The sequence below is a fragment of the Labrus bergylta genome, chromosome 3 (genome assembly GCF_963930695.1).
Source record: "Labrus bergylta chromosome 3, fLabBer1.1, whole genome shotgun sequence".
In the NCBI taxonomy this organism is placed as follows: Eukaryota; Metazoa; Chordata; class Actinopteri; order Labriformes; family Labridae; genus Labrus; species Labrus bergylta.
Genome location: NC_089197.1, coordinates 27,622,584 through 27,694,672, shown reverse-complemented (window position 1 = coordinate 27,694,672; position 72,089 = coordinate 27,622,584).

The following is a 72,089-nucleotide window of genomic DNA, read 5'->3' as shown; positions in this document are numbered from 1 at the left end:
ATGCAGCTTCGTTGGTACCGAGAATTGTATTTTTGAAGTTATTTTAGTGGTATTTGTATATAGCTAAGCCCCTCCATACATTGCTTAAATATTTATCAAAGACTTGCAGCAACAAAGATAATCAGACAATATAGACCTAAGTAGGAAGCAGCCAGTTGAAATCACTATACAGTTCACAAATTTAACCAATCCTTGTGCATTCTCTTTCACAAATGTTACCAATCACACTACTGCCTCTGCATACATTGTCATGTACGTCACCAGACTCGTTTCTTTGTCATTAGCACTAATGATGATCACTTGATCATTGCCTATGTTGTGTATGCAATGCTCTAGGGTGTGGTTCACTGTTTTGGAACTTTGCATGAGACTTAATTAATTACCTTTTGCTGTGAAGATGTCGGCTTCCCCGCTCTAACAAGCGCTGTAGTGATATATTATCTCTTTCAGAAGCTTTCTGATCTAGCCTTTAAATACACTTTCTTACCTGAGACTCAAGACGTAAATCCATAATGACAAATGTCAATACTCCGTGTTGTGTTGGGGTTATTTATCCACGTTTCTATGTTGAATTTTGTTATTATTCTAGCTATCCCATGATGACTTGGTTTTAAATCTGTTAACCAAACAGATGCTGTGTCTACCTTCAACCAATCAGGGGCTTTGCTACTGATGTTTGTGTTTGCAATGATCTCAAGAACTTTGTGTGTAATGACATAATATGGGTTGATTAACTAGATCACTTGACCTCTTATTGAGTCTTCTCCTTTAAAAGGGCAACCCTTAGGGCTTCAAATCTCCAGTGGAAGGGCCCCCTACAGGGATTTGTGTAGTATTTCTGCAATGAATCCTATTGTCTCCAGTGGAAGTTCTCAGAACATATTGACCAATGTAAAGGGTTTTTGAATATGTTGTGCATCTTTTTCTATGACACCAAACGTGACATAGACTTGAGCCTATTTGTCAACGAGGCTTCACTGAGAAATGGACGATCTTTTGGTTGGTCTGGCAGTGATAGATCTTTTTATAGTGTTGCCTCTATACAGCTGACAGCGCCTTACCACAGCACAGGCATCATGTCAGAGCACGGCTGACAGGTCCTGCACACAAGGACACATCAACATGAGGTGAGATATAGCGTAAGCCTTAATCACCAGTTCTCATCAGGCTGTCAGACATGTCACACATTTCATAATAATCTCCTCCACCTACCCATCCTATCCACAATAGCTCTCATACAGTTCTTAAACCTGCTTTAGCATACATGATACTTGGGTTATTTTCAGTGACAATTACTACAGTCAAATACCTGCATGAATAATGTTGCTTCAGAGCTGGGAACAAAAGCCAACTTTCTGGTGTCGCCAGCTGTTAGCCATAAACGACAAACTGCAAAGATGTCCTTTTCCATGCAGCGCTTTGTTTACAGTCCAATTAGCAACTTGAGAAGCGACCATGTGTTTGCATTAAAGGTGCCAATTCATTTGTTTCTGGTACAGTAGGTCTCAGTTTAACTGTAAAAAGTAAGTGACACACATCCTACTTTGAACAATCTTTCTCACTATAAGGCCAGGATTTCAGAGAAGGCTGGGTCTATCCTGGCTGATGTGGGACAAAAATGATAAAGATGTGTCCTCCCTGCTGCCAATGGCCTTAAAATAACTTAATATAATTTATATGAACTGCATTTATTGGATTTCTCTTTAATTGAACTGTAAGCGTATATTTATGTAGCCAGCTGTACTATAAAATGTAAACTGAGAGTTTATGGAACAGGTTTGCACATTTTTCACAAGAGGGACAAAGGTTGGCTTTGTCTCACCTGTGTAACACGTTATTGCAAGTTGGGAATCAACTGGTGATGTGTGAAGAAAATGGGTGTTTCATTTCAGGTGATAACAAATAAAAGCAATTGTAAAACCTGTAAAATGCTTTTTTCCTGCTGTGATGCCCCAGTAATGTCTTCATTGCATTGTTGTCATTGTGATTGTCTCAGAGGTGTGTCTCTGACCTTTGGTTTTATTGCAGCTCACTAATCAGAGTAACTCTAATTTGCAAGACCCAGATTGCTATTTGGCAAACAGAAAAGATCAAGTAGTTGCAAATAATAAACTTAAGAGTTGCTACATTTTGATATTGTACATGTAATAAAAAGATAGTGTACATTTTGGCTGCATTACAAATATTTGGCATGGGTATTTAGCTAACAAAGTCATAAATCACATTATTATTAGAAAATAAAGATATGAAATAATTAAAACAAAATAAAATCACCTGTGAAATTGTTCAGATGCTTTTTAAATCTCCCCTCTCGTTTTTCTACATGCTTGCTAACTTCCCCAGTAGCTTAATTTGCTTCTTTTTTTTAATCTTACATCGCTAATTATTGTTGAACCATTTACCTCTGTTATTTTGCAGAAGAACAACAAATGTTGCTGTTTCCACCATCCTCTGAAGTCCTGAACTTGGGAGCCAGATGTGCAACTTCACGAGCTGCTGCATATATGCAAGACAGAGAGGTGAAACACAGGGGAGCACCATGGCACTGAGCACAAATAAAACCTTCTTTTGTTACCAGGATAAGGAAAATGTTGATTCAATACATTTTGTGTTTGTTGGTATACCAAGAAAAAACAAAAACTATTTCCCAAAAAATTACAAGAAAGTTACAGCTTGATTTCACTTTATTATTTCTATCAAGCTGTGTCATACTGATAAATGATAAAATATACAGAGCATCAGGATAGCATATAAGGGAATGGCTTTATTCCCAATGTGCTCAACAAATGGGAAAAAAATATACCTATGGCACAAATCCTTCAACTAATCTCTCAGCAAAATATTTGGCACCTGCAGCGTAAGCTCAAGGTGTTCTGTGGTGGTAAACACACTTGACCAGATAAGACCAGAATCTGGTGTTAAGCCAGAGTGTGCATGTGTGTGTATCGTGCACATGAAAGTGAATTTGAGTGCCACAGACAGATGGCAACAATACCTCTTTTGAAGAAGAAGATTTGGGTGGAGCAGCAGCAGGCGACAGCTTTATACTGACAGCATATCAGGTCGAAAAAAGGAGAAAAAGATGTGATCAGAGGAGATTGTCCAAACCAATCCACTGTGGGAAGATGGGCAAAAGAAAGTAGACAGATGGGAAAGATATGAGAGCCTAGATTGGAGGACTCATTATTCAGAAATGCAAAAAAAAAAAAAAAAAAATCAGTATTTCTGTTTTATCAGGCAGAATGAATTGGACTGAAGGTGGATTATGCATGAAACAGATCATGTGAACTATTCAAAAATGTAAATTCATGAGGTGAAAGATGTTGTTTTAGCTATAGTAGAATATTGTCAACCCCAATTTAGACCTGAGACATTTATTACACCATTACTGCAAAAGTTGTCCAATTATCACAGTTATCTTTAAAGCATCAATCTGTAACTTTTCCACCTTAAAATAGACATTTCACAGGTCAATTTATCAGCACAATGACTTTTAACAGATAGCATTGCGACTCTCCCATGTCCATTGCGCAGTTGAGCGCCTGTTTACTGCAATATTTAACTTGTGCAGGGGGCAGAGGACCTCATACAAGAAGTGCATACAGCTTTACAGCAGTTAGTTCACACACAGGCCTTCAGTTATAAAAGGAAGCCAGTCAGCCTGTCTCTGTACAGTTTAATACAATGGCTGAGGCTAAGAACAAGAGGGCGAGATGGATGAAACTAAAATAGAGAAAGAGAGAGTGGCCAAGCCAGAAGCAGTGTGTATACTCCTGCAGATATGAATCATAAGAGATTTCAAACATTAACAGTTAGGCTGTATTGTAGCTTTACCTTGTGCAGAAAGTCATCTAGCTCAAGTAATGTCTAATGTTTGCACATAAATCCATTTTACGCCAAAAAGTTGTCTCTATCCTTGTCAATCTCAAAATTAGCTTTATAGTATACTTTTAGAAATGTACAAACCAAGGGGCAACCTCCGGTCTCGAAAAATGAAGCCTATGCGGAAGTACAAAAAACTGCAGTTCCTCGAGGTTCGGCTTGAGGCTGGCTGCAGAAGCGCCGGAAGTGCCATAAACCCACAGCCAAAAAAGCCCGTTTTTACCACAGGAATCAACATGTTTACAGCCTGGTTCAAAAAACGAGATATATCTGATAAGTTGACGGCCCCTTCTCCTCACACTGTGGGGGGGGGGGGGAATTTTTTTATAACTCATCAGATTTTATTCTATTAAGGAAAACGACTATGCCCATATTTGGTTGTGGCAGATTTGATTGACAGCTCTGCGCGCTGTATCTGTCTGTCAGGTCAGGAGGTCAGGAGGCTGTTGGGCCATGCAGGCTTAGGACAGTCAAACAATGGACTTGGGCCTGCACCTCTGTAAAAGCCTCATTTGAGTTATTCACTGAGATCACAAAGAGGCCTAAAAGGACTCTTAATCCCAGAATCCCCTGCGGTACTTCACACCTACGCGTGAAGTAAAGGGGGGACCGGAACCTCTCTCTCCTCATTGGAGGGGACCTGAGGTAGACCCCCCATGGAGCAGGCCAGGCTACAAAACTCCAAGACTTCCATTGTTCTACCTCTTTCCACGCGCTGACTTCTGGTGCTCGGAGACCCAAGCTCACCTCCTGTTTCCTGCAACAATCTTCCTTTGTTTTAAGTTTTTGGCGCGCAGGTAATCCGCGGCCGGCAGTGTTCTAAATTCCGAGCTGGGATTGTCCAGTGAACGCATCTCAGTTTCTCGGAGAGCGTCAGATTATAACAGATTATCAGAAAGATAACGGTCTTATTCCGTCCTGCAACGAAAGGACATCAAAGGACATCTTTCCACTCGACGGAGAACCAACGAAGCCGCTCTCGCCGTAAGGGACCCTCGCCGCCATCAGACGCCTCTGCACCAGGACGGATACAAGATCTGCTCCATCGCCGGACTCTTTTCCTTTCACCAATCGCGGACAAAGCGATTCACAAGTGAGGCTTAATTAGGTCTGGGCAGAATTAGCTTTAGAGAGTGTTTTTAACAATTGTTGATCGAAGCAGAAACTGTAATTTTTATCTTTGTTGGACCGCTGCGTCCTGAGTTTTAACTGTTTAAAACTCTTGTTGTTGTTTTGGACCGCTGCGTCCTATATGTGTTTAGCGTAACAGCGTTATAACCGGGTATTACTCTTCTGATCAGAAAGACCAGTGTAAGCTGTATTAACTTGAATTCGGCTATTGGTTTGTTTCTGTGAATGAAGGGAATTACTCCGAGTTGTGGCGCGGGAGTCGGACTGTGATCCGGCCTCTTCAGGCACGCATTTCTCTTTTATTCTCTTTTATTTCCCCTTCTACGAACATACACACACATATTCCCGTGTAAACGTACATCTGGAGACCAACTCCACCACCGCGCCATCGGAAGGGCGACCACGTGGGACGAAGTAATCTTCCCCCCCCTTTCTCTCCCTTTCATCCACACACGCACGCACCCAGGTCTTTGTTAGGTTTGCGCCATCGTGAACGACCACGTGGGTACGAAGCCATCTCCCCCCCTTTTTCTTCTTCCCCCTCTCTCTCTCTCTCTCTCTCTCTCTCACTCACACACACACACACACACACACACACACACACACACACCTACATTCACACCCCTTCCACAAGCCTTTGCTTGATAATGTTTGTTGCTTAGATCAGTTTATAATAGTTATTTGCTTAATTAAGTTCATTGATTTTGGATTGATGTTGCTTTGTTTAAATAAATTCTGTTATAATTTAAGAGAGAAGTTGTTTGTGGTTACTGGTGTATTTGCATTGTGATATAAGCTGGGTGCGAAGGCTTTGTGTACGGATTTCACGCCTTCAATTTATTAAATATAATTATTCATTATTAATAATATTAGTAATTAAATAACTCATTTGAGACTGATTTGAGTGATATTTTGGTTATATTTACCTGATTACAGGTTGGTGCCCCAAAACAAGATTAAACATAGTTTAATGATATTTTATTTATATTATTAATAATTAAGTATAATTATGAAAGAATATAACCAAAGTTGACTTGATACAACCCCAACAAGGCTAACAGCTTGATCCGTCTGATTTCTCCTCTTTCTTACTTCGTTTGGAGAGTTTGATTAACACATATCTGACAACATACATGGCTTGCTGTGCGGTTAACAGACCATCCAACAAGTTGATGCTTCAGTTTTTTTCGGTAAGTGATATAGTAGTGTTATATTTACTGCTTACTCGTGTCGGTATTTATATTTACGGACCTAGCTTGTTTAGCATTAGCTTGTAAACCAGTCGACTAACTGTGTAGCTCATTATTTACGGTCAATGATTTAGAAATGTTTGTTGTTAAGATGTTGAAAAGATAGAGTTTGTGTGATGTTAGAAGCTAAAGGTTCACCTCAGTTGTTATCTGACGTTATGATGAATGTTATACTCCGCGTAAATGTGGACATTAAAAAACAAACTTTGTGTAGTAATTCTCCGTCAGTAACATAAACTGAACTTAATGTGCTGTGTAGGTTATAGAGGATGACATTAATGTTACATGGTTGATGTAGTGTCTTAAGATTTGTGCAAACTGTTAACAAATTTAAAAAAAAATGCACTTTGTAAGAGCATCTGTAACCATTAAGAACTATATTAATAACCATATTAATTTTCACTGAACTCATACACAGAATATAGCAGTAGAAATATAAAATATAAATAACATATGGAATGAAAATAAGATATAAAGCACATAGATATAAAGTATAAGAAATAGTTTGAAGAATACAGCCATGTACTGAGCTCATGTTAATAATAAATGAGTTACTGTATGTTCTGTACTAAAGCACAGAGAGTTGGGACCTGTTAATGATTTAAATAATTCAGATTATATTTGTTTCATGTTAAGATGAAGTGCTATTCACAATAAACTGCTTAATTTTTCCTAACACAAAATCTGAGACCATTTGATGTAGAATATCATTGTGCAAGTGAGTGAGAGAGCTGAAAACAGCATGATTACAATAATGTTTATCTTCTTAACTTTGAATAGATGTTGATTACCTGAATACTGTACCTTTGTTGTCTGGGCAGTACACTGTTGAGTTTATAATGTGCTCTTACACACAGATGAATACAGAAAAATAGATGAGAACAAAACATTTATTTAATGAATAACTGATATTTTCTCTCTTTCTTTTCCATCCTGAAGACCTCTCACTAAAAGTCCATGTTCTCCTGGATCCATGTCACATGCTCGAGCTTCTTCAGAATGATATTTCAACAGTCGAAGTTCTGGTGAGAGAAGATGGCCAGCAGATAAGACAGCAGTACATCAACGAGCTCCACAGGCTTCAGGAGGAGGAGGAGGGTTTGCACCTTGGAAGACTGTATTCATGCTTCAGCTGTTAAAAATAAAAATAGATCTCCTCCAAACAACTTGCAATCAAACTGTTTTCTTCCTATTTTAAAACCCTTTGTCCAGTTTAGATGGGAGAAGTTGATATTATGTGATCTGATCTTGATCTACATTTCTAAATCATTTTTAACTGTGTTTTTATTCACAATATTGATCTTATTTACTCTCCATGTATCTTGATTTAAGAATGGGGCTGTGTTTAAGGGCATATTTTTGCAATGACTCTGTTCCATCCCATTTTCAGAAATGAACTACACCAGTATTTGGTAAAAAAAAATGTCGAAAGAATAAGAAGTTGTGTAAAAGTAGACTTCCTTCCCTAAGCTATTGAGTTGAGCATTAATGCACATTTTAGTCTTGTCATTTCAAATCTGAAATGTATACTCATAAGTAGATATAAAGGAGTGCATTTATATAGAAATATTTATTTAATCTGAAAAACAACATTAAAAAAATCTGTTTTTACAGCAGAGATTAACATGCTTACAGCTTGGTACAAAACAAACAAATAGGTGTGATTAGCTCATGTCTTGATCGACACACTGTACAGGGGTCGTTTGATTTGATGAAGGATAAGAGTTATTCACAATAAGGCGTGTAGCTGACCAGCTTGACAGGCGAGTGCGGTGTAACGGTTTGTCAAGAGGCTTAAAACACACCTCAGCTCTCAGCTTGTGGGTGACATCACTCAGGCCATCCGGGGGAGACCTCCCTCGCAGCGAGTTGTTGAAGAGAAGAAACTGAAGTCCACCCCAGAAGAACCAACAAATACAGATGTTGTTGAGGCTCAGGTTTCTTCCTCTGTCTCTGCAGCTCTCTGGGCACCTCGACGGACAAGTCACCAATAATCCACACTGTGTCTATAGGAGAAATACAAAGGTGTTCAATTAATGCCTCAGACAAGACAAAATGTACAGTTAACTACATGTGACAGCTCAGGCTGTTTTTTTGTTATTAGTCACATCTGAAGGAATAATATTGAACAAGGTAGCTGCAACTCATAATAATAGATGCCAGTCTTAAACACTATTTTTTCTAATACTTAAAGTTTTTGGTGTGAAACTGGCACTGACCACAGACTCCATGACTTCGAGGAGTTCTATAGAAAACAAATATCTTATAATAAATACTAAATATTTATTTTTAAATTGTCATGTTCACCCACATCGCTGTTGACATCAGTAAATATAAGACACAGACATTCCTCTTTCTGTCAGAACAGTAACATGAACTGTATGCTTTGTAATATTCATTTCTTCTGGATGTCTCATATTTATTTACAGTTTATGGATAAAACTTTGTTAATGTATTTCTCTGCTAACGCTGACAAAGTCTAACTGCTCTGACAAATAACTAATAACCATAATTTTATATTTAAAAAAGTGTAGTTTTAAGACTTTAATAAAATATTTGGGTTGAATATAATTAGTTTTAACTGTTGTAGAAAAGTTAAATGTTAACTTACTGTTTGTAGAGTTTTCTCAGGACGAGCAGGAATAGGGGATGATAGCAGCCTAGCTGTTAGCTATGCTGTGAAGTGGACTGCTGACGTCGAGCTGAATGGGCGGAGTTAAGTCCCGCCGGTCCCGCCTTACTGCTGTCGTTAGGTTGATCCGAAGTTAGGTTGAGACTGCAAATCCAATGTGGATGCGGCCGTCGATTGGACTCATTTTCTGCCTATGTAACAGACGGGTCAGGGTTCGTCCAGTAATATTTACAGTCTATGGTACAAACCTATCTCAACTAGCATGAGAAATTACCCTCTCAAATGTAGCCATTTAGCCACAGTACAAAGATATCATGTTAACATTTAAAAGGTTCAAGGTTGTCTTTTTTATCCATGTGAGAAGGCAATTTAGTCGCACACTATCTCCACATGCAAACAGTTTGCAAACAATGGGCTGAAGACACTCGCGGTCATATTTTCTTAAAAATCAGGTAATACTATTGTACAACATGTTTTTTTTTAGCTTCTAACAACCTCTTTGCATCATGTGTCTGATAACAGTGCAGTTTCACTGGAAGACCTACACACCAAACCAAACGCGAACATATTGTTGCTTTAAGCATATAGCCAGACTGCAGTATCCATTTTTTTACGTAAATGATGCACAGAGAGTTGGACTTGTTTGGCCTATGAGCTTTGTGACAGTACCCTTCACCCTGACTCTGTGAGCAAATTTGAGAACAAACAGAAAGGGCTGATGGACAAAGAGGAGAAGGGGTCCAAAGAGCTGTGTGATTTAGCCTCGTTCCAGACCTCTGAATTGCCATTACTTGCAAATAGTCTAGCTAATGTAGCAATACAAATGGTGTTGGAATTTATAACATTGACTACAGGATTTACTTACAAACATTATCGCCCTGATCCTTTGCCAAATAATTGAGTTGCATTTGCTAATACTAACATTAAAATTTTGTCTCAGCTATGAATGGTGGTATATTCCACAGCTCCCATGGTCCACATATTGAAGCCTCCTTGAGCAAGACACGGGTTAGGGCTAGGTTAGGTTAGGTTAGGTTAGGTTAGGGGTCCAGCTATGAGTGAATGTGTATCAATGGGATTAGTTACATCTTATTGGCACTTAACATAGCATCCCATTCCATCAGTGTATACATGTGTGTTAATGGATGAATCTGACATTGTGTAAAGGCACTTTGAGTGGTCAGAAGACTAGAAAAAGGCTATATGAGAGCAGCCCATTTACAATTTTCCCAAGTGCCTGTTTGTATGTTAGAATACAGACACTCTCAAATTGGTTTTCTTTGCATGGTACTACAAAAATGTGGTCCCTACATCTCCTACAGGGCAGGTCGTAAAAGATTAATCAGCAGCATTCTTCTTGAGAAAAGGAGGCTAAGAACAAAACAGTAGAAGCATCTTAAACAAGAGCTGTGCATCCACAGAAGCTCTGTCTGATGGGTTGTGACTCTAATTACTGTGTTCTGATGGATCGCTGTTTTTCCCTTGATTTTTCTCTGTATGTGAATCCCAGCCGGAGTGCAGTTTGTGATCGCACCCAACTAATGATGTTCACAAAAACAAAATCATAGATATTTTAGAGGAGACAAAAACATCAAACACATGATCATTTTTAGTATGTCTTGAAGGTAAGTTTTAAATTTTTGTTTGCCTCATAGCAATGCAATATCATAAAGAATGTGTGCAAGTAACATATTATGGGTTTTTTTTTCCCATTCATGTGTTCTAAATTGTCATGGCTATGACAGCAGCTTTTATCATAATTTGCACATGAAAAGCAACAACTTTAAAAGCAAACGCAGTAACAGGTAACATCTCAGAACCACATTTCTGTAAGTACTTAAAACAGAGATGAGGGGGAAAGTTCCTTCGAAAATTGCTTTTTTATATATAGCTTTGATATTAAGCAGCCATGTTTTGTTTTTTTCATTTGGTCTATACTTTATGTTAGTTATTTGATAGCTATATAAAATCTTGTACATTCACAATCTTTATGCAGGAGCAATTGTGCCTGCCTCGATTAGAGTCTTTTGCATACACAATATTCTTCCATAATTAGTGATGGGATGACCTCGGATTCATATCAGTATTTTTCGATAAAGGTACTACATCCCCGTATTACAATGAAACCGGTTCACCACACACAACTATATGGACGTCTTCCCAGTAGCAAACTGCAGTCCAGCCAATAATGACACATTTCTAGTGAGGGTCTAACACATGTTATTCCTTTGATCAATGCCTTGACTCTTGGAAAATGCTCTGCTGCATCTGGAATATAATTCTTTATATTATGGTAAACATTGTGAAAATCAGTTTATGTCCTCCATACAGCTGGATATTTTTTTTCTGCTTTTATAATGAGTACTTTTCCAGGAATTACACTTGACTGACATATTGTTTGTCCACACAGTATTTGGGGGTGTGCATAATGTATGCATGTTTACCTGTGATATGTCAGCACATGCACACACACATGTACATACTTGGATGTCTGGATGCATGCAAACATACGTAAATACTCAATTATCCTCTGCAGTTGATGTACACACTTCTGTGTGCTTTAGTGAGTGCAGACGCTGCTTATTAAACAAGAAAAACAGTTGCTTGTTTGATTAACATCAATACAAATTCCCCCTCTCATCTAACTAACTAAGGCTATGGCCACACAGTGTTTCCTTGTCTAGCTCAATTTGAATCTCAATGCTCACTCCTTTCCACTCGGCGGCATCTTTAATAAAGGCTGCTGCTTGTTGGCGAGAGTGTCCTGTCTCTAGTGAGATGGTTAATAAAGCAGAGATGTTCTGCCCACATCCAGGGGCTTTGAATGGGGGGGTGGGGGGTTGAAGACTATTATTCAGTCAAGAAAAACAAGGGGCTTTACATACAGGCACCAGTGTGGGGAAGCAGCAGTGAACTTTCTTCCTGTTCTTTTTTAATGTGTTTTTCTCTTCCAGAGTCTAATAGCTTCCCTGGACCCAGACAGCTTCACATTAATTGGCCAAGGAGGCGATGCCAAGGCTATTCTGCTCAGGTCCTCTGGCACTGCCACCGCCAACTCAATATAGACCTTGAAGTTTGCTTTTATTCTCTCTGTCTGCCTGTTTCTCTCTCTTTCCTCTTAAGTTATCTTCCTCATCTCTTTGTCTCTGCATACCACCCAAGTTCCTACATGTGTTTATTCCTCTTTCTTTCACAAACACACAGCCTCTTCTCTCTTTCTCCCGCCTTCATTCATTGATCCACCAAATAACTCATTTTCTTCTCTTTCACCCTCTACAGCCTATTGGTGATTCCTCTCTCCTCCTATTTTTCCCTCTGCTTGTCTCTCCTTCTCTATCTTTCTGTCAGCAGCATATTAAGAAGGAGCTTCACAGCAGGCTGCAACTCATTTAGACTGGTGCCCACCGGGAATCTCTCTAAGACCAGCTCAGCAGGACAACAGCAGGAGAGGCAACCTGAAGATTTCTTCTGTCTTTCAGTTTCCCTGCCCACTGTTTGGATGCAGGAAGTATGAGAGGTCATTGGCCTTACCTGTAAGAGTAGTCAGACTTCACAAACACATTTCCTTGGTTCTCCTGTAATCATCTTTGCAGTTTCAGGAATTTTTTCAAAAGGGAACACCGCAGGTTTCATCTCTTTTTTTGTTGTTATGTGTTAACAACCAATGTGTCCTCTAGTGGTGGGCTGTAAACTGGTATCAATACAATGTTCTGCCACAACATGGGTTTTTAATGTCATTATCGGGTTAAATACACAGGTTTGGTTGTGGTGCATACCCAAGGCAACACCGGTTTCTCTGTCTATGTGGTGGGTAAATAAAAGCAGCATTACATAGTGATTTGTGACAGACAGCTAATCCTGGTTATATTCTACATGTTTCTCTCAGGCACTCTGCACAGAGCCAGAGTCATGTTTAGTCATCAAAGGGCACATCCTCCTGGTGTCAGAGTAACTGTCTGTCTTTCACATAGGCTGGATTTGCATTATCACAACGCGTTTACCAGCTGAAGGCGTGTTTACACCGATGTCTCACTTGTCTTAAGTCCAGGACCATTAAAAGAAGCAGGCTGCAACCAAACAATGACTTCATTAACTATTAAAACAAGCAAGTTAAACATTGCACCTTAAATAAGCTCACCTGATTAGTGAGCCGGGGGAGGGGACAGGTGAGAGGCTGCATTCAAGAGCTCTATGTTTGGTGTTGTCTCCCACACAGACTTCTTTGAGGGGAGAAAGGAGATCTTAATATTTTGCAATCAGAAGTAACTTGATAATTTACTGCATATGTTGACGTACTCAGGCATTGATTGTTTTTTTGTTTGTTTTTGAATTCCATTCATAATGTGTATGGTATAAGAACTTCTTTAAGTGCATTCAAACAAGAGGATGTTTTTTTTTCTTTGTCTGAGTTTGAGTTCTCATTGTCTGTGTGGACCTGCCCCAGCCAGAGATGTCATGAGGACATTAAAAAAATGAAGACATCTCTCTTCGTGCCCTTTTGGCCAGACTTTGAGTGATGCCGCAGAGGAAGTCTGGGCCACTCATTTTGCGAATGACCTTGAGGTTGCCAGAACTCAGTAGGGAGACAAACATAGACTCCTGACTATCTGATTCATGCTGACTGTTTACTCAGGTATCAAAACACTTTCAGTATTTTGATATTTAGACCACCACATCAATCAACCATCCCTCTGACTAAGTGCCATATTTTCTTTGCTTTTCAGACTCCTGAGGCAATTTTTCTGAAATGTGTCATGTGCAGATAATAGCCTAATACTGAATTAACACCGTCTGGTGAATACAAAGTTAAAATATGAAGACTGTGTAGAACAACTCTGCTGTCTTTTACCTGCTTAACATAACGATTGCTAAGCTTGAATTTACCGCTGAAAATGTATAGCTACAATGAACCCAGTATCAGCAGCAAAAGCTATCAAATTACTAAAAGAAACAGTCAATATTTTTGCTGATAGTCTGGTTTGCTTTGGTAGCTCAAGCATCACTATTAATTTCAGCTTGTTTTAAAATATGCAAAAAAAAAACTCCTCACAACAGCTTTAAGTGGAAAAAAGTGACAATGGTTAAATTGCAGGTTAAGTGAAGTTGTCACAGAGTGCAGCCATTAAATGATATGATGACTAAATTCCAGTCATTTGGCCCTGATCGCATTTCCTTACCTTTTGTGTGCTGCAAAAAGAACATATTAAAGCTGTTCGTCAGCCATTACACACTAGGTGTTTCATTTCCATCTATAGTCGAGATAATAAAGCCCAGACAACAACAACAAACTGAGTCACTGTCTTAACATTTTCTGACACACTTTATATTCCCCTCTCAACTTTTAAAATGTCTCTCGAGAAATATTGAGCCAAGTTGACAGCTTATTTAAAAAAAAAATATATATATATATATATATATATATATATATATATATATATATACATGTCATTCTGTGTCAGCCATTGCTCACAGTCTAAAATCCCTGTGGAACACAGACTAATTCAGTCCATTTACTTTGAAGCACTGCAACGCTTTGCTAAGTCACAAGCCTCGCTAAGGCAGACACGGCAACACAGAGAGACAGCTATCGATCAGGGCGAGCCTGTCAGATGTTAGAGGGAAAGAGATTCCCTGGAAAGCACTGCTAACAAGCTCTGCTCTCCTCCTCCAGCTGCAGCTTTTGATTCATTGGCATCGGGGAAGGAAAGGAAGATATAAGTGATGTAGTATGGTAAATGTGCGGTTTAGCATCACAATCAATGAAAACAGCAGCAGCACTCCATTGCTAGAGATTTACCCAAACACTCACAAGCACACACAAACACTCTCACTCACACACACAGACACAGACACACACACACACACACACACACACACACACACACACACACAAACCCCTTCCCCAAGCAAAATCATTTTTGGAGTAGAAGCACCAGAGAAGAGAGTGTATTGAGATCTAATCAAATATCCAACGCTGAGCCTGTGTATTGACCAGAATTTCAAGGCAGGATTACCCGGTGTTCCTCCCTTGTTAGTTCACTGCCTCAGAAGAAAATAGATATTTTGAATGAAGAGGGAGGAGAGAGACGGTTAGAATGAATCGTAATATACTCCACTCATATAGCCATCCAATAAAATGTTCTTTCTATAGAGTTATCAACATTGTAGGAAATGCAGACTTACTTGAAAATTGATGATAAAAAAAGGTTTCTAGCAGCACTGAATATGATTCATCAACTTTTTTTGTGCCTGTCGAAAAAACCTTTTGAGAAATAATGTGATTTTTATGTGACCTAAGTCCAAGAAGTTTTTTTTTTCTTCATATTTTTCAAAAGGTTAATAACGGTTAAATGAAGAGTATTCTCATTCATATGAAGCTATAATTACCTTTTCAATGACAACCAGATTGGATAAGAAAGAAATGAACTTTGAATTAGAAGATCTATAATGACTTGCAGGAACAGTCATATCCTGTATTACTACATGTCTTCCCATTGGATCAGAGAATAATTCTGACAGTTAAGCTGACAAATACATGTCAAGTAATTTACTCTCTTTCATTCTTTTTCCACCGTAAATTTACAGTGTACTGTTGAGGGTGCAAATATTAAGAAAACACTGGTGAAGATTACATTTTATATTCTAAATTCTGATACTTATTTTACAGTTCCTGGTGTTAAAGCCTTAGCTAATTAGCTAAATTATTTGGAGCAAATGGCCATGTCTGGGCATAACACATTAATATAGAATAGTGATGGGTATGAATATTTGCCAACTCCTTATCCACTTATAATCTCTTCCACGTTGCAGGCGGAGTTAGACTGGTGAGTGGTTGGCTGTGGAGCTCCAGAGGGGATGTGCATGTGCCAGGGAAGAGGACAGACCTCTAATTAGTTGCTCTCTATCTCTTGGGAAGGGAGGGGCTCTAAGAATCTGTCCCTGCTTCCTAATGAGCGCACTGGAGACCACCGAGACAAACACTCTCTAGCTCGACCATAGTACACTTCACGCACCTCAAACTGTTTGTCCCTAAAGGTCTCCCTTCTTTTTTTCCACCTGTGTCCTTCTCTCTCTCTCTCTCTCTCTCTCTCTCTCTCTCCTTTAGGTATTGTGTTCTCCCACTCTGGCAGCCCACTCTCAGAAAAACAGCAAGTCACTCATCTAGAGTTGGAGTGCTTGTTTTCCCCAGGAGACCTACTCACACATAAAAAATAAAAAAAATCACTGCCCAGGTATTGGAGTCAGTCCCACTATACAATGCCCCATATTGTTTCAATGTGCCAAGCGAAACATCAATACTCAGTTCCTTAAGCTCCTGCAGAGGAAGACTTAAGTTGAAGCAATAAGACCATTGAAGGTAGAAAATTACATGAATGTTTGAAGGTGCTTGTGTAGGTGATTACCTTCTCAGCTTGACAGAGAGCAATGGGATCATCAGCTGTTGACTTGTGCAAGAGAGGAAGTCTGAGGAGGAAAACATTCACCCCCTCCTCGTACAGGAGATGGGCATGGTGGGCTGTGTTACGTTGGGGTTTGATTAAAGAATGCCTCTCATTAAAAGGTTCCCTCCAGTTACTAATCAAAGCAGTGTCGATATCTGGGAATTAGCTCACCAAACACTCTCACCCTGCTGTTTTTCACTCTCCCTCGTACTTTGCTTAGGGTCTCTCTTTTTCTTCCTCAGTGTGCCTCTCTCTCCTCAACTTAAACTCAGTTAAGCTCAAAAATACCACCTCTCTCTCTCTCTCTCATCCTCCAAATCTCCTTCTTTCTTCCCCCTCTTTTATTTCCTTCCTCCCTCTCTTTGTATCTCTTCAGCATTGCCGCTGGCACTGGTCTGCTTTTTGCTAGCAAATTAACCGAGAGAAGGAAGTCCCATCGGTGCCAGACCGAGCAAAACTTACGTAATGACAGCTAGCTATACAGCCATTGACAGGTACAATATTATATTTGTTGTCCCCTGAACAACTTTGAATAACCTGCTGCATATTTATGTTTAAAGCTCTAAAACAGTTATAATAACTTGTATTATGTATTTGTACTGCCGCTGTGAACAACAACCGTTGAATCACATATTAAGGGGCAATGATCCCTTACAAAACGTAAATAATTTTAGGCATCAGTTTAGTAGAGTCAGTAGAGCAGGTGCCCTATTGGCTACAGTGTGGTCAGTGCACACTGTGCTACCCATCTCTCTCTCTCTCCTCCCCACATGAGCTGTCTATCTTCAGCTGTCCTATCAATAAAGGTAAAAATCCCAAAAAATAATCTTAATGAATATTAATGATCATTTCATACCCTCTCTTTCTCTCTCTCGCAGACCCCTGTCAATAGAAAGATATCCTACACCTTATGAAAATGAAATTTAGACAGCAGTTCTCATGTGGCTGCTCCCTTTATGCTTTATCTTTATCAGTCTGTCTGTGTATGACCTTTCTCATGTATTCAACAGAACATTTTTAAAGGTTCCTACAATGCATGCACTCTCTTTGTATGATCATGCCCTTCACAAACCACAGGACACCACAGTTCCCATCTGAGCCCTCGTTTGTTTCTCCCCCTCCCATCTCTCTCCCAGTATGTGCATCAGATTCACTCTCAGTCTGACAGACACACAGGGGATGGAGTGGCATCAACAAAAGAGACTCAGCTCCTGTCGACTGATCTCTGCGTCCTTTTGTGTTGACATTGTTTTTTGCACGGCTTGTAAAAAGCTACAAAGGTTTTCTGCTTCACACTCTGTTGGCTAATTGCATCAAAGCTTTTGGAGACTGTTGTCTCAGCCTCCTGTGTTTGCTTAAGCATCAAAAGGAGTGAGCTCTAGCACAGGTTGCCAGATAGCATCTATCCAGCATGATGGGACGCAAGAACGCAGAGACCAGGAGGGTGTGACGGTGGCATTTGTTCGTCTCCACTTCATGTATAACAAATAGAACCTGACAGGAAATTTATAAGCATCCCTCTTCTTTCTTGCATTAATAAAATAAGTCTTGTGGAGCAGTTTGCCTAAAATATTAGGAAAGAAACAAGAGTAAAAGATACTGATGTAAGACTGAGCAATAATATGATCACAACAGAAGATGGCTATAAAATCTATGTCAATAACAATGACTAGCTACAGACCCTTACTCAATAGTGTATGCAGGAGTACAGGCCTGCTCCGTCTCTGCAAAGCATTGTTTTAGGATATAGCACTAACAGTTTAGAACTGAAGAAGCCTTTAGGAGGAGAGGTGAAATGTCTTCAAGATCTTCAACCAGTCCAGTTGCCTTTGGATCAAGCTTCGAAATTTACAATTTGCCATGTTTTTCGAACACTTATATGTGTCCCTAGCTTGTCTACTAACTACTACCCCCAGGTGGGTGACACTCCCACAGCTAGGAGTTTGTTCTGCCCTCTGAGTCTGCCTTTCCACCTTAAACAATTGTGGATGGAGCGAGAAAGCCCAAACCACCAAAGCGGGGCGTGGTCAGACACAGCTCATTTGCATTTAACATGTTTTGGGGACTTCTTCGACATATAACGTGTTAAAAGGACTATAATGTGTAGCCTGTGACGCTATAAGTTCATTAGGCGATCGCTGATGGGCTGAAGCAATGTATTTTTACAGTATGGGTCCCGCATGTTTTGCTCTCTGCACAAACTATTTTCCCGCATACAGTCAATGCCAGCAGAATTGCTTGTAGAAGATACCCCCCCCCCCCACGCACACACGCACACACACACTACAAACAAAAACAAGACCACTTCCAGTACCACAGTTTGCTTGCATGACTACAGATTCAAATGTATTCAGAATCTGTAAACATAGATTAGAAAGTGTATGTCTGATGTTAAAGATAAAGAGAGGGATGTAGTAGTGACAGTGAACGTTTACTTTCCTCTTCTCTCATTGGACATATATATAAGTGCCGTTCAAACATGAAATCTTATCGTAAAAACACTTTATTTAATTTTTTTTTTTTTTATTTGCCATTTCCATATGTTCAGGGAGGAGAAAACCTTGTCATGCTAAAACACTGTTGCTTAAGCTGAGCTCTTAGAAACAAACATAACTTTTTTAAGATAAGTAGATTTAACATGAAACCATTTTGAGTTTTTAAAAACATTTTAATTAACTGTAATTAGAAAAATAATACAGCACATACACGTGTTACAATTGTAGCACTTGTTAATTGATTATGTTTTAAAGTTTTACTACTCAAACATTTTCAAGATCCTCCTTGAACTGGCAGCATTATCCAAATTGCTCAATAAATTATAATACTCCATCTATAATATCTGATCATATTTTTTACCCTAACTTCTAGCTCTACATTTGAGAGAGACATTATATAATGACAGAGTTTTCCTCAGAGCATATCAAAGGGAACAAATCAATGCAAAGACATGCAACAGATTGAAATCTCTGTGTTTGGTGTCTAAGCATGCTCATGTGCATTTACGCAGCCCGGCTGAACATCAGTAGAATGTATGTTGCAGATACCATGTCCCATACTGCATCCCTTGTGTGTGTGTCTATTTGAAAGCAGGGTGGGCCATACAGAGCTGAGTATTGAGGGAGCTAAAATACTGGCAGTGTCTGCGCGTTCAGCCAAGTGACATGATTTATGTGCGAGACACAGAGTGTAAATGTCCTGCCTGTGACCAGCAGACCAAACAACACACCCAAACCCAAGACCAACGAAACTGATTATACACTGTTTTCCAAGCAGGCTGCACTCTAACACAGTCTCGGCCATCCTTTCTCTCTGCTCCCTGGTGTATTTATCTCTTTTCATCTTTCTCTCTTTGAGTTTTTTTTTGCTCTCTCTAGGTTTTACCGTTCCTGCCCTTGCCCGATGAATGAATGAATGGATGAATCAATGGATGAATGGACGTACAGAAGGACGGACGATAAATACACTTTATTGTGTGAAAGAAATTCTCCTTTGACAAGGCTCCAATAACTTGCCCTTGCATTGCAATATGTATGTGTAATATTTACACTTGTATAAATGAAAATGGGTGAAGAAAATAAACCATAATGAGGGTAGATTTATAAACAGTAGATACATATTTATGCCAAACAATTTCCCTTTGGTTCACACCCACTTAGGGGTTTTCTATTTTCACATACAGTAATGGTAAAACAAGACTGTTTTAATGTTTTGAACAATACACTATCCCTGTGACTATTGAGCAACACAGTCTGCAGAGAAAGACCACAATAAATGGCTAAAACAAAACATGTAAGTTGGCGCTTTACTGACAATTTATCTCTAAAGCTTCTTTTCGAAGGTCAAAAACCTTGGACCACAAATGTCAAGCTGCACACTTGACTTGCACTAGTTCATAACATTTTGCCTTTCAGCAAAGTATGCTAGTGTTTAAAGGACAAAGTTAGATGTGATGCAGTGTGGGGAGAGGAGATGAAGTAGATAAGAGAAAGGGAGAAGAGGAAGAGGAAGAGGACAGAAATAAAGGACATGAAAGCAGATCAGCAAAGAGAGGGATGTCAATGTCCATGTATCTGGTGAAGAAATGATGGGGAGTGACAGATTGTGTGTGTAAATTACTTGTCGGCATCCTGAATATTTATGAAGCAGACAGAAGCAGAGAGAAGATTCAAAGTCTAGGTGTGAGACGGAGCGATGGACGTGGGATGGAAATTGGAAGGGACAGAGTGTCTCCTCTGATGGATAATGACAGCCCCAAGTCACAGATTAAAGCCCGGACAACTGCTTCAATAATGTTAAAACCTCTACAGCGCTTTGGTTGGTGGAGGAATCTAATAGACAAAGGGAACAGATTGAAAAAGAGTTGAATTAAAGAATGTAACATAATGGAGATACAATAGCTGCTAAGTATGATAATGTGCAGTAGTCTATTAGAAGTGTGAATGATAGTGTGTCTGCTCTGTGGTGAACAGAGGACAGTTAATAGTTAACTCATTATGCATTAAAACAAGTTACCTGTATCTGTTTGAAAGTTGTTGTTAATCAAACATTGCTATTTATATATAATGATTTATTGTTCAAATCTAATAAAAACATCTTTAAAACATTGTGATCACCATCTAGAGTCAGTGTGTAAGATACGATACCTTACAACATCATACGATACCATTTGATACCATGCGTTACAGTACGGTGTGATATGATAGGGTATAATTCAATACAATGATAGACATTTATAGTCCCTTTGATACTGTATATTTGTCTTTTACTTAAAGTTTCAGTACTTAAAAAAAAAAAAAAAAGTTCAAAAACAGCATGTACTTTGAGTAGCAAATGTTATTCTGAGCCACAAAGTATATTACACATTACCAATACTGTACACACCACGTTATGAGTGATTAGAGATTACAACACAGTAATCCCCTACTCCTGCAGCCTCAAGAAAAATAATGACAAATGCTGATTAAGATGGGCACAAATTATGTTTAAAAATGGTTAAGTTTTCATTGGGCTACTTTTTATAATCTCCCAACTATGATTATATTTTCAGTAGATAAATACAGAACATGAAATTCAATTGAAACTTGTGAAGCTTGGTTAAAGCCATATCTGACTGATGAGCATCTCCTTTCACCGCACTGTTATCAGATAAAACAAAACCTTTTGCTGGGTTTTGGTGTTATATAGATACAATTTGATTAAGGAACTACCTTATGTGTTGACATCTCTCAAATTGTGAACTGTGATGAATACTGTTGTTTTTCTCCATGCTGTCACAATTCATTGATAGCTGTCAAACTTGTACAGTGCTTTAAAATAGAATTTGGGACAATAAAGTCTAAAATATTAAACAATCACCAGGTTTGGTGAAATATGTTCTGATTTCATCAACAATGTCATGCTAAAGATAATTTGGGGCCATAGTTATTTTACATTGTGTTGACGATGAACATTGACCTCTTTTGTTGCATTGTTAATTAAGAAGAAAAATATAGAATATCATTGCAATTTCAAGAATGCTTTAAGTCATATTTGTGATGTAGAGATTGTGCAACATCCTTTTATTAAATGAAATATCAAGACATAGATACCGGCAGTAGTTAACTTTAAGTCAGCATTGTTTTTGCAGGGTTCAGAACTGACTTTAAGCAGTAAATGTCTCCTTGAGCTATTTTTAAACATTGTTTTTTAAATAGATTTTGTATGAAATGGCAAAATTAACACCAGGCTTCATGTGTTTCAACACAATACACTCATATCATAAGCATACAGCTCAATCAACACAGTGGAGTGTGCAATTGGTCCATAAAGAGTGCTCGTACAGATGCAAAGTGGCACATGTAGTGCTGTAAAATTAGAGCAGCGAGTTCCCTCTGGCACGGAAACCTCCTGGTTTGGGAGAGAAGCATCTGGACAATACTGTCCCACAGGCCCACGAACTGGCAACTAATGGAGGAGTCCCTACTGTGTCTCAGGACAAGATACAGAGCACTGCAGAGCTCCTCATCCAGAATAACACATCAGTCAGACAACTGGGGCCAATTCACATGGCCAATGCAGCAACACATATAGACCAGGATCGAATTAGGAGAGGAGGGAAAATCTTCCACAGCTTGGTTCAGGTCATGGAAATACTTCCTGCACATAATGTCCTCACAGATACTTCAGCCTGAATTTGTTGCCATGTACTAAAAGTAGAGCACCTAACTCCAATGTATGATTGCTTGCATTAGTAGATATGAGGGAAAGACGGCGGGAGACACACATATCCAATAGAGACAAAGTCCCATAAAGAAGGATGGATAGAATGAGGACAGCTTGGGGTGGACCAAAAGGAGAGCAGTGACAGCAGCTGGTCCTGCTTCTTTTTCTCTCTGAGCCCAGATACCAACACAGCACGGCAGCACACCCTGGGGAGAACCAGGAAAGGCTTTTAAAACAAAACCCAATCACCATGCTGTATAATTAACAGACTTTTCTCAGGTGTGTGCTCTACCAAGTCTGCCATCTGTACTCACACCTCGTGCCCTAAACACTGTTTGAAGACATATTCTCCCCTCTTTTTTAGGTCACCTCTGGTGTTGTCTTATAGCCAATCTGCATCAACATCATATCATATTTAGTTATCAGTACCTGTTATCAAAAACAGCTCTGAACAAAATGCATTGTAAAACTGTAAAATTAAACAGCTTTAATGTAGCTTATTTTTCTTTCACAGGCTTCTACGTGTCTTGTAAAAAATAGTGTAGAGACCGAAAACAGAAATTCTGACAAACTAAAAAGTATCAGATGCTTTCTTTTCACACTGTACAAGGATACACAGTGTGCAAAAAAACATTTTAGAATGACTTCAGAAACAAAGCACTGAAGTTAAAAAGGAAGCTTGATTATCACATGCGTTCCAGTTGTGTTCAAACAATGTAACAATTTACAAGAATGAACAGGGTCAAATTTTCAGTAGACAACAAACTGCAGCAAAATCTGCTTTACCAAAGGCAGGAATAAACATCAAATACTGAAAGATTAGGTTTCACTTGTGGTAGCCTACTTATGACAAAGAAGACACACACACCCTTTCTCATTATATATTAACTGTACATTTGTGGGAATCATTTGTAGTGTCTCCTTTTCCTTCTTTTTTAAAACTTTCTTTTACTCATTATGTTTTTACTTTGATGCCCAAATGTTGGCTATATTTCAGCCCTAACATCCTGTTTACTGACCTTCTCCTTTCCAAAATTCCTTGATATTTTCAGTCCATAAGTGTTCTTAGTGGATAATGGAGGGATGTATACAATCTACAATCAAATATGTACAATGTTGTGTATCTTGTTTTTAACGCCAACTTTAAGCCAAATCACTCCATGGTGTCAAAGACTTGACATTAATTTCAAACACTCTTGTGTAATATGTGTAACCTAAGTGCACTAAAGGCCATCAGTGTAGGCTGAAGGGACATGGAAATATTAATATAGATTGGTGGTGCTGACAGCAGAGTGGAAAAGGAATACACTTTTCAACCATAGAACGCTCTGACGACAGTGTGTGCCCCCATCCTTATTATCAAGAGGACCCATGTCAGGCCTGTCAGATCGCTTCAAGTGTCTTGCTATCTGTGTGGAAAGGTTTTGAGTAGGTGGTGATCCCAAGCTCTCCCTCTGCAGCACTCTACAGTCTCAGAACTTTCTGGCATGGTTACTTTTAAAGCCAGTTTCCCCATATAAATGCACATTATGTGCAAATTCCCAAAATGACAGCACATGTACGTATAATGTGCCTTTATAATAGGGCTTGGTTGCTATCAGGGCATGAAATTACCCCATCCACCACCAAAACTCTGTATAATTTTGGATGTGCTGGGTGACTCAGCCTGTCTTACTTTCTACTGGCAGCTGGTAAAATTGTTTTCAAACTACATTTTTCTGTCTTTTTTTTTAAACTGCCTGAGATGCTAAAATTTTTAAATTGACCTGGGAAATTTGGTATCCATCAGCCGCTGTGACAGAAGAAGTTTTATACCCAGATCTTTATATAACTAAGTACACGTTATACTGCCTGGAGGCATACAATCAGTGGAACATCTCTTATGGGAAAGTGACAAGATTGGGGCCAAATATGTGTTTGACTTTAAAACAGAATGTCCTTGGTTACAATAATAGGAATGTACAATAGCTATGATTCTTGACTAATGCTCTAGCGTTGCTGATGCTTTATTGCTTGTGGAACTCTTAGTTCTAATTTATCAGTTTAACAGGGAAGCAATTTCCCTCTCAATGCGCAAAGTAACATAAAAAGTCATTTGTCTCACAACCTCACAGGACATAAATTACAAATATGTATAGAGACACACAACCTCTGCTTTAAAGATAAAGCAATAACTATTCCAGTGGTCCCTCCTGCAGTGGTGCTATTTCTTCATATCAGACACAGCATGGAGGAAGAATTTTCAGATGAAAAACCTGCTCTCATTTCTACTCAATGAAATATAAATGATAAAGAGCAGGGAGAAGAACTGATGATTAAACTTTATTATATGTCCCTTTCTTGGGTTTAATATGAACAGAGTGTATCAGACCCTCTTAAAATCAAAATTAAACATGTGGGTTCACCGGAGTAAACGACATCTCTATCTAGAGAGAATCTGTTAATATCTTGAGGTGTTTTTGACGAGTTATTACCATTGGAAAAACTAAGGATTTGGATACTTGTGGTCTTCATGTGACAGTTACATTGCTGTGAAACATTTGGCTGACCCTTGAGTTAGACATAATCAGCACGAGAGAAAAACCATTAAACACCCTTTGTGCAGAATCTTCTCACACATTTCTGAATACTGAGCTCTGGTGTCGATGCTTGGCTCTCTATAGGGATTTGGATTTGCAGTTCTGATTTTCTTCTCATTTGTAATCAAGTGACCTGAAAGCAGGCAAACTACTGTTCCAAAACCTTGATGAATGTGTTGATCTTTAAATCATGATGTAGAAAAGATACATTGACAGTCTTTCATTTTCAAAATGTAATCGACCTCTTATCTGCAAGGGTTTGGGTCTGATTCCTGCTTTGACCTCATGGTGTTTGATAAGAGTAGCTTTAAAATAGTCTAGGATGTTGTGATCTTTTTTACCTCTAATTATCTGCAGAGTGTCAGCATATGCTATGATGCATATTGTTATAGTGGATGATTAATTAGTTCATACTTCTCCCTCAGGTAATGTCGATGGGAGTGTGATTCTGGAGTTTGTTGGGGAGACTTCCTTGTCCATGCACTTCCACATTCAGCTGTTGGCATTTTGTTAATTTCCTTTATTCCCCTCGTATGAATTCTAAAACCCTACAAAAACTCTTCTCTGAAAATAGCTTTCTTCCGTTTCACTACTAAGCTCCTCAGTACTCTCTGAGGACTTACTGTACGAACGCTGCATCTTGTCAGAACTCATCAAGCATTGTGAAAAAAGGTTGAAAACTTATAGTAAAATGTGTGCGGAATAGTGGGATCTATTCTTTGATTCTTCTGTGTTTGTCCTCTGATTTCATTAGAACAGCTCGTCCCCCAGGGCCCTGAGTTGTTGACTGATTACAGATTCTGTCTGTCGACAAGCTTAGCATCAGTTTGAACTGTGTGCGTGGCTGCATAAATACCCATTTCATTATACTCTGACAGCGACTCCGACACAATATTTGCCTGCATCAGTAAAAGCATTTCCAGCCTTCCTGGGTGTCGCTGCTGTCAGAGAGCATTAATAGTTAAGATTTGCATGAAGCTGCTTCAACTGAACAAACAATTTAACCTATGAATCAAAAGGTGATTTTCAGCATTTTATTTTACACATTTTACGTTGTTGTGTTTACTATCTACATTTTTTTCAAACTCCAATAGTCACTTGGATTCATTTCGTGTCACTTGTTTGTGTTATCAATTATGTTCCGAGCCTTCTAACATGTTTGTTTTACCCAGGCTACACAATATTTTGGGACCACATGTGTGTTACAGGTGCGCGGCTTGGGAGAGGTGTATGAGTGAGCCATATCCTGCTTTTAGTCACAAGACTGCCACTGTACTGTCAGTCAGCCGGAATAACTGCCCCTCTGGGCTAATCTCAGTGTGCAGCAGGTGTTTCCCTGCTGTGAGAACGTGCATGGGCACAGACTGAAACAGTCTCTCTGTAACCACTAAACCTCTCCTCCATACAGAGAGAAAAAACATCCACTCATATTTACTCAAGCATGAATATTACATTGGATCAGACCTGATCACCTAAGAAGCAACCATTCTCCACTAAGCTCCCCTGCTAAACAGAAAAGCTTGATCACTGTAGAAGTGAAATAGCTAACTGGTTGATCTTATATCCCAACAAGGTAACATGGAGACTAATGAGTAGGCCCTCCTTCCAAAGTAAATCCCCCCAGTTGGTAACAATAACTTCAAACAGGACTGTGTTGTGGGCCATATTTTCAAATAATGCCGGAAAAGTTAAAAGTAGGTGACCAGGGCTTTGGAGTAATGTGAAAGCCAAAGTAAATTCTCAAAAAGTTGTTTGTAAAGTTCTGGGGGTTCTTTAAGGGTGAATTAGCATGATCATGATTTTGTGGTTTGTCAATCTAGCCATCCATCACAAGCACATCATAACAGAAGTAACCTTTTGATACCTTTTGTATTAAGTAGTTCTAGCTTTTTTAACCCCCTATTAAAATGTGCGAAATGTCTTAGGCAGAAACCTCGCACACAACCACACTCGCTGGTGGATGGCCTTCTGCTACGGAATATTAAATGATCAACAAGCTGTTGAGGAAAATCTTGCATACATAAACTCTCTTTCACAATAAAAGTATTTTGGGAACAATGGCTATGACTTAAAGATAAGAACATTTTCAAAGGAGATTATTGATGATATTTCAGTGATGTTAATTTTCACACTAAGCTCGGCCATGTGTGTACACTACATCTACACCTACACGCTACACTTCAACATGTAGAATACCCATACAGCACTTCGGTGCAGCAGTGACTGTATGATGATTATATAATACACATATACTATACTTATTTATCAATAAGAAATGATGTATGTGCAAGATGTTTATCACAAAGCATCATCTGCTCAAAAACATTGGACAGTCATTTCGTCTCATCATGTAAAGAATCGACTGATGTAAGAGTCATTTGAACTAAACTATTTATTGTTTGAATGTATCTTGTTATTGTAAAAATTAGAAAGATCAGCATCCTGTTGGCACTGATAAATGTGTTGCTTGAGCCCCTGATGTTCACAGAAAAGCCTGTCATTGACAAACTGCATTGAAATCGCAGCTGATGAAATAAATGCAGATTACATGAAGGAGGATACAGGTACGCCCTTGAACACATATACATAAATATGATGTAAACACAGGTAGCCAGCATTAATGAACCTGATAGATAACACTGTAAACTTACTATAAGGCTGGGTTTCCACTGGCCCCTTTGAACATCAGTGCTCCCACAGGTTCCTCTCAATATTAATGCCTGCATCCAGCTGTGTGAACCTAACCTGTTTCAGTTGGAAATCAATACCCCGTGTGGATCCATTGCATTCCTATTGCATCACATCCTGTATGAAAGCAAGTTATGAGCCTGATCATTTGTTGGATGTTTCTGTCATACCCATTCTGCTCTGCATGTAAAAAGACTTGAAACATAATTTTTGAAAAAGAAAAAAAATCTTTAGCTGTTAATATTTTCAATCTGAAATGAGCCAAAAGGGTGAGAACAAATGAGACTTCTTAAGGCTGCAAGATACTCTACTGAAAATTGAATCTGGTGTGAAATACAGTGTTGTGAGCTTATACTCACTGAAACCTGGAGGATGATCAAAGCAAGATGTTGGAATTGGATGCCGCTGTGTTCGATGAGTCCAGAATCCTAATCAGATACTAATAATTCAAAACAAAGGTACAACACCAGCTATTGGTGTGACTAATAGACAACAAATAATAGCACAGGAAGAAGAAGATGTATAAATGACATGGTTTACCTTTTTTAATACCAGCCCACAAACAATACTGCAACAGATACGACAAATATTTCCTCATAAAATACAGTCAACATTCTGTGTGGATGAACGGAGTGAGAGCAGATCTAAAAGCAGTACAGCCTGAGCATTGAAAATCAATTTAATTCTTAGCATGTTGCAAGATCCACAGCTGCAAGGTTTTGAAATTAAAATTGGTTTGAGGGGCAGGTTTTAGAACAAAAAAGACTTCCATGTTCTATTTTTCATTAATATTTCAGCTTTGAATTTCTTTCAACTCAAACTTCCCTTTGATTTATAACAACCAAGAATTTGAGCGTCATACAGAGCACTGGGGGTGTATCCCCCGCGGCTGATGTCAGGCATTGTGTGCTAAGTAAAGTATCTATGAATTTTTTTTTTGTGGATGTGTGTGGATGTGCTGTGTGAATGTGAGCTCAAATTATTTGGTAGCTCATTTGATCATATCCCTTCATACTGAGGCTTAGCCCTGTGCTATTTGCTAGATCTCTGGGATCCTATAGTGTCCCCTCCTTTTTTTTGAAGTGGCCTAAATGATTTAAACCCGTCCTCTCTCTAATCAAATAATTGGTTGGTGTAGATAACCAGTTTCTCTGATTGAGACTAGAACACCAGAGAGGCGAGGAATGAAGAAATTTGCCCTTGTCCTGACTTCTAAAAGTCTTCTTTGTTCCAAATATATTTTCCTAATGATGTCTGGAGCTAAATGGTATGAGTGCACCAACACTCTTGACTGTTTGATTTAGTATAAAGGGAAACACATGAGCTGTAAGGGTAATGAAGACAGGTAGCTCTGTCGTAAACAGTGATGCAAATACTAGAACATACAGGGTGAGCTTCCTGGTTGAACACGCCTCAAACAATGGATTGTCAGAGGAAGACTAGCGTGGTGATGTTCATTATTCGGTCAGTGTCACTACAGGGACAAGGATGTTAGAAAGGGAAAGTTGGGGTAGGAAGCGTTGAAAAAAAAAATGGCAAAAATCATCCGTGTAAAAACCTGTAATTCAGATTGCTCACATTAGAGGAATTCCATATGTAGTATATCCAATGTGGTTAACGTTTTGGTTTCCAATCCTATCGCTTCCTCATTCCTCTCTGTCGTTTTCACCCAAATAACAAATAAATAAATAAATAAGTGGGTGTCCCTGTGTCAAAAACTGTCACGCTCATTGGTGCTACAGCTGACGGTGGCACGGTGTGTAATGAGGGACTGTCGCTAGAGCACTGAGGGAAGACGGTAGTGACACGCCAGCGTGGGAAACTCATCTAAATCACATTACCAAACCCTGCCCTGAAGGCTTGCTCGGCTGGCAGATTAGCCAGCATGGGCTGTCGCATGGTGCTGCGGCTTCTTTCTCTGAATTCTCTGCTTTGTGCTGGCTGACGGGTAATAAACATTGTAATCAGAGCCACGACGGTGAATGGCTTAACTAGGAACATGACACCAAAGGGAGAAGGATTGTATGAAGGAATATGAGAGCATAAAGAGGATATGTAATGGGTTTGGGGGGAAAGCTAATGGATAACACTGTACTTTGTGCTTCTGATTACACCGTGTTGCCACATTCATTACAATGAGCGAGAGAGGATGCATGATCCTGCACAGGTGCAGGTATGAAAAGCAGTGAGAACAAAGACAGAAGATGATTAGTCAACTGGCTGCTGGCCCCTGCAGGTGATTGGCTCCTTACTTATGACAGACATTAGGCTCTCTCTCTTTCCATCAAGCCACATTATGTTCTTATCTCAGCTGTGGAATGTACCAGTGATGTACTACCAGCTCTGTTAATCTTGTTGACTACTTTTTTTAAATTCATGGAGATTATTTATTTGTTTATTTTTACAATTCAGCAAATTTCATTGCACATATGCTCTTGTCCGAATTGACATACATCGTATAGTAATTTCAACACAAGCAAGGATCCAAAAAAGGAGAAACAACTTCAGTAAGGGCCAACAAACTGCTTTAAGTCCCATCAGAGACATGTGCTTACAGGAAGTGCACAGAGGCAATGCACAGGATGCACAGAATATGATTTTCATTGTTGTGAAATTGTTAGCAACATTGTTGGCAACAGCTAAAATCAAAATCATCAGCATCGTGAATATTCTTTTTTTAAAGGTTTATTTTGGGGCTTTTTATGCCTTTATTTAGAGATAGGACAGTGGATAGAGTCAGAGATCAGGGAGAAAGAGAGGAATGACATGCGGGGGCCACAGGTCAGATTCACACCCGGACAACCCGCCTAGAGGACTTCAGTTTCCATACATTGATAGCACGCACCTAGGCCATGGCACCCCAGCATCATGAATATTCTAGTCAACACCAACACCATCTTCATTATCATCAACTAATAATAGTTAACACTTGGAGCATCCAAAGCAAATGTATTATGCACTAGTTTAGTGTGGTGTGATAGTGTCATTTTCTTGTCAGAGGTGTCTGACATGGTGTGTAGGGAGTCCGAGTGGCAATTACAGCATAGCAGGAGTCTGGAGTGGCATTTATATGACATTAGTGAGTCACATTTAGCTTTCATTGACACACTGGAGACACTCTGGCCAGAGAGACAACTGCTGCCTGAGAGGATAACAAGTCATGATTCAAAAGCAGACCTGGGCATTAGAAGTACAGGGAGTTATGTTACTCTGATAAAAATAGAATCATTTGGATACAACAGAATCCTTTATTTCCAGGTTTCCTGTTAGAATGCTCTGAGTTTTAATCCAATAAGAATTATTTTCTATTGAGGAAGTTGTGTTAACATTTAAGACTCTCACAAAGCTTTTTTAAATAATTCCTTATGAAGGCAAAAGTAAAAACCTAAAGAACACTCAAGGTTAGCTTAACTGAACCTGAAAGCCGACGTACAAATATCTGGGTGTTCACCTCAACAATAAACTGGACTGGTCACACAACACCGACGTCCTGTACAAGAAGGGTCAATGTCGACTTCACCTGCTGAGACGACTGAGGTCCTTTGGAGTGTGCAGGACTCTGCTACGGACTTTTTTGACACTGTGGTGGCGTCTGCATTTTTCTATGCAGTGGTCTGCTGGGGAGGAGGGAGCACAGAGAGAGACAGGAAGAGACTGAATAGACTGGTCAGGAGGGCCAGTTCTGTCTTGGACTGTCCTCTGCACTCTGTAGAGGAGGTGGGTGAGAGGAGGATGTTAGTGAAGCTGACATCCATCATGGACAACCCCTCTCACTCCCTACATGACACTGTGGGGGCCCTGAGCAGCTCCTTCAGCAGCAGACTGAGACACCCACCCTGCAAGACAGAGCGCTACCGCAGGTCGTTCATCCCATCTGCCATCAGACTGTTTAATCAGACTCTTTAACAGCATCACCACCTCATGCTACACACTGTGTGTGTTTTTCTAGAAACAATCTCTTAGTTACTGTGTAATTTTACATTATTGTATTTTTTATTTATTTAACTGATGTAAATATGTTTGATTTGATTTTTAACTTTTATTTTTATTTTTAATAAGTATATTCCCATCCACTGTTTTCTGCAGCTGCTGTAATGCAAAAATTTCCCCCACGGGTAATCAATAAAGTGTATCTTTATCTTTATCTTTATCTTTAAATCGAAGAGTAAGACTCAAGCCCCCTGTTGACTTGAGATTTGGTGAAAAATACTGAAATGCTTTCTTGTCCAGATTTGAATAAAAATAGGGCAATAAAAAAATGATAATTATCGCGACATTTTCCCAATATAAATATGACAAATGTTCAATAAAAGTTTGATAAATAAACCTGTCATTACATCACCCAAACACTGGGGAAAGGGGGGATGCTAATGTGCGTTAAAGAGTAGTTGCCACCTAACATTAAAGAGAAGAAGAAACATGACGCAGGAATATGGTTGAGCGGGCTTACAGACATTTGGAGCGGAATGGAAACAGTGGAAATTAGGAGCTGAGTGATAGCGACACGGAAGAAAACGCTGAGCTCATCGATTCAAAGCAGGGAGAAAACATTGTCGACATGAAAGGCCCCTCAACTTTAGAGTTTGGAGATATTTTGGATATTTACAGTCCGACAAAAAACAGAGTAACATGCTCTGTAAACTGTGTCGAAGACAAGTGCAGCTCAAACGAGAAACACCCTGAACCTTTTCTACCATTTGAAACAATCTTACCCGTTTGAACACACCGGAGGAAAGATATGACTAAATGTCCCAAACAAGTATTAGTGGAGCCTCAGCAAGCACTGGGCCAGTATACTCCCCAGCAGCAAACTGTCTTATCAGCGTTTTCCAGCACCGTGCACTGTGCTTATGATGGTGAAATGTTCCTCTGTTCCAAGTATAGTTTATCATCAACATTTATCGTGATAATTTTTAGACATATCGCCCAGGCCTAATATTGCTATATATCCGTCTTTTCTACATCAAGTATGTAGGCAGTTACAGTAACTCCCCTTAACTAAGGAAACATTAGCCAGTTACTTTTCTATGTCTCTAAAATGCTTTTCTCATGCTATCTCAGTCGCTCTCCCTCACACTCACAAACACACCAGTGTTGAAGTCGAGTCACCACCTAAAGTCCAAGTTGAGTTTGAGTCACCAAAGAAGAATCTGAGTCAAGTCCTAGTCGAGTCCCATTACCTGAGTCTGAGTCCAAGTTAAAGTCCAAATCTATTTAATCATGTCAAGAGCCCCAAGCTGAGCTTAAAGTCTCTCTTGTGAGACATGTTTGTCACTTCATTTTTAGATCTTTAGGGGCTTTCAGATAGGATGAGGTTTCGAACCCATTCAATGTGTTGCGCGACAGGAGAGCACATTGTTGAGCGTGACATTGGTGTGTGCTAGACAGAAGCTAAAACAACTTGGGCGCAATCGTGTCCAATAGGAGGGAAGTTCAGATTGCAATAAACAAGACCCACCTCATACAAATCACTAGACCTTCTGTTGGAGCGACCAGCTGCTTGAAGTTTGCCCTGATTCTCATGAGTCTTGTTGCAGCTCTCCACTGATTTAAAATAGCTCTTGTTCATTGTTTTCCAGGTTTTTCATGATCCTACGAACCTGAACAAGACCCCACTCTGCAATGTCCTTAATCTGTTGAATGTTGTCGTTCGGGGAAGATTCGCTGACCACACTCTGCAACCACCTGCTTCACATTTATTATATCGGTTACACATGTTCACACCTGGGAGATTACCACCGCAACCGCAAAACATTTTGCCGTTTCTCTTACACTTCACAGCCCCTCTGAGCTACCAGGGGTTCAGCTCATTTCTCAACAGCACCTTGACAGAAAACACTGTGGGAAGATCTGAGGTCAGTTAGACTTTGTCAGCCTCTTTGGAGCTTTTGGTCAGGTCTATTTAATGTAAAGCAACAGAACTAATAGGATATAAAATCTCCTGGGGGGAAAAATATAGTATCCCAGTTACCACCTGAGACCGAAATAGGCTAACTAACGTATAAATGAATTGGCATAATTATATATTGCACTTAAACAACTTTCTTAATTTTCAAAATGTAAACTCATATCATTAGGGTAAACGAAGGTGGTTCAAGGATTTTATTTTTTTTGCTTATAACCGCAACATTTAAATGAGCCGCATTCAGAATAATCTTAAATTGACCTCTCCCTCAACCTGTATTCACTTAATTCCAATGAAGGTCAATAAAGTCACGCAGGCTGATTTAAATGTAGGTTCAATTCAATATTGAGCCCTACACTTGGGCACTGCTAACCCCCTGACATTTAAGTGGGGCTTATGAAAGACATATATACCCAGTGACTGGTGTTAAGTGGGGGGGAGCCCACAGGATCTGCACAGGTTTTGGCCCCTTTGAAGCTGACAGGCCGGCTCCCTCCTGGCATACCGTGACTCCACTTTCTGCTTTATAGGTAATTTATTCTGCTGAATAATTAAGGGTCAGTCAGAAGCAGAAAGCATGAATACCAATAAGCATGCAGAAAGAGTTAGCTTCCTTCAGCTGGTAAAGACAGGCTGCAGAGCAAACCTGTGTCTACATTTTTTTTTTCACAAACAGATTTTGCAGCTTTCTTCCAACTGATAGATCCTGCATGCTGTGATATAAAGACCAGTATTGCTGCTGAATAAGACACCTGTACATCACTTTTACTTCATGCACTGCCTAACCAGATGACATTTGATACAATTTTTATGACTGTATTGACAGAGAGTGAGGTAGCCAGGGATTATTTTTCAGTATTTTACAGACAGTTAGTATTATCATTAGTAGTACTACTAAAAGATAGGGGTGTAAATCAACAGTTTCATCATAATCCAATATTGTATGAATTCTTTGGACAATGATGTGATATTTGCTGATATCACAACGACTGATTTCGATTTGATAAGATTTGATTTAGGGGCCTGGGATCGATTTCAGACGATATTATCCAACCATTGCACACAGTAACATTACACATATAGAGAAAAAGTTACTTTGATATGTTTTAATTATGTTAATGCTGAAATGTTTCTCATTTGAATTAAAAAACAACCCTTTTCATTAACAAAAAGAACTGGGAACTATTTCACTTTAAAGTTATACATTTTTCATGTTTCATATCAAATGTCAAATGTCTTTGAAAGAGAAACAGAGAGAGAGCAGCGGTCCTGATTGGATCCCTCGTATAGCAGCTTATAGTTACATGATATGGAACATGAGACGTTGCAGTACAATCGATAAGTCCAAGGAGGCATGTAACAGCAGACTTCTCTCTCTGTTTACCTACAGAGCCTGTATCATACGCTACTCACACTACTTTAGCGATGGGTAAACAGCGAGGGGAGATTGTTTTGTTTATCCGTATAGGATCTTAGATGACGATCGTACACACATAAGAAAAGACCACTGCAGTGCGAACATGGTTTGTGATTAAGTAGGGCGGCCCACCCCAGTGTAATCTAAGTCCAAAATACAGCGTTTTTTTTTCCTTAGAGAGAAGTTACTATATCTTATTTCTTTATCTCCACTGGTTGCTAATGTCTACTTACTAATAGCTTGTTTTAAAGTACAAGGTGATGCACAGCTGGGGGGGGGAATAAAGGCCTTTCATGAAGATGACGATGTAGATCGATGTTTTGATTTTCCATCGTTCCACATGGAAAATCACAGAGAGAGATTATCAGTGACAAACATGATCTCTCTTGAATTAGTCTGTTTGGTTTAGTTGAGGGGAATACTTTGTTTGAAGGAGGAGGAGTTATCTTGTGTTATGATGAATCTCTTGAGGTTATAACTACAACATGTATAAGAAAATCTTTGCAAACAAAACAAATACACGGACAAATAAGGCAAGCAGTAAAGAGCAGGAGATCTCTGCTCGACATGAACGATGTCATCACCCCACCTAACTGCTAAACGTTCCAGACAATTACCTGCAGCATTCATTCACACATCTGATTACTTTGTGCAGACTTTTTATTTCGGCGCTTGCACGAAAAAAGACTGCTTAACAATCAGGTGGACAAATTCAGCGTTTGAAAGGGGTATAGGGAGGAGGGTCTCTGCAATGCTCTTCACAAACCAAACTGTAGCGTTGTTAAAAGCGATGTATCTCAGAAAATAATTGTTTGAGGACATTTTTCAGAATCCCTAAACTAAAAAGGAATCATCCTATAGGGGTCATAACTTAAAAACTGCACATTTATTATTTATTTGTTTATTTAACATGGACATACAGTAACATTGGCACTGTAACATTTAACCATGCACAAGTTCCAGATGCACTGCTCTTAGTGTTTATAGCAAAATGCTAATTTGCAACACCTGTCCACGGGAGGCTTTTAGAAACAACAGAGATAAAGATAAAAAGGGTAAGAAAAAGAAAACAGTTCAGTTATAAATACAACACAGTTATAAATGCAACAGGGATAAAATACAGTTACAAAGAGAAAATTAGTCGACAGACACATGATGGGGAAGTTGAATGCAACATTTCCATGCAGCTGGCTAAAGAAAAAAAAATCACAAAACTGATTATTAATGAATTTTAATCGCCCCTAGCAATCTGGTAAAGAAAATCATTAGTAAACCACATATCTCATAATGCAGATGAATTTAAATAAAAGCTATTACTGTCTGGTAGATACATTTCACCAGTCTGACAAATGCAGACAGACACACACACATGCTCCCCTGCTCCTGGCTCTGTTTCTTTGTAATTGAGGCCTCTGTGATAAGCCGGGGTCAGCAAAATAATGGAGCAGAGAGTCCATTAAAACATGAGCACAATTAGGTGGGAGGCAAACACTGCCGATGGCTTCTGACCCCACTTCATTATTGTGCAAATGGAATGATTGTACTCACTTTCTCTCTTGGTCTCAAACACAGAGCCACTTGTTCTATCTGTTCTGCACACACTTACTACCAATTCCACACACCAGACGAGACAACCCACTTACAGAAGTGCTGAGCCATAATCATATCAAATACTCGAACAAAAATAAACTCAGCAATTAAGTAAAGCAAGCCGATTCAAATATCAGGTAACTACTTTACAGAACAAGGGAAAACTCATGTCTCAGGCTTCCTCTCATTAGCTGCTTTTACCAAACAACCGAGACTTCCTCTGATCATCAAAAGGCCATTTAACTCCACTAAACTGCCAAATTGAAAGGATCACAGCAATCCAACATAAGCAATTACAGCCCAATAGCTTTGTTCCTTGATGTCTTAATGCCACAACACAAGAGCACTTTCTTTGTTTTTCTTCTGAGCCACCCGAGGAGTTTCTTATTCTTTGTCTCTCTTTCTCTCTGTTTATTTCACACACTCGTGCATGCACTTTAAAACACTGTGAGGAGTGAAACCTGTAATTTAATGGAGATTCTGCATGCCAAGCGAGGCAGCTGTCAGCCCTCTCCTCTGGCCAGCCACTGATTGAGTTGACAGCTCAAGTGGGTCTTTGTTTGTGTTTCTGTCTGTGTTGGCATGTTAATCTATAAAGAGTCGAACCTGTGATCAATGCATATCAGCATCAACAGAGAAAGCACTTGACACACAGAGTTATACATCCAGGTACAACCAAGAGAAGTTGGTTTGATATAAATTATTTATATGTATTATCAATCGCAAAATGGATCCTACCGGGGGCTCCAGTAGCGTAGTGGTTGGTGTGCACGCCCCATTTACAAAGGCTGTGGTCTTTTAGGCGGGCGGCCCAAGTTTGAATCTGACCTGTAGCTTCTTTCCCTTATGTCATTCCCCACTCTCTCTCTCTCTCTCTCTCGCTCTCTCTCCCTGATTTCTAACTTAATCCATTGTCCTGTCTAAAGGTACAAAAAGCCCAACAAGAAATCTTAAAGGTCCCATATTATGCTTTTTCTGGTTTTATGTGCTCTTTAGTGTGTTTTCCAAGTGTCCTGTGCATGTTTAGGCACATCTTTTTTGCACGTGCAAAAATTCAAAGTCCGCGGAAACACGGCTTCTCCTACGTCCTCCTGTTAGCTATAGCATTAGCCGCATGTAACGCTCGGTTCTAGCCCCCCTCGATAAAAATGTGTCAGTGCGGCGTCATTGTCAGTGTGAGATCACTGATCTAAGCCCATTGGCTCGTTGTGGCAAGCCTAGCAGCTCATGTTGCACGCCCATTAACTTCTGTATCACTCCCACAATATGCCGTAGCCTTCGGTAGCACAGTAGTGCTAAGGTGCTAATGTTTATGCTCCCCTCGGACGGAGCCAGTGGCTGCATTCCCAATATGGTAAAAGGGGCGTGACATTTCCGAGAACCGTGCTGAGCAACTGACCAATTAAGGCAGAGCCAACAGGCCGACCAATCAGATCAGACTTGGCACACGTGGGGACTCTGAACGTGGGCACTTCAGAGCCTTAGAGAGAGAGTCAGAAGTGAGCCGGTGCATGGAGCGGCAGTACATGAAAACAGACACTTTTTTCGAACTTTAGCTATTGTGAACATACTTTAGTAGGTACATAGATTAAATATATGAACCCCAAAAAGGGCATAATATGGGCTATTTAAATATAAAAGATCCTATCAAATTTTAAAATAAAACAAAAGACCAAACAATAGTTTTAACACATTTGAAAAGTCAGCACAGTTGCTGCAGTTCAGGTTCCAATGCTTTTTCTCTCTGCATTTATCAGCTTAACAATATGATGATAGCTCCAAGAACGACTTCTCGTGCTGATTAAGTCCCTTTCATTAAATTCTGACATATTTTTTTAAATAAATGTGCGTCCATATTCTTTCTACTCAGGCTTTTTGAAATGCTTTGTATTAAAGGAGCAATAAGTAACTCTGACACCTAGCGTTTAAAATAGGTACTGCAGTCCAAATTCAAAACATTGAAATGAGCTGTCTCCCCCCAACAACGCCTAGAGTCGAAGCACATATTTATCCTAGTTATACCACATTTCTGGTTGTGGAGCTTATTAGAATAATGAAGAAGCTTTTTAGGTTAGGTAGAATCAGTTATGTCTGAACCAGTTCACTTGCCTGCTTTCATCACTGCAACACCTGTTGGTTTGCCATTTTCCTGGCAAACTGAGGGGCGTCCAAAATGTTCGTGGGGTTGTCTGAAAACTGCCTACATCGCCGGTCAAAACAAAAACAAACCATTCCAGACTTGAATCTAGCCTCAGAAGGAGGACATACTCATTGCTGCATTGTTGTCAGAGAAGTTAGCACTTCATCATAGCATGTTTCCTTCATGACTAATGATATAGGAAGTTCAATTTATGATTTAAAACAGCAGGATGTTACATATTGGACCTTTAAGTAAAAGAGTTGATGATGTTTGATCCATAAATTAACAATAGAGTTCTACTTGTAAGATTCATATCAGCCTCATAACAGAAAATATTTCTTATCACAGATGTGTTTATAACTTTAAAAATGTTCAATTGGGTCCTCGGCCATCACAATAATTGTACTAGCGAAGAGGTTAAGGGTTTACCTTGCATCAACTATCAAATATTTTGTTCTGTCAATAGAGAAAACAGCCTCAGCTTCAATCTTTACTTTTTAGTATTGAAATTTAAACATGTTTGTTGCTACTTGAGAACTGCCTCTGGTCCCTCAAGGATGTCCTGACATATTACCAAGCATGCAGAATTTCTCCACCCAGTGGAAAGATTTGAGGATAATTGCAAGAGTAAAATAGTTTTGCTTTCTGGTCTCATACCGTGTGTGACATTTTGACATTTTCAGAATAATGAGTTTCAGGGTGATTTACAAAGTCTCAAACACATATTGAATTCTCACAGGACAGTAATATTCCTGTGATGGAACCTTCTGGCATAATTGTCTCGTTTTTCTTTCTTTCCTGAGTTTGGGTAATAACACTGTCTCACTGTGAAGGACGTGTTGTATCCTGTTTGTCCAGCTAGATGACTACTTGGCTAACTGTAATTTTTGTGTTTGTTTGTTTGTCGCTCTTGCTGTCTATCTCTCTGTTGTGTTTCTCTATCTTGTTGACTGCCTGTCCTCCCTTATCTGCATTAATGTAGCTGTATTTTCACATGTTTTGAGTTGTGTGTCATACTGTGGCTGTGGACGTGAGACCACATGTCTGATATGCTTAATTTAAAAAAAAAGACTGCATGTTATGTAGAATGCAATGAAGAAAATGTTCTATGGTTCAGTTTTTTTACATTAAGCTGAGGTTGTGCAGTGTTCATTTGTATGGACATGTAAATCAGCTGTGAACAGTACATCTGAGTAACTGAATATATAATTACATTTTACTGTGTAAAGTATTGCTCTCACAATTAATTAATTACAAGTAATTTAAAAATTTAAAAATGTGTAAAGGTAAAGTCGTGTGTCAGAAGTTGCATTAGTAAGTGAAGTGGTTTCTTCTTTCACACAAGTGTGTAAAAAAGCCTCTCTGAATGAAATGTTCATTGCACCAAAAGATGTAAAAACAGATTTCTGCTTAGCACTTCCCATCAGCTGTAATTAACTTTTCAGTTTGTACTCTGAAGACCAATCACATATTTAACATTGTGGACTCTGACTCATAACTTCCAACTATTTCATTGTGTAAATAGGAAACTTATACTTTGTGGCATCCAAAGCCGGATGCTCTGTGTGACACACTGGAAGAAATTAATCAGAACATTCAAGGGCATCAAGTACTAGTTTCATCCAGAGTGCATTGTAGAGGCGATAGATTATTCTAGTCAAATATTGTGGAGACCTGTAATGTGCTGCAATCTTTATCTTGGACGATTTGCTGGATAATATACAGCATTGATCTGATATGAGATAGCAAAACATGGGATAATAGAAAAAGGGCTCTTTGCGTGTCAAAACAAAAGTCCCGCTGGTGCAAACAATTAGACTGTGTAGCGATAACACAGCCCTGTTTTATAGTCACTTTAATGTGCTTTGCCAGGCTGGGAATCATTCATGTAATATGTCTGACTTCCTCCAGTCAAATGGTAATTCACTTCGACTAATGGCTGCCCTCTTCTATTCGTCACACTGCTGTGGTTGATAAGTATAATAGGTTTACATAAATAAACAAGCGGGGAGCGGTATAACCCCCCACTCATGGGGATACTGTACATGAGTGGAAGTGATGTTGCTGGGGGCTGGGGGGGGGCTGAAATGCTGCAGTAACATACTGCACATGCACTGATATAGTCACCCTGGCATTTCAGGGATGTTCTGTTATCATGGCGTAAAGGTTGGGTGGCCTACAGGTAAAACAAAGTATGCTGGTGCAACCTTCGTACCGCATTAGGGAAACATCAGGTAAAACAAACAATCAGCCATTACCTAGATCCCACTAAGATGGGCATTTATACAACAACTCCATTAGTCAATGAAAAATGGGGCGGATGTGGATCAGTAGTAGAGTCGGTTGACTCTCAACCGGTTCAATCCCCAGCTCCTACAGCAACATGCCCCATGTGTCCTTGGGCAAGACACTTAACCCAAAGTTTACTCCCGTTGGTTCATGGTGCGGCACATGAATGTAAATGGGATTAATGAAAAATGATGGAGACTTTATATAGCAGCCTCTGTCGTCAGTGTGTGGGTAGTTGTGACCTGTGGTATAAAAAGCGTTTTGAGTAGTCAGAAAACTGTTAAAGCGCGATACAAGCTCAAGTCCATTTACCAATTACTAAATGCTGGGCAGTGTGTGAATATAACACATTGCACTTTAAAGACATTCCTGCATATTTTTTTACAAACAATCTTAGGGGAATTTAGATGATTACATATGTTTAAAGGCTAGAACATTTTAATCAATTAATCAGAATTAATCTTCTTTATTGTTTCCTAGTTTTCATCATCAGCCAATCAGAGAATTCGGCAGAAGCTTCCTCCTCTAACTCCTCCCTTAGCTTGTCTTCTATTTGGAATCCCTCTTGTAGCTCCTTACTTAAGTTCCCTTGGCTATCAGAAAAACATATGAGTTATGAGGAAGTGCTTGATGAAAAATGTGTGATTCTGAAATCAATGGTGAAATGGAAATGGAAACCTGAGCTCCATTCTGCCTCTATTCACGCCAAATGAGTAGGCTACGTAGTGTTTGTAAAGTGTCTCTATCTGTTATCCAGTAAATAGATCAGGTAGATCAGCAACAATAATTGAACTTGTTAATAAAAATGTGCTATGACATGAATCAACAACATAGAAAATACACTGATGTATAAGTGCAAATCAAATAAAGACAATTTCAGCCTTTTACTTCTGGAGCACAGACTGTAAGAGTGTGAGTATGTTCTCTGCTCTCTTCTCCCTTTGAAGTTCATGTGATGCAGAAACATAATTCAAACATGAAACCGTGAGAGGAATCACAGATGATGACCTGTGGAAAATGATGAAACATGTAGGGCCATGTGTTCGTTTGATCCTCCAGCAGCAGAGCTATTGAGCCACTGTCACTATTCACACATCAGTGACTAACATGGCTTTTTGTCAGCAAGTTGTTACTGATACTGCATCTGAGGGTGCTTTTGTGTGCTCAGGTGTGTGTGCTGAACAGAGTAAGACACTAGTGAATGATATAAATATTTTAGCTTCATCCTAGCCTGAATTGATTTTTAAATATGTACTCGCGGCTATGGTTTACTTTGATGTGGGGCTGGTTTGTGCATACAATGCAAAGGAAGCCAGGCCTGATGCTGGGAAAATAATAGTAACTGACACACAGGTTGAGACACACAAATATGTTCACCGCTTTACATAAATAGGTGCAGAAACAGAACTTCTATGTTAGCTCTGTTCCTTAAAGCCTGTCTCCAAGGTTAGAGTCTTTTATCACTTTATCACCAGGGACATGTTGGTACAATCTGTACGACAAACACAAATCTCTGGGTTTATCTCACTCTCTCTCTCTCTCTCTCTCTCTCTCTCTCCATCTCTCTCTCTGACTCTCTCTCTCTCTCTCTCTCTCTCTCTCTCTCTCTCCCTCTCTCTCTTCATCTCTCTCTCTGACTCTCTCTCTCTCTCTCTCTCTCTCTCCATCTCTCTCTCTCTCTCTCTCTCACTCTCTCCATCTCTCTCTCTCTCCATCTCTCTCTCTCTCTCACTCTCTCTCTCTCTCTCTCTCCATCTCTCTCTTTCTCCATTTCTCTCTCTCTCTCTCTCTCACTCTCTCTCTCCATCTCTCTCTCTCTCACTCTCACACTCTGCATCTCTCTCACTCTCTCTCTTCATTTCTCTCTCCATCTCTCTCTCTCTCTCTCTCTCTCCATCTCTCTCTCTCTTTTTAATACACACAAACATTAAATTACACAATTAAAGGATGCATATTATGCGAAATAAACTTGAACATGTTTTTCTAACATTAATATGTGTCCGTATTCTGTCTACAAAAGAAAAGTCCATCCTCTCTGTCTTTGCATGCTCCACTTATCAGAAAATGTGTGCTCAAACTGGCTGTTTGCAATTTTCCCTTCATGACATCACAAAGGGCAGTAACCCCTCCCCCAGGCAGGTGAGACTCCCACAGCTAGGTGTTTGGTCTACTTCTCACTGTAAGCAATAGGGCATGGTGCATCAAAGCCTAAGCCACCCAAGCCCTTCCAGAGATGGGTGTGGTCAGACACAGCTCATTGGCATTTTTTAAAACCTGTTGAAAAGGGGGATATGTGATCTTGTTTCTGCACAAATTTTTTAAAAGAAACCTACTTGTAAAGAGTTATTTTTACTGATGGAAATGTTTCAGCCCACTCAGTTTCTGTGTTATTGTTGCAGCCCTTAAAGTTTATCACTCATTCAACTTTTTTTGGACGGTAACTTTGAGAGCTCAACCCCTGAATCCACTGGAGAATGATGTGTTGCACAAACCCTAATGTCAAGTTTGTGCCCTCTTATTGATTGCCCTAGTGGTTCACAAGGGAGGGGAGAAGAATAAATGAAGTAAAACAGAGAGCAGGGAATGCAGTTCAACATCAGAAGGATATTCCCAATGTTTTGTGACTTGTTGTAAGACCTCTCTCTCCAAGTGGACCAAAGGTCATCCCAAAGATCCCCTCCATTGCCTCTGATTTTTTGCCGCTCCCTTTAGAGCCATCAAAGCCATGGGAACACCTAAGGCTATGATGTCAAAGGTTTATTGTGGTTGTTTTGGTGACCATTGATATCTACCTAGCAGGTCATTGGCCCACCCAGCATCATCCAAACCTTATTAGGCGAAGATGAGGGCTTGGACTTTGGCAGACTGTCCTCTGTTGAACTATAAATACATGCATATCTGGCACTAATACTGAAACAAGACTCAAGAGTCAAGATGGCCTTATTCATATGAACTCGTATGTAGGCTATACATTTCATGTTTCACAGCAATAATTCCAAGAAAATTCCATATTGGTAGTTTGAATTTCAGTATTTCACTTATCTATCAGTTCTTCGTGTATTTTTGTAGGCCAAGAAAATCTCCATGCTGTTTGACAACCCATATGAGCATGTGTGGACATATATCCATATGTATCCATGTGACAAAATCATAGAACCATTAGTAATTTTTTTGAGAAACTCCAAATAAAAAGTGGGTCAGACAGAAACTCTGAGTTTCAAAAAAGTTTGCAGTGTTATTGTTGACAGAGCATTGACTATAAGTACTTAGTTTTAAGTTCTTTAAGCCAGACTGTCTGATGTCAGCAGGAAAGTTATATCAGAGACAAGAGGGTAGGATAGGAAAAGGTCCTGCAGCCTGCTGACCTCTTTTGAACACTGGGTCAGACAGGAGCCTTGTAATCTGTGAGTGAAGAACACTGGATTCAATATGAGGCTAAGGAAGATCAGACAGGTGTAAAGGGGCTTTCCTTTACTTAAGTCAAGAGAAACATCTTAAACGCTGATCTGACATGTGTACGAAGCCAACATTGGGAAGAGATATTAAAGAGTTTACACTTTAGCTGCGCTGTTCTGTAGCATTTATAGGCTTTTACTAAAATAATTTGAAATGTTTCCGAGATGATGTGTTTTAATGAGATATTAGCAACACACCCTTGCTGTTTACTGTCCCAAATTTTTAAAAAAGGCCCTCCATGTAGTATTTCTGTCTGTGTATAAGTGCTTGTGTATATGTATATATTTACATATATATAATATATTCAATTGTAAAGTTGGCAGTAATTGTTCATAATATAGTTAAAGCAATCAATCAGAACAATTAAAAAAAAGGCAAAGAATGATTTCTGCCGGTTAAGCAGAAAGCTGGACATGTTGCCACCCTTAACTCTTTTCAAACATTTAAAGGTTCATAGGGCAGTACTACTATTAGCTAAAGTATTAGCATTAACCCAGGCTGAGCCATGAAATGTTCTGAATGTAACTCTAATCTAAAAACTTTAGTCAATGGCTTAAATTCTTTTGGCTGGCTGTACAATCATTTCTTCAAATTTACTAGCTCAGCTCTAAACATGGGATTTTCAAATACTACTGTATAACCATCCCTTCTTTTAAATTGGACTTTTATCCGCAACATATGGCCATACACAAGTCCAACCTGACACCACCTCATCACTTTAACAGGAAAATATCCCTCCATCTCCCATTTCTCATGCTTTCGCCAACCACATCCCAATCCATATCCTCAGGCCTACACCTAGAGTAATCTCTTTCCCCTTCTTTTACCTCAGCCCCTATCCTGATATTCCTCGTAGCCTCTGCCCATTTCCCCAGCCCTGTCCTCATTTCTCCACCCAGCTCTAGTGAACCATTGTCCTTGCCCAGCTCATTGACGGTGCTACTAAATCACCTCGGATTCTTCCTCGCACAGAGCATTAGCTTCTCTAGCTCGGTTATTGCTAGCTTTGGCCCATCGGCGACTGGGTTCTGCACGGTTGTGTTTACGACCGCACTCCTGGCACCACATGCACACATGCGCCGACACACACCAATACACATGCACACACGCACATCCCACATTATTCTCAGCATGCTGCAGAGGAGATAAATGGCTCCTCTGTTGCCTAGCCACAGGTTGGCAGAGCCTGGAGGGAATAAGATCCATTTGAGAGCCCTGTGATGCGGGGCAGGGTTTGGGGGGGAAAACTGACAAAGGCAGGGGCGACCTAAAAATTGAATCGTGCAGATTTCCAGTATACATGCTCTGGGGCGATTAAGAGGCTGGGGAATGGAGAGAGAAGGTTGATGCTTACACAGAAAATAGCCAACTTTTATAGGTAAAATTTTAATTGTTGATTAGAAAGTAGAGTAAATTTGCCGTTCAACTTGTGTAGGAAGTTTTCTTTTCATCTTGTATTTATGTTCTTTTTAACAGAACATATTCAACAATAGTGCAATGTTAAAGTGGATGTGTATTATTACTCATGAATATCTGATTAGCGAGTTGACAAGAGGAGGAAGACAGCGACAGTATGTCCTGGTTAGAGCCATCTGTTCCACAACAGGAGGAGGATCTATCTGCCTGGGAATTACCTACTGATGGGCAACACCTGGAGGGATCCGCAGGACTTACTCTGAGAAGTTAAGGAGGACTTTTTTTTTTTTTTTTAAAGTAGGCATTTTTGTGTGAAAATTGAAAAATTAAAACTGTATTCAGTTAAAAAATGTAACCCTACTAAACACATTGGCACAGCTTCTTTGTCCTGCCTAAGCATTGTGAAAGGACTATTTAATAGCTTTTCTGAAATCCTTAACACTCAACAGCCTTTTCTATACTCAGTATTTGTTGTTTTAAAGCCTGTTATTAAACCCTTTTCGTGTGGGGTTGAGTTTTGTGTCGCTGAGGATGGGTAAATATTCCTCCTTTCATTTGTCAGCTGCAGGACAGCAGCCCATCTGTTTGCCCGGGAATTACTGACAGTTGATATGAAAACAGAGAATGATACCAGCCAATACAAGAATTTGTCTTACTGTCTCTCATCCTGCAGCTGTCTTTCTGGCCCTGCAGTCAGCTGATGATGCTACAAGATATATAATCATTCTGTGTGTCAAATAGCATAGCATGATTGTGGACAATTCTAATGCACAATGATAATACATCTAAAAGCATGTATGGAAAATATTAATAGTCAATATATTTGGTTTACAGAATCATCACAGCTATGCCAGTCACTTTTCACAATACCACTTAAATAGATAGATACTTTATTGATCCCGAGGGAGCCTCTTTGATGCGGTTTTACATCAAGAATAAGCAATGATTGTGTTTCTTTTTCAGGTTTTTAATCTTCAATCAAAATGACGTCATATCCGTTTACAGAAATACAACGATGTGAGACAAGAGCAGTGTAAAGGAGCAGATCTAATCATTTTTACGATTCCACTTCAGTTTTTTCTAAAAAGAAAAAGAAAATCACAATATTCAATAGTATCAAATTGCAATACATGTTGTATGGCAATACTTAGTATTGTAATAGAAATCATATCGGCACCCATGAATCAGGACAAAATCAAATTGGGATAAAATGCTTATCTTCCAAATCATCAGACAACAATTACAACTAAAGCAGAAAATATTTCTTTTAATAGCTTCCCACTAAATAATTGCAAAATCTTTTTTTTTTTAATACAGAGTTGGGTTGAATCCTCAGCGATGCCTTTCTGAGAAAGATTATGAAAATTAAAAAATAAAGCAGAGTCAATTATTTAGAGCATGTTTTGTACCTCTAAACGTACCAAAACTTGTGTTTTCATTCACTCAAATTCTACATGAGCTCCGGAAGAACTAATGCTCCAGATGACAACACAAAAAAAATAAAATGTCTTCCTATTTTGACTTTTTGGGTCTTTGACATTTCAGAATGTATCATGGAATATAATTGCCTGGTCTTCTGGTCATGAAACATTTTTACATCTGCAAGACAATGTCAGCAGTGAATCACCGCAAACAAAGCTGCAATTGGTGATTGGAGAATATGACCAAAATGTTAGCTGCATGGCATTAAAATTCTGCTGGAGTGTTTCTGTCGGTAAGAAGGCCACACACTCTCTCCCTCTCAACAGCTGTCTGTTCGCTTAATTGGAGCTGGGAGTCTAGGACCTCTTCTCTGACCGCCGCACACACCCCTGGGAGAACCAGAGGTACACCAGCTAACACAACTCTGTGTGGGTGTGTGTTTTAAAGGAAGGGAAAGAGAGAGATGAGCTCTAGAGGGGTGAAAGAGCTATAAAGGCAGTGAACATTACCAATAAAAGGCATGTTCCACAACAAAGCTTTACTGTCCATGCAAGTGTAGACCTCCTATCAAAGGAGAGTGATGTTGGATGAACCCACATATACACTTTAGTGTTAAATGTCAGTTTGCATCAGAATTACTCGTCGGTATTATTGTTTTTATATGTTGCCTCTCAATGCCTGTCAAAAGTTGTGCTCAAACTGCAAAGTGGCTAACCCACTAGCTGTAGCTGTAGCCATGGCTATAGCTTCAGTTAATGGGCCTGCTCTCCCCACTCGGATATAAACAGGCACAGTGAATAGATGGCATCTCATAGGAGAAGCTCGATCTAGAAAATTGAGGTAAAAATGTTTGTGTGCTTTGTCAGGTTGTGTAACCACATTTAGCACAGCTATGTGGGCGTTAAACTGCAGGGAGGATCGAAGACTGGCTGTGCTAGCATAGCACTGCTAATGTTCGCCACTCTTGGCAAACCAAATTTCACACACATTTCAATGTAGGTTTGCAAAAATTAAATACTAAAAGTCAGTTGGAGTATCTAGATTTTACTACTTCAACCCTAGTATTTATCAAGCTCTAAACACCGTGTGATGGAAATAGTTTTAAAAATATATGACCAAGAATTGCATTTTAAATGGCATGCAAATTTTAAAAAATCTGGTAAATTCTGACAGTTTTTTGAGGGTTTTCTTACCTTTAGACCTCTAGATCTGAATTTCATGTTAACCAAATAGGAAATCAGATGCCTATGAACATCCCTAGTAATAAAGAGAAGCATACGTAAACAATAAATAAAGACATCTCTGCATGTTCTCACTGATGGCTTACAGTACCAACCTTTTTTTGTCAAGCTTATAAGGTTCTAATCAAGAACAACAAAACATTTCAAGGTAAGAAGAATTCACAAAATCAAATGAATTTCAATGTTAGACAGTTAAGGAGTCTTCTTTTTGTTTGGTAGTCTATTTGAATGTGTTACATTTGCAATGGCTTTGAGTGCACATGTGATATTGTCCCTCTGATGTGCCTGACTTGAAGATTTTGATTAAACTGGAAGTCCCTCTAAGAGAAGGATAAATATTAATTTAATGTTTTAAGCAACAGAGCAAGAAAAAGGCTTTTCAGGGAAAATCAACTTGTCATTTCTACATTGATTAAATCAAGTTATGAGTGCATTAGGCTGTGCTAAACTCAATATGAATTAAATCATGCTAAGTTTACAGATGATGCTCTGCTAAATTGGAACAAATGAATGAGCTGAATGTTGTGTAAGATGGCAATAAATTAACTCAGTTTATACTTTGTTTTCACTGTGCAGATTTCCTTTGACTCTCTGTCAGCTAACCGTTTCTATAAGGAATGAGCTGATTGTCCCCAAACTCCATCCTAGCATCCTCTGTCTGTCTCTCCCTCTACTCCTGTATTAGACCAGCTCAGCTCCAAATAAACTGGGACAATATCTCAAGCATGAAGCCAACACTGTCTGTTTATGTGGGCCTATCAGAGAAACATCAAGGAAGGAGGGTACCCACCTGATGACCCCAATGAAGTGATTACCCCTACCCCCATTCAAGACATAAAGACTCAATTAATTGCCGATTACCATAAGAGGGATTGTAACATCAAGTCCTATGAGCTCAACAGTTTCTGTAACGAATTCGAGAGAAAGGGAGACCGAATAGGGATCTAATTTAACTTTAAATGTCACCAGTTTTCCATCACATTGTATCAGCGCCATCAGTAGATATTTTAAATGTAGGGGTAAAGTCAAGGAAGAAGTCACAAGGCAGGAATCAACTTTCAAAAGGATTTCTTTCCATTTTCCATTGTACATTAAATGTAAAATCTTATTCTGTAGAATAAATGTTCAATCAAAACCAATTTAGAGTCAGAAATGTTTAAGAGCCATAACACCTAACTTTGACTTCAAGGCTGCACCAAACAAAAAAGAAATAAATCAACACAGACCTGCAGAAAACACTCAGAAAACTCGATAAGATGAGACAGTTTCTGAAAGACGTTTTGGTAGAGTGTATTTGTTCCTGGAATATTGTTTTGCTTTTCACCCTTAAGATTAAATGGTTTAGCAACTAATGATGTGAATCTCAGCACATTGTGGTTTTGGTCTCTTGAAGTCAGATAAGATAGCTGTGTCATCACACAAACATGTGTTTACCTTGTGATCATCACTGATTGCTGGTCTCTGCTTATAACCACGAACATATTACACATAATGATAAACAGACCCAGGACCCACAGTCCTGGATTTACTCTAGATAAGGATTTTTAGTACCAAGAGGTCTGGCCTTTCCTAATCATAAAAAGATCAATTTGAGGGTCATTATATTAATATAAATACATCTTCTTCATAAATAAGTTTCCTTTTTGTGAAATATTTTTTCCTCCTTGAAACTCAACCCTAATGTAACCATCTGAAAAGTTAGTGAGTAAAGTGACTTTACTGCTGAAGGTTGCTCCAATAGTGGCACAGTTGTTGCTAGCCCAAACACTGCTTCAATCTCACGCTTGTGCTATAGGGCTAAGGGAACTGGATAGATGATTTTTAGGGCTGGGTAAGGGTTAAATAATAATTTAGTTTAGGAACTGGGTATATTGTTGTGGAAGTACAGTGATTTCCTCAGGAGCAGCTGACTGATTCAGAGTGAAAGGTTTGGTCAGCACCTTGGACAGATCCTGTAACGATGACACCAACATGCCTGCACATTTTAATCAGATTTGAAGCTCATTTCATTTTTTGTTGTTGTGGTGCACAAAAATTTAAATGATTTCTTATTTTTAAATTAGGAGTCTCATTCTTGATAAATATTTAAAAATGTCATGTCTAAAAAGTATGAGGCTAAAAATGTTGCCACATTTGTTGCTACAAATTCAGATTGATCAGACAAGGAATTTAAAGATTTTGAATGAATGTCTAATGCTTTGTGAAGAAGAGCAAAATCTGGCCTCCCATGTTCCTCATTATTTTTTATTCTATATTTGATACATTTTATTTTATCTACTTTTTTCTAAAAGGTTTGTATCCATTTGTTCCTTCCGTTTTGCAAATATTCTTTCCAATATTTTTAAAAAGTCAATGACACACAGCTTGTTTTATAGGACGACACAGTATGGAATCTAGTTGGGCTCCCAGTGCTTCCTGTGTAATGTTTGACACATTGCAATATGTTCCTTGTACCCTCAGACTTTTGGCACACAGGGTTGTCAGCCAGAATTTAGCAAACACAAGCAGTGGCGCACACACACACACACACACACATGTACACACATCTTCTCTCTCATTGCCTCATCTGAAAGTAAACACGTCTTCATTTAGTGCAGCAGGCTGGATGCAGCAAAGTCTATTCTGTAATCTGCCTCCTCCTGACAACATTCAATTCAGATGTATCTGAGAGGCAACACCAATCTGTTCTGTCATACATCAATTTCACATTCATATCCACCAGCCCTGTGCAGCAACATTTTTCTCCTCTCGTCTCCATCACTTTTCTGCTCTCACGCTGTTTGTCTGTCAATCTTGAAGTTTCTTGTTTTAAAGGGATCAGATGTTTTACCTTCCATAATGTGTTTGCCTCGGAGGCTTGCCGTGTAAATGTAGAAACATGCAATAAAATACAAAAACAACAATGAAACAATTGTTCTATGTGTCTGTGGGTTGCAGAGTTTGTGAGTGTGTGTGTTTAGCTTAGACACTAAAAATTCTGATCATCATAGAGTTCACCTGACCTGTGATGAAAACTTGATGCATGTATCCATAATTTGTGTCAGTTTGGTATCTTATACAGATTATTATTATGACAAAATCATGCAATGTTAAGAACTCTTAAGTGGCTTTATTAAAATAATGAAATGAAAAAAATAATCGACTGGCCTTTTTTGGCAGTGAATTTAAAGAGAGACTTTCGTCAAAAGAACAACAGCATGTTTAGGTAGGTGCTCCTAAAGGACTACATTTTCTCAGCTCCTAAAGTCCTTTAGCATCTCAGTAGAAAGTAAAGTGTGGTTGTTGAAATCACAAAGCCTGTGAAGGGGAAAGGTAAGGGTGGATGGATTTGTAAAAAACCCATCATAAACCAGAGAGAGACCACTCTTCGTTTACAACGATGATCTCCAACAAAGCCTTGTGTCTTGTCAAAAACGGAGTGATTTCTATTGTTATTTCAAACTGTTTTGGACAGCACAGACGGATGATGTCATCCAGGCTTTGACTGTGTGCTGTTTAAAGTGGTATATTGTGGTAAAAGAAAATGTGCATATATTTGTATTGCAAACTTTCAATCAATTGATTATTTAAAAAAAACAATGTAAGTCAAGATTTTATTTTTGATTGGCTGCTATTGCTTGCTTTACTTGAGTAAGTCGCAGAGCTTGATTTACTTGGGGTTCTACAACCATTGGAAACCAATGGTTGTATTAAGGGTGGGAATAAAGTCATATGCAAAGTGTTTGGCTGTAATATCAATAAAATCATACAGTAATTGTTCATTTTTTTGTAATTGTTCTCAGACATGTAGACATTATAGTACAGTTGCGTTATCAAACAGGCAGGTTTGGTCTCCATTCAGGTTCAACTATCAAATTATTGCACCAGCTGCAAATGAACTGCCACACAGAATATGAAGAATATGAAAAGTTTTGGGAGTGAGTAGATGACCACAACCGTGCAGCTAAGGCACTGGCAAAACAAAAGCACACCAGCAAACGTTGGCAGAGTCGTTCAGGAAGAGAGCCTAATGACATGACAAGTACAACAGATGTCAAGAAATAAAAATGCTGTCACCACTTACATTACAAAGGATATGAGGCCAATTCAAGCGGTCGAAAGAGATGGTTTCCAATCAACTTTTTATTACTTCGGACCAAAGATACACCCTGCCTAGAGTTTAAAATGCTCTCATAATAGCGTTTGTTGGTCTGTCTGCAAAATGTTACAAAGTAAATCCTTTAGGCCACTTTGAAATGGTTTACTTATACCTGCACTGATGATCTCAATACTTGCTCTGGTGATTTCAGTGTTTTTTTAATTGTATTTCATTGAATGACTCAGTTTTAAGTTAATAAATAAGACCTGCTTTTTTTTGGCATCAGCATCTATTATACTATAAACAAGAGCGAGCTAGTATGAAACAATACTTTTACTAATACTTTTTGATACTTTTTTTACACATTTTTGAGGGATGTAAAATATGGTCAATTATCATTATCCACAAAATCCCCCCCCCCCCCCCCCCCCCCCAAAAAAAAAAATTATGAAGATATTATTTTCTATCAATATCGCACAACCCCACTAGAGACAAAGACGAAGTGTATTTGCAAAGAGGGAGCATGTTAGAGTGAAAATAAAGAGATAGAAAGGAAGGTTAGGGATTCATCAGTGTTTTTTACTTGTTCCATTAACATCAAGCTGATTCAGTTGCTTTTACTTTTACCATTTTTGTTTGCAGCTCACACACACACTAAAGCTTCAGGACTTTTTTTGTTTGTCTAGCTGATCACGTGTGAGAGCCTAATGAGTATAGAAGGTGAGCAAGGTATCAGAATAACAAAACGACACAAAAGGAAGCACAAGCAAGGCAGTAGCAGTGTTCAATGCTAATGGACTTAATGGGCTTATTGACTATGACCGATTGTGTCCCTTCTTTACCTGGCTGATACTATAGTTATACTCCAATACTGAAACACACCTGTAGAGGATTACAAAAATGGTTTTAGTACTTTTTTATGTTGTTCTTTTCCATAAATCATTTTAAGCACTATTCCACACAGTTTGTAGATTTCTGAAGTAAGACAATTGTTTCTCAAAGGGATATTTTCCTTGAGCTGTATGATTTTTAACATTGGTACAAGTGTATTCGGCATGTTTTTCAAACTGGCTCACTGTCACAATTAGGCTTTTTCCACTTTTCCACTTGAAGAGGTCAAAACGCTCCATCAACACTTGTCGTACCAAGATCAACTTTGTTAACTTCTTTAGAACGATGCCTTACAGCTTGTGGCTTTCATTAGGGTCATCCCTTTTTCTCTTCAAACCTTCCTCAATAAACCACCTCTTTGGCCTCTTCCCTTCTGCCATGATGTCTGGATCAAGAATGAACAGTAATGAGAAAAGATTCCCTCCGGGCCTCCTTCCAGAAAGCCATTCCACTAAACTATGAGTTTTTGCAGTAGATCATAACTGTTAGGCCAAGTTACAAAGTTCAAGGCATTTGGGGCACAAAGTAGGAATGTTACAGTGGCCGTTTATTGTATTAAAGATCAGTGTTTTAATCAAAGTGCTTTGAAATCACAGCTAGTACCAGTTTTAGAGTTTATTGAACTAAATCAAAACCATACTATGTCAAGGGTCACATACTGTATACTGTTCTTATTTGACTGTGCTTATAGTGTCTCTTTTATGTCTTCAGATTTGTAATGCTTGGTTAATGTTTTAAATTGGTGAAGGTTTAGTAAGTTAATGGCACCAAAACTATTTGGTGAAGTTTAGGAAAAAATACATCCATCCCATAAATACTTTCACAATCTATGCTTTACCACATGTCATCCTGGACTTTTCAAAGCCACTAATACTGCTACAGGAATGAAACAAAATGACATTCCTATACATTCCTATGTGTTTGGTGAATTTGTTTTTAACAAAAGTACACCATTCAGTCTTAAGTTTTAAAAGTGACTGCCTTTAGTTCCTAAATTATGAGTTCTTCAAAAAAATTGGATAACCAAACATGTTACAATTACTTTCTTAAATAAAAGCTTCTGAGTTGAAGGAGCGAAAAAATGAAAAATACAAACTTGTATGGTATCCTGTATGGTATCCTGCATGGTCTAACACTGGTGAAATGTTGGAAAATAAATATATCCAAAAATGTCCAACCTTCAAAACAATTTACAGATTATTTTCAATAGAGATATGATTAAAGATATTATTAGACAAAATCTTAAGTCAAGCAGACCAGACACCTTCCTCAGTTTCCGTCAGCTCCTTTTTTTTCTAATTTTCTGTCTTTCCTCTCTCAGGATTTATCAACTACACAGCAGTATGTCTGTTCTGTTTGGCTCTGAGTATTTGTAGTGGATTGGCCAGCCTAGAAGATCTGCCAGCTCTTCGGGAAAAAAAATGTCACACCCTCTAGAGTTTTTGTTTAATAGCAATTGGATTGCTGGCCAGTCCTCCTTCTCTTGGTCATCACATCACACTGTGGCATTTTTCCCCAGAGGTATGTGACCTTTATCAGGGAGCAGAGCCCAGTGTTGCTTCAGCTAACTACTGACCCTCTCCCAGGTTGCTCATTAGCCAGCCACACTCTCTACGGTCACTTTCTAGACACTTGGGCAATTAGGCTCTTTAAAAATACCACCAATACCTGCAAACAGCCAGCAGCTGGGGACAGGCCAGGGTGGCTGGAAGAATGAATGTGTATGACAGAGGGAGGTATGAGCGTCTGGATCACTGTGTGGATGTGTCCAGTGTCAAGTATTTGTGCTGTGCATGCACAACAACAGTTTAACAGCCACCGTATGTTCTCTTACAGTAAGGAGTAAAGAAGTGGAGAGCTGTAATCATTTGGTTGAAATCTGCAACGTCGAAGCAAGATACCACTACAAGCTACACATTGGTTCTCAAATGGAGTTTGACATCATCGCTGATAGATGGAAATATTAACAAGATGACAGAGAGGCAGTATTTTGGTAAGAAAATAACAATAAATACAATTTTGTCTCATCCAACTGCTGTCATGGATAGTGAAGAGTTTCAGGCAGTTCCATGATATCATGTTAACATCATTTGAGTCAATAATTGTCTGAGAGTTTTGATTGTAAGCAACAACTGAAACAAGGTAACAGGTTAGTATGATTGGCGTTCATAGATCCTTTTAAATTTAGTTATACTTCCCTCCTGAAAGTGCCTGGGAAATGGATGTGTGGAAAACAAATCAATTACATACTGTAGTGTTAAGTTTTGCTGGCAAGCAATTGCATGTTTAAGTATAGACATGCTGACTCCCATTTGATTTGCTTATTCATCATCTCATCACCCATTGTGTTGATGATGTTATTTCTACTGGTTGTGTTATTCACAGAAACATCTCAACTGTTTTAAAGCAATGGAGAAATCTCACCTTATCTACTTTTTCAGAAATGATCATACAACTGACATGGTGAAAATAAGGCCAACGTGGATCGGCTTATTGATACGAATCAAAGATGTGACTAGCAACAGCAATTCAGCTAGCAGCTGGAAGATGAATGTAAATCCAACCAATTTAAGAGTAGATGCTATCAGAGGTTTAGAGTAGCGACTAGACAATTTCACTGTTTTCCTGTCCATAACTGACTGGCAGCTGTTTGGAGAAGTAGATTGTTCTGTTTGCTGTAGCACTTGATCTCTACTAGCAAATGTCTTTGAACTCATTTGACAGTCACATAATATTTCATCCACCCTCTGTTAAACTCCCATCCTCACTATCCCTCCCACTGTCCACTGCACTGGCCAATTAATACAAAGTTCCAGGAAAGAGGAAACAGATACTCAGACAGTGTATTCTTTTGATCACAGGCAGTGTTGTCCAATTTGTGAACTTAGCAGAACATACTTTTGCCAAAGCTTAAAGCTAGACAACCCAGACTCTTAATGAACCAAATGTATTCAGATAGCTGTCAAAGCATATGAAACTCTAAAAAGTTACACAACTAAATCAAGAACTACATTTCCTGTCCTGCTTATTGACCCAGAAGACACACACTCCCTGACAAAGTGCTGTTTAGGCAGGGTGGATCCTTGAAGCAACTTTGAACTCCAAGGTGAACAGAACACCAAATCCAAGACAACTGCTACTATCCTGAAAATATATAAACCTACCAGCCTTTAAATATTTTCAGCTCAGTGGCAGCTTTCCATTCACATTACTGTTTAAGGTTAAAGTTCTGTTTGCATCTGCTATACATTTGTTTGTTATTGTAGTGACCCTGATAAGCTAGCTGACCGTTGTGGGGAATGGAAATATGTCCGTGTTTGCACAAATTCTCCCCATCTCCTTCTCAGTCGCTGAATCCCATCTTAAAATTGTGAGAAGCTATGTGACCATCACTTCAGCAAACAATATAATCTCTTAATCTCTCCACCACATCTCAGGCCGGCTAATCCTAGACAGAGAAGAAGGTCGAAGTCTAAGGGGAACATGGGCAGTATGCACACTGAGAGCAGCTTGGTTGATGGTTTGTTTAATGCTGATTGTGTGTAACAGACATGACTGAGTGATTTAATGGAGCTACAAGTTTTAAATAATTTAGAATTTGCTTTGGAATAAAAGAGCAGTTTTTTTTGTTATGAGAGAGGAATTGTGATCAAAGTGTAAGTGTAGATGTTAAGGGTTAGAGCCCTAAGTTAAATCAAACCCTCATACAAGCTTTCAATGTCCCTATAGATAATGATCAATACACAATAAACCTGAATTGAACAAACACACGCCATTCAGAAATCATTGTCCTTTCTTTTTTATGGAAAGACTCTTTCCATAAAACCATTTAAAATACTGAGAGAAGGCTAATCAAGATGGCTATCAATTAATCTGAAGCACACAGTCTCTGTAAACTTACCTTTGATTAAAGAATAGAAAGAAACATTTTAAAAAGAAAGAAATTAAGAAGTATGACGTGTTGTCAAATCCCAAACTCTTCTGAATCAGAGAGATGGGTGCTACAAGTTGTCTGTTGAGGGTCTCTCCTGCCCCCTGGTGGGTAAACGGTAAATCATAACTTCAATTTTGTGAAACCAAATAGTTGATTTTACTGAAAAAAATTCAACAGCTACACTACCTGAGATTTAAAGGTTTACATTTTCCCTGTTAAAGAACAAAAGGTGTTCCATTCAGCTTTACTACCACAATGCCTTATCATAAAGGGAGTGCACATTTTGCACATGGCTACAGAAAAGAGTGAGGCAATAAGGTGAGTGTGACAGAAAGACAGGTTCAGAGTGATGGAAGAGAAGGATTCAAACGTGAAATAAAAAGAAAACTGACAAAAGTAAGAGAGAGAGAGAGAAAAGAGAGTGCCCTTTGTTCTTTCAACACTCCTGTCCAGTTATTTGATCCGTCTAAAGCCTTCTTCTTGAAGTCCAGCTAGCCTCCACAGTCTGCGGCTCAGTTGATTAAAAGAATGGATTCGATCAGGAATATAAACAGCGGTCTGTGTGTGCGTGCGTGTGTCTCCGCAATTCTCCCTCTCCCTCTCCTTCCGCCTCTTGCTTTGTCTTTGTAGCCACAGGCGATGACTGAATAATTCTGTTTGAGATTTGTAAAAGTGAGGGAGAGAAAGACATCTTGACGTGCTGAATGTGAAACAGTGATCGCTGAGAGGTGAGGAATATATATCGTCTGCCAGACGTTTCTGCCACAGCGAGTTGAGACATTATTTTAGGTAGAATTTGAGTGACACAACGGAGAGGAAGCTGTGACATCTGTACTGAGAGATTTGTACTGTAAAAAAAATGGACGCATAGTAATGGTTATCAGATATTCTCGCAGTGCTTTATAGTAAGGGCAGCTCCGGATGCTGTTGGATGCTCCGTTCAGATCACCCACCACGATACGGGTCACACGTAATCTCCCAATCACTCACTGTAAATTGGACATTTTTTTCCAACTTCAGGGACAAATATAAGTTTAAAAAAAGTAATAAAAGAGATTGAATGATGCAGAAAAGAGCAGAAAGGCGGAGAGAAGAACATTTCTACAATCCCTCAACCCAAAGTATTAAATCCAGTGCACACATGTGGCCACAGAGACATATCCAAATAGCGCATCACAAATAGAATTTTTTTTTTCACCATTTTTGTTTTATTGGCGTTGTGGAATTACCTCACTGGTAGTAGCAGCATCTTGAATGTTGATTAGGGAAGATGTGGCTGTTTTTTTAAATGCCGGAGTTAATTATATTTTGGGCAAAAACCAGGAACAAATAAGAAAAAAAAACATGATTACATGATATCTCATTGAAATTTTTGTTTCTAAGTCAAGACACAATAACATTCCTTCCATGCATGACTATCAAACAAAATAAAAGTTGACCACCACAAACTATCATAAACTAAATTACAGCCAACACAATAGCATTTATGGATTTTTCTTTTTCAAAAGCTAGAACAGTTAAACTGCAGATTCATTTTATGTTATTAGGTCACAGTGAAATACAAATTCTGCTAACAAGCAGCTGCCTGACAGCTGTAGCTAACATTAGCCTGAGGTTATGACAGAAGTTACATTCCCACATCTCTTAAAGCTGGTGTAACATTTTGGATCACTTCTAAACTAGTTGTAACTCCTTGCAGAAACTGTTACACTAATGTTTGCTTATGTTGTCTCACACGTTCAGTCAGATGTGTAACCATGAAAACCAACGAGTTGAATCACACAGCAATCAGCAAAGGTCAATGGTCATCATCACGTGTATGAACGTCATAACCTACATGAAAAATATGAGCATTGTTTTAAGTTACAAACACTGTTCTTTTATCCGTATGCAGTTTTTGTTCCATAAACATTTTTTAACAATTACTTACTGTTAGTACAAATTTTCATGAATTCATACATTTTGGTAACTTTGTGAATGAACCATTAAAATCTGTCTACCATCTAAGAGTAACTCTTCTCTCAGGTTCAAGGTGTAACCATATCTATGTAAAACATTTCATGGCAGCAGAGTTATATTTGGTTTGGCCAACTGTCTGTTGTAAGCAAAGGTTTGCTAAAAATGAAATGTATATGTTTGACATTTACGAGTCAAGCTGAGGTCTTCCTTCTTGCCTTATAGAGATGTACCAATGTAGCCAAGAATTTGTAGGATGTACCTTATAGCAGAATATAAGCAAGTTGTTAACATAGAAACTTTGTCGGTTCGTGATTGTTAACAATTTGTGATCTGTTGTAACTGTCTGACCTCGGCCGATTAAACCGTATAATAATCCACAGTCTGTTTCGCGATTTCATCATTGAATTTATACAGCAGCAACAACCCTGACCCAACGCTTAAATTAGGTGAAGACCTCGCCAGCCCCTCCTTCCTACCGCCATTGTCTCTTTTTAGTAGAGATTATAAAATATAGTGACGGTGTCCACCAATCCTGTTCTGTATTGAAACCCCCTGAAGCGGTAAAAGCAATACACATAAAATGATCAATCCTGTAATTAATTATGCAAATATAACATTTTATTATTGCTGCCATTTCACAAAGTATCCCAGTAACCTAACACACGCTGCATTTGATTCTAAAACAACATTTGTAAACTTGATTTTTTATTTTACAGAAGCAGATTTCTTCCATTGATCATCCATCCAAATGTACTTAATCTGCAAAAGAAGACCCATATTCCCTAATATTCTAAGATGCGGTTATTTCTCCATCTAATGTTGATACTGCAGATAGAGGTGCTCTGCAATGATATAATATGCTCCTTTTTATAGTACAATAAGAAGTTGGTTCATTGCTTTGGACAAATTGAAAGGGAACTGAGCCTGAGAGAATTACTGCAGTGACTGATGAATGTGAAATGGTCTCAGTTGGTCTCAAATGACTTTATAACGTGTGGATGCTAAGTTGGAAGGATATTTTTTCCATACTGCTACATCAGGTTTTCATTACAGGTGATAATGTAGCAGTACAAGTTTGTGAGGTTTTTTTTTTAATCTCATAATTAAGTCAAATTACAGTCACTACTTTTACTTTTAGATTCTTAAAATTCTTTAACCCTAGAGTACAGGTCTCTAATTTGATATTTATGTTACTGAAAAAAAGAATATGAAGAGGATTTGTTCAGTTACAAGAGACTTGACTTCTTGGTCTAAAGAAGCTTAAGGATGGAAGGTGAAGATCAGGAATAATTGTCCAACTTTTTATCCTATTCACTTTTCTGTTTGCTTTCATAAAAACATTCAATCCTTGCACATGAAGACTAGTACGCAGTGAGGTCTCTTCTGATCTCAAGGACCTTGTCAGACGTCCACAACAGCGTTTGCATTCTCATGATGTGTTAACAACAAGTCACTGCCTCCCCTTGAGCAGCACGGTGCTGTTCTGTTGCAGAGTGCACTGTGGCCTCCTGGTCAAGGGTCAAGAAGAAAACAAGATTTTCCTAAGGGGATTGCTGAAAAAGTGAGGCATTTTATTTATATAGTGGTTGTAAAGGAACTTGTAGCAACATTAGCAGTATGACAGTGTAGATGGGTGTTGGAATGAGGTGGATAGACAGAGTGTGCGCTCATTATTCCTCCTCTTGCCTCTGATCCCTTGTTATCCCAACACTCATCGCTCATCTGTCACCCTGGGGATTGAAAGGAATGTCTTCCACATTTGCTTAATTCCCTCAACGTGCCTCCCAGTGCACCTTAAGGAAATTCCATTTTTTGTTGTTGCTTTAAAACAGGGTCATGTGGTCCTCTGTAGCTCAAGGGAAACACAATAGAGCCATAAATATAGCCAGGGTGGAGGGCTTGAGACCCACCGGGAGCAACTTTACTGAAAATGTAGGGTCTCATGTTGCACGTGGGAGACTAAACAGCATGTGAAAATTACATCATTAAAGCATGAAACTTGTGTGATGGATTCCGGAAAGCAGCAGGGAATTTGTGTCAGACATGTTTTTGAGCCAATAAATGTTGATAAAAGGATTTATATATTTCCTACAATTCTGAAGTGCTGTTACAATCAGCGACGTGCTGGCTTTAAGACTTGTGTCAAATTTACAGGAACGTGGGTGACTCTGAAACCCAAGCAATTAAATATAAGTGTAGACAGTTTGACAGTCTTTTTTTTCTGTAACAGACACATCAGATCAGAGATCAGCACTGTTTATGTTCTTATCTCTGCTATACTGTTTATTGTGACTGGCCGTTTCCAATATCTACCAGATGTAGAAGAAGAAATGTTTCACAGCAGGACCAAAACCTGAAACTAAACCAAAATGTTAAAACATATCCACAGCTGAGATGCGAGGATTCCTTCTGTCAGCAACTGTGTCATAATTACCAGTGTTGCATCTCCAAACAGGAGCACTAAATACTGCAATTATGGGGAACATCTGTTGGCTAAACTGTGCTGGTGTAATAGTTGAGGTTTGATGCTGCCAGAGCTATAAAAATGTTGTCAAACACCTGCCGAATGCTTAGATTATATAACTCAAATCCTAAACCTTCACTGCTAATATATATATTTTTTTGTATTCTAGTCTTAAACATATATGAGCAACTACTGTGTGTGTCATCTCTAAAAACCATACATGTGTAACATCGTATGGTAAACCTGCCAGGCTTAGAATATCTCCATATCATAGAAAGTGTGTGAAGTAAGCAGCTTAACAGATCTGTGGAATTACTTGAGATGTAAGGTGATTACTAGAAAAACTGCACTATACGTTATACTCTACACCAATGGTTCTCAACTCGTCTATAGCCTCAGGACACACCACCAACTCCTCTGTAAAATTTCTGGTATTTTTCGAACAGTTAGATTTATTTACTGAAATATTGTGCAGTTTGGACCTCAGTCAGTAAAAAAACATGTGACAGAAGCGAGAAACTGAACAAAACACACATGTTTAAAAAGCGCTTAAGAGACTTTTTTTTTACACAAGTGGTTTTTCCAGACACACACTCGGGGGCCAACTGAAAAGGGCTCCGTGACCCACCTCTGGTTCCCAACCCACCAGTTGAGAACCATTGCTCTATACAATAAACTTGTAAGAATATGTCAACTGGGACGCACAGTTTTAGCATCAGTCTTTATGGATTACCATCTAATCAATTTCATAGTTACTTGGTTGTCTTTTTTTAAATACGTCACCTAGCTACAGTAGCTTAAGGGCTCAATTTGTTCACTGTTATGATGACAGGTTAGACAGGTATACCTACAGTAACTAAGAGAGTAAGTGCATATCCAATGGGCCATTACAAATAAGATTTCAACATGTAATGTATGCGAGTGTGTATTTGCTTATATAATAAATAATAACAAAATACAGACAGATCCTGCTGGCTAAAACTGTTCATATCAAAGAGTCATAACATTTTCATATACTTTCAGCAAATAAAACCTTTAGACCTTTAAGATGTCTATAGTTCTCATTTGCCTTTAGAGCAAGCTGACAGACATCTGCTGACTCTGTTATAAAAGCCGACGCCTGACCCTTCCTTCACGCCATGAAAACCTTGAACAGGAGGTTGCGGAAAGATCAAACCCTTACTACAGTTTAACCACCCACTGTACCGACACTCCGACCAAGTCGTAGGAGTTGTTGGTGCAGAAATATGCATTGTGGAGAAAAAATACAGCATGCTTGAAGAAATGGCCTGGAGTTTCTGAAATTGGCTAGAAATTGAGTTTTGCAGCTTGATAAAGTCAAGAAAGTGTTCAAGGCCTGAAAATGATTAAAAGTCTGCTTATTCAGTTATGTTAATATCACAAATGTTGTGAAAAGTGTAAGATGGTGTAACTAACTATCCTCTAAAGGAGCCTAGAATTTTATCTGAGTGTCCCAAAACAGCAGCTAAACACAGTTTTGTTTGCACTTCACAGGACTACACTCATCCAAACATTGTATTCTTTCCTTATTTATCAGACTCACATAATTATCACTGTTTAAACTTTAATTTATAATAAAGTGTCAATTGTTTTTTATATATTCTGAGCACCTCTTTTGTATTTTTCTGTCAACAATTTTATTTTTATCGTGTCGCTCTTCCATAAGCTTGACATTTAGAATAACTTACATTAATTCCCATGTTCTGTGCCGTAAATATCAATAAACATCCCCACTAAACAATTCTAAAAGATTCTAAAAGATTTGGCACTGGACACTGCACTTCTTAACCATGCTTATTAACCAATTTCTTTCTCTTTTATGAAAAAAGAAAAGACAGGCAGCTGTAGTGACAGACAGATGCGTAGGCCACAAAAAGAAAATATATGCCTGTCTGTGATTTAAGCATGATTTACTCTAGTGCCTTCATGAACTGTTAAATAAGCACAATTTTACACCCATGTGATTGTGTAAAACTTTCTGATAATTATCTGAACGATTCGACATAATGTTTCTCGTGTTCGGCCTTTTTAATGTTTCTTTGGAAACATAACTCCTCTTACACAGTAACAGTGCACTAAAACTTGTTTAATCCACTGCCTAAACATTTAATCTAGCAAATATTTACAGATAACAGAGTCCATTTTTATGTTGTTGTCGAGCTCTTGTAATCTGATTGACGGATTTAATCTGCATCTTATCTCTGTCCACAGCCTGGAAATTGCACATCATAGTTTGTGTTGACTTCAGAAAATGTTCTGACGGTGTTGGAGCAGCAGACTGGAGACCGGTCTTGTTTTTGAAGCAAAGTCTTTTCCTCTGAGGTTCTCACGCTGGATGCAGCTTTGTGTCACAGTCACAGTCAATACACACTGCTCTCCATCTCCATCATCGCAGCTCTACTGGGACTCGTGGGGAGGAAGAGGAGAGGGAGATATAGACTGTTTATGCCTGCATGTGAATGTGTGTTTTCATGAATGTTGCTGCGTCTGTATAAAAATCTCATTTTTTGTGTGCATGTGAAAGAATGAATGTGAATATGTGTGCGTGATGCTCTTACATCTTTTGCATCTGGGCAAATTTGTATGTGAGAGAGCCTCCCAACCCTCTATGGGATTCTCCTCCCTTCTAACCGTCATCCCTCTGTCTGCTATCTGTCCAAGCTTAAAGCGCCAGTTGTTTTCTAAGGGGCCTCTGGAGAGAAAGAAACAACAGGGCGATTACACTTGTTCTTTTATCCTCTCAAAGATGTTCTGCTCTTCCCCTTCTTGCTTTCCTTCTAGGAGGTCTTTGCTGTGAGGCTTTTTCCTTTCTGCCTATCTGAGATTTTATTTGTCCATGTGGCGCCTCTTTATTTCCCTCGCCAACTTCCTCTTTCTCTCTCTGTCAACTGATGATGTTGACTTTGCTTCACTTCGCCTCTCAGTGAAGGCGTTCTCTCTTCATGCCTTTGTCTTCCTCTTCACTCCTCATCTGTTTTTCTCCGTTTAATTTTTTTTCTTTTGAGACGACTGAAAGCGTTCAAATTTGCTTCTTGGGGATTCTGTTCACAAGGATTCCTCGTCTTGTTTTGAGCTTTGCAAACCGGCTGAAGATTGAAGCAAGCTTTAAGGGACCTTCCAGGGTACTTTCTGCAGGATTCCCCTGTGTGCCCAAAAGAATATCCGTATTTGTCTAACACATTCAGGTCTAGATCCATGGAATCAACAGTTTTGTTTCATCCATTACTTTTTGTGTAAAGTGTTGTCTCATGTGTGCAACCATTTAGATCCACTCGCAATATAGTCAATACATAATTCAGCAAGAGTTTTCAATTGCACATGCATATTTATGTGCAATCATATGTATTAATTCAATTGAGAGGGAGCGTGTGTATACAACTGAGTACCAGCATAGAATATGCATGTGTTGATCTCTTTCCTTCTCTCTCCTGCTCGTCCATGCTCATCCGCCAAGAGTTCATTTCAACTGACTCTCTCTCTGTCACACACAAACACACACACACACACACACACACACACACACACACACACACACACACAACCTCCCAAGAGTAGAATTCTTATTCCTTCCTGATTTACTGTGGTCATTACTATTCAACTGAGATTTTTCAACTGATGGCCTGCTGCGTTTTACATTTGGCTCAGATCATTCTGATCATGAATAAACAACATGGCCAATCACAGTGCATCCATTTATATCACTGTTTAATGCCACACATACAAACACACACACACACACACACACACACACAGCCCCATCCCTGGTTTTCATCAGGCCACTTATGAACACAAAGAAGCTTACTAAAGGGACTACTGCACATTACATTTAATGGACCGGTTGTTTTTTTGTGTCATGACTGATTGGAACAATCAAACCAAGTGTGACATAGTCAGCTTGATGAATTGAATGAACATACACAAACACAACATACAGAAAAAAAATGCTATTTTGACAGACAACAATACATGAGCATATGTTAGTGAGAAGCCGTTACTACACCACTGGTCACATTCAGGTAATAATCCTACCTGGCAAATAAACATACAGACAGTTTAAAAGATGCCACCAAACCTCTGTCTCCTCCTTCTTCAGCCATGTGTGTCCAAAGAACAGAGGTAGGCTAGCTAAAAAACAAAACTATACCACACAGAAAAACTAAAGCACTATAATTTACAACCTCAGGAAAAGTACTTCACAAAGCTAGTTTCACGAACATTAGCCTGGCCCGCTGACCAATCAAGCAGCATAACATTCTGACGTACTCGGCAAGCAAGAAGAAGGCTCTGCATGTCAAAGTATACTACCAAAATGTCAAACTCAAAATCTGATTGGTCAAAAAGTATGACAATCAACAATATTGCCCTCATTTAGTTAAACTGCATTACAGGGATTCACCTGAAACTTGGACTCATGGCAGATTTATTTATCTGGAGACAACACAGGGGCAAACCTCATTGGATAAAAGCTGTAATTAAAATGGGCTGCATTTGAAGCAACAACTGGGGGAGAGAGTAGCTTTGAAACTATGATATGAAACTAATGGGAACAATTTTGCACAATACATTGATAAGATTAGATACAAATAATTCTATCAATCCCCAGAAGGGAAACTCATTTGCCACCAGGTCAATTCATATCGTTTGAGACATAATCTACAGCCATGAATCAGATCCACAACTAAAAATGTTCATTAAAATATCTGACTGCTGCTGGAACAAAGGACCTTCTAAGTCATTCAGTAAACCACTGGGGCATCACTAGTCACTCACTGAAGGAGCTTTGCAGTCCATTAAAACCACTGTGCATAGGATTGCCTTCAAAGATCAGAGGTTTTGAGTTTGGTCCTCATTTTCTTCTCAAAGCTAACCTCAAGTTAGATCAGGGGTTATGCCAATCACAGAGCCAGCCTTTTTGATCAGCTTATTGATCCTATCCACACAGATGCTGCTGTGCTATTTCCAGCTGGTAGATATGACTGTTAGCGCTTTCTCTCTGAAGGCAACTATAGGTTTCACAAACGAACCACACAGTCACAGAGACTGCCTCCAGAGCAAAACAACACAATTCAAATCAAGACTCATCACTTCCCCTACAGTCAAGCTGAGTTGCTCAGAAAGATCTCCAGCTTTACGTGTGCTTCTTTGCCTTAGGGTTAGGTTTTTTTTTGTTTTTTTTCTCTAAATTTGCATAATAAAATCAGCTGTTTAACGTAAAAGATGGTAGTCTGTTGCTGGTTTGGTAAAATCACTCTCAAGTTAATGCAATGGGTTTTAGGGAGTAACATAGCAACAAACGTCATATTGTTGTCCACCTGTTGTTCAGTAGCCTCCTTGATTGTTCTTTCTAAAAGGATGAAATATAACGATTTGTTCTGATATCTAGACTTAGTAATAACTACCGTAATAACTTCACTCTCTACTTTCTCTTTTTTGCTTCTTTGAGCTGCTTGTGCCTTAAGGCCAACAATGAGTACACCAATTAGTTCAGAAGGTGCACTCCTTGACACATGCTAAAACCATTTTTTGATATTAATAGCCTAAAATACAAGGGGTGAGTGCTTTGGTAAGGAATAATATAAAAAAATTTGACTGTGGATTTTCTCGCTAGTGGCAAACCTCTGACACAGCTCCTGAAGCGGATCAGAGATAAAACTCTGCCCTTTAAAGCCAGCAGTGTCACCAGGAAGAGTAACAGCAAACCAACCATGTAATGGGGTGTGACTTCATTTATTTGTTTTTGTAGAACAGAATATGGTTAATGGCTGTACCAGTGGAATTCAGCTAAATGGGAAAGATTTACCATGAGCTCATTGCACTCATTAAAATAAATAGCTTGACAAATAAAAGCTAAATTACAGGAAACAGTCACAGCTGCTGTTGGTGCAAGGTGACACAACTTCTTCAAGAAACAAATCCTGGATCTGTTCCACAAAAAAAGTTAATGGGAGGTGGATTTTGTGAGTCCCTTGGCAGCGATTATGTACCAGTGAATTTGAAACACGAAATAAGAGGACCAACAAAACAAATGACTTATGATTAGTGACAGGTGTTTTCGCATGCTGTCCAGGGATCCGGCGCTGGCGACAGACTGTTTGGGAAACATTATTGAGGTCGTTTCACACTCAAGGAAAAATACCCAGCGTGTGTCTGGGGAAATGAGACGGAATGGAGGAAATCTTGCAAATGAAGAAAAAGCTGAATATAGAGACAGCTGATGAATGTCGAGATTTTTTTTCACGTTAAAAATGAGACAGTTTAAGAGCCTAACAAAAGCTTGTTTCTCATTGTGTCAGGCAATCTTCCAACAGGTTGGCCCTTTTCCTTTCTTTACCCATTTTGTTTGTCAAATCACGACTTTCTTTATCTTCATCTTGTGTTTTCTATTCACCTCTCATGGGTGAGACACACTCTCTGCCACCTATCTCTTCCTCTTTCAGTGATATGATGTTTTACTCTCTCCTCTCTCCATGTCTCACTTGGTCTTCTTTTTGTAAATTCAGTATTCTCACCTTGTGTCAAGTGGAAAGTAGGCGACACCCGGGTGTAAATTGCTCGGCTTGCAATGGCCAGAGAAAAGCAGAAAGCAATTTCCACACCATTTTTTAGTAGGGTCCATCGCCACCGTTGTGAAGCCCTGTAGGGACCTCCTGCAAAAGAGAAACCGCCACTTAACTGCCAGCCAGTCAGCAAGAAGGAGATTAGGAGAAAAAAGGGCAGCGAGAGGCAAAGAGAGAGACGTTATCGCAGCTCACACTTGACTAGCAGTCAGAGCCACCAGATTACTGTTATTGCCACTGATCTTAAACAGCTGCTTCCACACTGTGGCCTCCAATAAAGTGCATAACCCCGCTGTTTACGGGTGGGTCCCTTATTCTGGAGCACATAATATGATTCTGTACATGCCATGTATTGAGCCTTTATGTAATATGTATACTCTCATGGTGTTATCAATGAGGTTTCATATACGCAGACATAGGCATATGTTTTACACTGTACCTGGCATCAGATGTCACGGTCAAAGTATAAAAATATTAACAAGTGTTATATGAACTTCTTTTGCAGATCCAATTCACATGGATGAACAGCAATTGCAAATGAATAAGAAGCGAAGTAGAAAATAATTACTGTCCATGCAAACTTGCAGAGGCAATGGACATTGTGACACATGCTGCTAACAGCTGATGCAAATGCGCATATATGCAGCTGCATTGCTCTGCCTGAAATACACTTGTGCTTCAGTTATTTGGCTTCAGCTTTTTTAGCCATACCTGATTGCTGAGGTTAAACAGCGCCCATAGCAACCGTACCCAGGGATCAACTGAGTATAGTGTGATAAAAAATGCAAAGTGCCCTCATAAAACAGCCTCATCTAGTGGAGCTGAAAGCTGGTTTGAGATGTTCTCATGGATTTAATATTCTGTCACCAAAGATGTAACCTCATGTGAAGTTGTTTCCTTCATGTGCTTTTTGTCTAGCTTGTCCTTCAGCTTGTGACTTGAGTTGAACGTTTTTTTTGCGTTGCTGTCTTCATTTGCCGGCCTTCTGTCTACATTTGTGTCCTATCTAACATTAACAACCCTGATTATTGCAGTTTTAATTGCTACGACTTGAAGTAAATTACCAAGTCTGCTGCTTCTCAAACGCCTACACATCCTTTAGCAGCATGTAGTGCTATTTGAAGATCACAGGGACAGTTAGAAATCTGCTCTCACAGAGTTAGTTGGGTTCCTGGTTTAACCTTCATGCAACCTTTTTGTTAGATCAAATCTTTGAGAAATACTGTTTAGACAGCTGAGAAACATTTACACTATATCACACGGAAGGCTTTAAAAAGAACAACAGGTCTGAAAGAGGGCCAGTATTGTTTATCACTGTCTAGCAGGGCTGATGGGTGGTTCAGCAGACTAATAACTTCTCAGGGAGATGCAGGTTAGTCCATTAGACTACTGCACCTTTTGAAAATATCCAGCCAGGCAGTATTTGGCTCTAATTCAGTACCAGCTGAGCTGATCTATTAAGATGTATTACACCCACCAGAGACCTACGGAGGGACAGCGAGGTCAGAGAAAAGTGAAGGCCTCACCTCAAGCTGCTGCCCGACATCCAAATCAGCATTTCAAAATCACTCAGCGAGATTAAAAAGGCAGGGATTGGAGTGGATGAGAGGGAGGTAGGTAGTCACGCTTTGTACAGGAGAAGCAATCTAGGTGCTCCTGCTCGACTGTTGCCGTGATTAGATACATCTTGTTCCATTATGCATTTTCCCTTTTCTATTGCATTTTCTCCAAGGAGATTTGAAACATTTCTAATAGCTTTTTAAAAGACTTGCTGTCTGGATCACTTACTGTAAGGCAACACATGAGACACTGAGACTGCAGTGCATGAAGTGGAATACATTCTTCTTCTGCTTCTCTTTGTTGTTTCATGTATTTTTTCCTTCACCATCTTTTTTTTGTATCTCACTCTTTTTACCTTTCTCTCATTGGTTGACATTCTTCCTCTGTGACCACCTGTTTTTCATGTCAAGAGACGCTCTGTTAATACATAAAGAAAATGCACAGCACTGAGAATTTGAAGAAGGATTAAATGTGTAGATTTATAACTGTGTGCCCCCAGTGACACTGAGGGAAATGCAGCTCTCTACCTGACTCATTATCACATTATCTGTCTATTTCGAAGATGTGATAAGCTGACACAGGAAGTGATGGATGGTAAGATGTTGTAGTCTTAATTAAATGAGTATGTTTGTGAACATCTTAAGGCCGTGAAGACAGATGCTTGGAAGGTGACACGGTGGGCAAATATCAAGGATGTATGGCAGGTAGCAGATGTTTCAGGGAATGACTTTGGTGCTATCTTTATGCTGCTTATATTATTGCTTGTTTTAATGGTCTAGAGTTTATTTAGAAACAATTGCATTACTTTAGTGTAGGGTTGTTCTTATGGGGGGTTTTATTCAGGTTTATTTATAGATTTGTTCTTTTCTGTTACACTTCTGGGGGGCTGTAAAAACAGCACTTCCTCGATATATACAGTAAGGAAAATTACTAACAAACAGGATCTTGAATCTCATAGTTACTAGCAGGTGATCATTACAAGTCTGTGTTGAGTTTCGCTAAAGAACAGACTGTTGCAAACGATGCACCTCTGATCGTAAACTCTGGAGGATTAACTGTCATCATATCAGGCCACTGAAAGAAGTCAGGTAAATTTCACATCAATTTAGTAACTGTGGGGAACAGAACATTTAAAAAAAAAATACAGTGGAGAAAAAGTCAGAGAATGTCTTTGTCAGATACAAAAACCCACAAGGCTACGCCAGAGACACTGACTGAATTGAAGAAGGCACATTACATAAACTGAACATAGTATCAGATACAATTGTGTCTGAAGACTGCGAAATGGAAAAGCAACAGACAACAGACTTTGAAAGTGACAGGCATGAAAGCAGGAACCCCACACAATGCCCTTAAGTAGACTTCTCTGTCTTGTCAGAACCTGGACTTCTTTTTGTGCATTGATATGATCAAAGTTAGTCCTCCGGTGTCTGCGCATCCCCAGCAATGGTCTGTTAGTCATAGCAACAGTCTGATATTGAGAAATAGCAGACTTTTGCTATGCATATTGGCCAATTAGAATCAAGTATTTGACAGAGTCATGCACCAACCCCTACACACAAATGCAGCAATACACCAGAGAGGAAGTGACATAACACACCCCAAGTCTCGCCACACAGTGATGGATGAGTCCAGGCGTCCCAAAGCGAGTCGAGGCGTTCTAGAACACTGACAGAGAGGGACAGAGACATTTTGGGTGTGTGAGAGAGAGAGAGAGAGTGACTGCAGGAGAAAGGGAAGAATGATTTTTGGGCGGGGGTGTGAATAAGAAAGACATGTGCGCGTGTGTGTGTGTGCGTGTGTGTGTGTGTGTGTGTGTGTGTGTGTGTGTGTGTGTGTGTGTGTGTGTGTGCGCGTGTGTGTGTGTGTGTGTGTGTGTGTGTGTGTGTGTGTGTGTGTGTGTGTGTGTGTGTGTGTGTGTGTGTGATGGCTGTTGTCCAGCCA